Raw genomic sequence first — 72,089 nt, forward strand, 5'->3', positions numbered from 1 at the left:
TTTGTTCGGCTCCAATGTCAATTTTTCTACCTTCGATAATTGAGAGTACTGCCTCTCAAATTCCCTTAGTAGCTCTGTTGCTTGCAAATTCTTATTGGGCCGTTCAATCCATCCCAGAAACAGCTTCTTAGTAACGCGATCAACATCTTTCAAGAAATATTCGTCTTTCAATGCATGTGAAAAATCCTCCCATGAATTCCCACAACGATCCGTAATCGATGTAATGTGGTCCCTTATCTCCGGTATCGTGGTAAGTCCAAATAGTGCAACCATTTTCTTCTCAGAAACCCGATTTAATTCCATTTCACGAACATAACATCTTAAATACCTTGAAATATTCCTCCCATCAAATTGATCAATTTTATTGACCACTGCTTGCAATGCTTTGGTTGCCAAAGCTTCCTTTCGATCATTACTTTGCTGTTGCTGCATTGACAATGAGAAGGCTTGAAACAAACTAGCAATAGACGGATCCATGTGCATACCTTGTCCTTTAGAAGACTCCCCACCAGAAATTTCTCCCAAAAATCCTTCAAAATTTTTATTTTCGTTTTCCATAAAAAATAAAGATAAAATCAACCGAAATCCAATACCTTCTACCTCAAGCTTTCACGTCGGGTTCACTACTTTTATCGTATTACGTGCTTTCCTGCTCGAGAACGCGCCGGGCGTCTGGCTGTAGAAGGTAGTATGGAGATTCGCCGATAGTCACGCAGACTATCAGTTTTTGACTGCTGGAATATAAACGACTGCAACAATGCACCGTAAATCTATACGGATGCTCTTCGACTGCTTGTCGAAGTCTTTTTTTTTTTTTTTTTTTTTTTTTTTTCCCAACCGATAGGTCTCTAGACGTTACAGAGAACTCCGAACAACCCAAACTGTTAATCTTCAATACCCCTTTGTACTTACGATCTTGTATCCACTGACTGTCCTGTTAGATTAACCCAATAAATTTCATTCACTCCGCATACTCAATCCTATAGACACCCCTTTAATCCTTCAATCACAGACGTAATTCGATTTTACAAAACAGTCAAGAGTATTCAAACCCACTTTATTTAAAAATCCTGATTCACCATTACAACACTGACTTCAGCCGCGATTGCCTCAGTCTTCCCAAAACTCTATGAAGAAGAAAAATCCAAATTCTATGTCTTTCCTTCCCCGACCCGAAGCATGAAGCTCCTCTCTCTAATTTCCTTGATCTTCAAAAAAAAAAACCCCCCATGAAAACCCGAACTGGTAACCTTGCAGAAGCTTGAAAAAAAAACTCGCCTCCCCCCTAACCTTATCCTCTGAATTTCTTCAATCTTCCGTCTTAGATCCGAAATTGGCTCCCACCTCAAGCTTGGATCCGAAATTGGCTCTCACCGCCAAGCTTTCTCCTCCGTTTTTACCTTTAAGAAATCCATTTACCGAAAACAACGTTCCTTGAGACGGCACAGAGAACAGGACAGCCTGAAACAGAATCGAACCCCGTAATCGGGACCACATTGAGTCGCCCGACCAATTCAGGTCCTATATTGGGAAGGATGCCCGTAGTAACCTGGATGTTCCCGTAATTGGGTCCAATTGGTCCTCGCGTCAGATTGGCTAAGACCCGTAGTAAGACCTGGATTTCCCGTAACTAGACTGCATTGGGTTGCCCCACCAATACAGGTCTCATATTGGGTAAGAGGACCCGGATTGGATTATCGAAATTGGATCCAATTGGCTCCTCGAACCCGTCGTGTGAATTGGTCCTTGTCTTCCTGCTGACTCCCGTTATTGGAATCGAACGGGGCATTCCAGTATGCCCCGGCTAACTGTAACGGAGTCACTGAACCTGACCACTCAGTATTTGTACTGGAGTTGGTCGATGCTCCCAATATTCGAGGTAACTGAATATTAATAAAATTCCCCTTTCTTTTTATTTTCACTGTATACTCGTGTTACAACACGACAACGTATTCTTCAAGCTCATCACAACTTCTCAACAACAGGATATTTTGGACATAATAAGACTTTGGAGCTGATATCTAAGGATTTTTGGTGGCTTCAAATATGGAAGGTAGTCAAAGATTTTGTACAATCATGTGATGTTTGCTCAAGATCAAAAACTCCTCATCATCGATCTTTTGGACTTCTTCAGCCATTATCCATTCCTGAACAACTATGGTCTTTTGTTTCTATGGACTTCATCACGGATCTTCCAATCTCAGGTTCTTATGATTCTATATTCGTGATAGTAGATCATTTTATCAAGATGGCACATTTTTTACCATGTACAAAATCTATCACAAGTGAAGAAACAACTAAGCTCTTTCTTGACAATATCTATCGCTATGATGGATTATTCAAGGATATTATATTAGATAGGGGAACTCAATTTGTATCAAGATTTTGGCGGACTCTTTTCAAGATTCTTAAAGTCGATATAAAACTATCTTCGGCATTCCATCCTCAAACTGATGGACAAACGGAGCGTGTTAATCAAGTTTTGGAGTAATATTTAGGATGTACCATTAATTACCAATAAGATGATTGGATAACTCTTTTACCATTGGCAGAGTTTGCTTACAATAATATGGTACATTCTTCTATAAAACAAATACTTTTCTTTACTAATTATGGTTATCATCCATGACTTGATACTTTTGACTTTTCAAAAGTTGATAATCTTGTTGCGAAAGATTTGGCGATTCATTTATCAAAGCTACATGCAACGATGAAGGCGTAGTTAAAAGAGGCTCAAGAACAACAAAAGGTCAATGCGGATGTCTATCCAAATGAACAACTACCATTCGTCTTGATTGATAAGGTATGGCTACTTTGTCACAATATCAAGACCACTCGTCCTTGTGACAAGTTGGACTATCGAAGGCTGGGACCATTTTCTATTTCTGTACAAATCAATCCAGTTGCATATCATTTACATCTATCGGAGTCAATGAAATTCCATCCAATATTCCACGTGTCTTTTTTTGAACCATACAAGATAGTGGACATACCAAGAAGACGACAAGCTCCACCTCCTCCTATAAAAGTGGACAATAATGAAGAATTTGAAGTAAAAGAAGACTTAGATTTAAGACAACATCGAAATAAATTGGAATATTTTGTCCATTGGTGTGGATATGATATTAGTGAATGCACATGGGAGCCAATAAAGAATCTTGAAAATGCAACAAAGGCGGCGGAGGCTTTTCATCAATGACATCCATCAAAATGAAGGTGAAAACCTTCTTTATAAAAGAAACAACATCTAAGCATGATAACATTCTACTTTCAATCCTTGTTTGTAGCTTCTTTGTAGTTGTGACACTCAAGAGATGGAGAACCAACAACCAGCGGATTCGGTTTAAGAGCCTTTATTTTTTGACCTATCGGACGAGACATTACAATTGTCACAACCTTCAAGACAATGCAATTAAGATGAAGATCTTCAAGAACGACATGTTCTTCCTCGAATAGATGGCGAGATACAACACATTTGGTATCACGATTTGGGAAGGGACTCCCGATGTTTGGTGATTTTACTAGAGGTAGGAACAACTCTTGATGGTATTCCAAATGTTCTATTCGAAGGAAGTTATGAAGGCCTTAACAATGTTCAAATAATTGGGTGGTCTTCTCGCCCTGGTATGGGACACTATCGATGGTAGAGAGGCCCTATCAATCATCTTCGAAGAGAACAAAGATCACAGTATGTGGCAAATACAATTTGTCGCATCATAGATTTCCTCAACATATGATGACTGCTCCTTATGGAACTAGTTCCTAGAAGGGGGGGTAATGTCATGGACATACTCATGTAAGCTAGTAATTACATATACAAATAGGTGGAAGTAAGTAAAAGTAGGTAAAAGTAAGTTAATTCTATAGTATTTAATATGGAAGCTTTCTAGAAGCTTCATAGATGCTGCTTTGACTTCATAGGTATCTTTAATTGACTTTTTGGATTAGAAACATGATCAACAAGTTAGCCATGTGCCACACATGTTGTTAGCTTGAAGATTAAGCTAAGTATGTGGCCCTCACGTAGAAAAACTTGCCTTATAAGTCAAGGCATGTGTCCTACAAAGTCAACACATATTGGAGGTTCTATAGAATGTCGCCACGTAGCCCCTAGTTAGATAGTATATATAGAGACAAGAGTGAAGCCTTCTTCACTCTTGTGAACTCCTTTCTTGCTTCTAGTCTAGTTTCAAGGGTCTCTAATTTTCTTGTCTTTTGGCAATAGCCATTCTAGTTTCTCTTTCAATATACATACTTATTTATTTATATTTTATTACCTTTCTTTGAATGAAGGCTCACTTGTCTGAATTACTTTTTTATCAAGTTCTTGTCCTTGACATATAATTGCATGATTTTCCAATAAAAATTTACACCAAACACATCATACATGAGTGCTAACAATTCCTATGAGGATTTTTTCTCCAAAGAAATAACACTACACATTCGCTCTTCTTCATCGACATCCAAACTAATGCCTTCTACTCCACGCTAGATGTCTGACATTCTCATTGTGCATGCTCGGCTCCCAGAACATACGTGCTGTATTGACATCACTCTTTATCAAAATGCCTCTATTACCAGGTTTCGGACATCTTCCTGATCCATGCTAGTGACTCGTGTCCCAACCTTGCTGTAAGGGACTGAAATAGGTAGCCCTTATGTTAAGAGCTAAGAGTTATTTAATACAAAAGAGCAACTCGCAGTGAGGTGACAAAAGAAGAGGTTGAGTTGGTCACCTTCCTCGACCTCGAAGGAGCCCTCACGTGGGAATGCGATTGGAGTCGATGGAATTGGAGCGCTCCAAGTCTCGGGTGCGCTATAAGATGCCCGTGGCGCTACTAGTAGGTAGAGTGAGTGCGAGTAGTCTCTCTAGTCTTGAAGGAACATGAGGAGGGAAGTGACCTCTTGGTCCCTTCAGACGTTGCCCACATGATGGTTATTAGTAGGAAAGATGGAACATAGCGAGGGAGACGAGAAGTGATTTTGGCCGCCCACGTGCATTGCGAGAGTGACAGTAGACACCTACTCAAGGAGGATTCAAGGTGTTGCGTCTCAAGCTACATCAAATGGGATTACTCAGTTTCTCTCACTTGCAGTCAGATGGACAGTGCAAGTTGCAGTAAGCACAAGTGAGAGTGTGTCTATAACAATTCCGCATTGTGTTAACTCGGTTGTAACATGGTTTGTAAGGAATGTCTTTCAGAGACTTAAAGGGATCTCATAGGGGCGACGTTACATGTGGTATCAGAGCGATTAAGATTGGGATTGGTAAGAAGTAAATGAGTCGAGATATTTTGAACCTTTTGTCAGTAAGAAACTATAGAGAATGGGGAAGAGGACCACAAAAGCTTCGATCCAATGGTTCGATGAAGAACAAGATTTGGAAAGAGATTTGTTAGAGGGCCAAGTAAGTCAGGACCCAAAGCTAAAATACAAATTGGTTAAGAAGTAATCCGCACTTAAGAAAGAGAATTTGAGCCACTTTGAGAGAGACAGCGAAGAAATCCATCGAGATGTGGAAGAGATCGCAGAAGGACTGACAATTGATGTAGAATCTCTGATTTGGATAAGCAAAGAAGAGATGAGTGTCCAAGAGAGAAGAAACCCGAGGTCACAAAGACAAATGACATCCAGAACTTTGAACCACCCGACGGATTCGCAGATAGAGCGGCAGGAAGTCATGTCCTAACTTGAAGTCGAGAAAATTGTTTCGAAAATGATAGAAGAGAATAACTGAGAATTTGAAAAGAAGATGGAAGTGAACCAACTCTTGATTGATTTATTGATGAGAGAAAACGTAAGGAAAGAATTGCTGCTTAAAAGTCAAAAGAGTAAGTCGAGCTCCTATCGAGCAAAGACGGATCAACCAAGAAAGTAGCGGGGCACCGAGCAAAGAAAAACTACCAGGAGGTTTCTGAAGGAAGTGGAATATTGTCACCTGGCTAACAATGTGAAAGAAAATATTGATAAAATTAGGACTTTATTAGCGCTGCTCGAAGAAAATGCGTTAGATTGGTTTGATAGAGAAATCAAAGCTAATCCTAACTATGCCAAAGAAACCACTTGGTGTGAAGTCTGTGAGAAGCTGATAGGGAGATTTGAAAGCAAGTGGTAGAACTTTATAGAAGGACTACAATTACTTAAGCTCAAGTAAGAAACAAGCAAAACCTCACTTTTAAAATATGTTGGCAATTTTTAAAACCAATTGGCATAGACTCAGTTAGATTATGAGAAATGTTTGTTACTTTTCTTTTATAATGGACTAAGTGTCTCGACCAGAAGAAGATATTGGCAGAGAAAAATTATCCCTACTAATCTCAATGATGCTTTTGCGTTAGTATCGCAATTGAAAATGGAAGAATCGGGGCTAGATCATAATGAGATGAGTGCGATGACTAGAATGTGGGAAGAAAAAATCAACCCCCATGATGGAACTAGGCCTTTTCACAAGAAATCCTTGTTTGTTAAGAGAAAATTTGAAGACACCACCCCAAACTTTTCTAAACCTAAGATGAAAGAAAGTCAAGGGAGCAGTTCAAAAAAGATGAGGACAAACGCATCAGTGACATGTTTCCTGTACCAACAAAGGGAATACTATGCCAATGACTATAAGAATAAGGAAGTGGCAAAAAAGGTAACAACTATCCTTAATATTCATTGACATAAGATTGAGATAGATCAAAATTTTGATAACTCAAAACCTAGCTCTCGAATAGTGTTGAAAAAAAAAAATTCAGATGAGGAATTAGCCCTTATCAATCTACATAAGAAACTTGTTTATCTAGACTCTAAGGTAGAGAATAATGAATTGGCCATGTTGATTGACACAAGCGCAACCAACTCATTTATGAGCCCAAGATACGCTGAGAGGTTAGCACTGACTCAAGAGTTGACCAAGGAAGTGGATGTATTTTTTGCTAAGGGTGGCGAGATATCTTGCTTGATTGCAAAAGGCGTGAAGTTTCAAGCGAGAAACTAGAGGTTTCAAGAAGACTTCACAATCTGCTACCTTAATAGAATAGATGTAGTCTTAGGTAACACGTTTCTGGAATGATATGAAGTGGAGCTCTGATGGAACCCAGAAACGTATGTAGTGATGTTGAAAGTGCAAGGGAACATCATTGGACAATCCTTCATTAACCGCCCAACATTGTATGAATCGAGAATTGTATTCGTTACTCAAGGTGAACTAGAGGAAGAATAGTTCTTCTTACACTTGAGAAGTGGTGACCTTGATTGTAATGATGTAAGTGAAAAAGTCATTAATAAAGAAGGATAGAAAGAAACCATTTTATTTGCTTCAAAACTAGTGCAAGAACTAATGCCAGATTTTCGTGATGACTTGACTACGAAATTACCAAAAGCATTGCCACTAAATAGAGTGGTAGACCATTGCATCGAACTAGTTCCAGGAGCACAACCTTCAAGCAAGGCATCTTATCGATTGAACCAACTTGAGTTGAAGGAACTCAAAAAATAACTGAACAAGCTGTTGAAAAAAGAGTATATTAAACCAAGTAAGTCCCCATTCGAAGCCCCAGTCCTGTTTGTGAGCAAAAAAGATGGAAAAATGAGCATGTCTATTGATTACTAGGCTCTAAACAAAATCACTGTGAAAAACAACTACTTGTTATCACGAGTCGATGACTTGTTGAATAGACTAAGTGGAAGTAGATGTTTCAGCAGGATTGATCTTAAGAGCAGATATTATGAGATAATGATTATACAGGAGGACGTGGAAAAGATAGCATGTAGGATAAGGTATGGTTCCTACGAGTTTGTTGTAATGCCCTTTGATTTATGTAATGCACCAGCAACTTTTACCACGCTAATGAATTCGATTTTCTATAAAGAGAGTGATGAATTCGTAGTCGTGTACATCGACGACATTTTGGTGTTTTCCAAAAGTGAACAGGAGCATCAAAGACACTTATGAACACTGCTCACAAAGCTAAGTAAAAACCAATTGTATGTAAATCAAGAGAAGAGTGTCTTCTACTTAGAAGAATTAGAATTCTTTAGGTACATCATTAGTAAAGAAGGAATTAAGTCGGATCTAAGAAAGTTCTAGACGATCCAAACTTGAGAAAAATCCAAAACGCAGAAAGGTGTACATTCATTTTTGGGACTAGCGAATTATTATCAAAAGTTCATCAAGGACTTCTCAAAGATCACTGGATCTTTGACGAATTTGTTGAAGAAGGAAAACAAGTCTATTAAGTAGGATAGCCGTTCTAGCAAATCCTTCAAAGAAATTAAACAAGCATTGATTTCCAGTTCGATATTGTGCTATCCACAATTCAATAAAGAATTCAAAGTTCACATGGATGCGAGTGACTTTGTCATTGGGGGAGTACTGATGCAAGAATAGTGGCCCATGGCGTTTGAGAGTAAGAAATTGAGTGGTAGCCAATTGAGGTGGCCAACTCATGAGAAGGAATTGTTTGCAGTGGTGCATTGTTTGAAGACTTAGAAACACTACCTGAGTGATAGGACAACCAAGATATATACTGACAATATTTTCTTCAAATATCTTACGTCAAAATTATAAATAACTCCAAAAGAATTAAGATGATATGATGTAATTATTTCGATGGACATCAAATTGATACACAAACCAGGAAGAGACAACTTCGTGCCTGATGCACTAAGTAGGAGAGAAGAGTTCTTAGAAGCAAAGTTACATAACACCATGATACTCAATATCATTATATATTGTGATGATTCTCCTCTTTTTAAAGGCATAAAGGAAGCTTATAAAGTAGACGAGGATGCGCTCGAGATCAAGAAAGCGTTTTCGAGTACCAGAACCTTCAGGGAGCAAAAAAGGCTTATGGAAGTTTTTTCAATCAAAGATAGTTTGATCTGGTTCAAACAAACACGACTCTACATTCTAGTTGATAAGTGGAGAAAGAAAGTTATTTACAAGGTTCATGACGCCCCGTATTCGGGACATAGAACCATGAAAGCCACTTTGAGGGATATGACTGAAGGATGATATTACTGGCCATCACTGAAGGATGATGTTGAAGCATATATAAAGAGTTTCTTGGTATACCAAAGGAACAAACATTCAATACAAGTTAAGACAGGGTTACTAGAACCTCTACCTATTCCTTCTATGCCTTATAGAGATATCTCGTTGGACTTTATAACAGGCTTGGTGAGGTGTGGAGAAGTCATCACTATTTTAGTCATAGTGGACAAGTTCAGTAAGATAGCAAGATTCACACTAATGGAGATGTTTTCGAAGGACTCCAAAGAGGAGTTGGAGACAGCACCACAGTTCACAACGAGTCTCTTCTTTGACTCTTGGATTGTTATATGGAGTCCCAAACTCGATTGTAAGAGACAGAGATGTCTGCTTTATGATGTAATTTTGGCAACGTGTGATGAGAAAGTTAGGATCTAAGTTGATTCTCAAAAAAACATGGCATCCTCAGAGGGATGGCCAAACAAAAAGAATTAATGGAATTCTTTCTATGTACCTAAGGTGCTATGTGGCAAGCAATCACAAAGATTGGCTCAAATGGCTACCCATAGCCAAGTTTAATTATAACACGATTCAAAATGAACCCTTAGGTAGCACATCATTCCAAATAGCCCACGGATTTGAGACACTTAAACCAATCAACTTGATTGTAGTCAAACAAAGAGACGAGCTGACTTCGAGATTGTACTCAATGGATGGAGCAAAATGGATAGTGTGAAGAGAAGCCATCATGGACACTGCCAAAATGAGACTAGTAGCAGTTTAGAGTAAATATAAGAAATAAGCCAACAAGCATAGAAGAGACATGCAATTTAGGTGAGGCGACCAAGTTTGGTTGAATACAAATAACCTTACTTGCTCCGTACATCTCACTCCCAAGTGGATCCAGAAATGGACTGGGCCTTACTTAGTTGAGAGAATATTGCATAAAAATGTCTATGTGTTAGACGTCCCCAAAAGGTTAAAATGGCATCCGGTTTTCTATGTGAGTATTCTCAAAAAGTTTGTGGCAGATGAAAAAGGCTTCCACAAAGAAAAAGCACGTGTCCCACTGCAAAAAGAGGTATGGAACCAAACCATGGATCAAGTATTGGCAATACTTGATAAGAAATGAACTGATGTTAGGAGAGTGTAGTATCTATGTACTTTCGAAGGCTATCTGCTACATGAATTTTAGTGGATTAATGAGCAAAACTTGAGACATGTGTAAGATTTGATTACAGCCTTCAATAAGAAAGTAGAAGAGTACAAACAAGGGAGGTCTATATAGAAGCAGTTGAAGAACTAATAAATATGAATCAACATGCATAATCTCATGACGTACCAAGAAGATGAGGGCATCTCCCCTTTAGTAGGGAGGAAGAAGGTTGCAGAGGAAACCTATGCAAAAGAATAGAAAAAAGTGGTGTGGATTTCTCAACATGGAAGCAACTTTGAAAAGATTCCAGCTCGATAAGACTTCATGAGAGATAACTTTCATGAAGCTTATAAGAGGCGGATACAAGACCATGAGCAACCAAGCCTAAACGGTTGGCTTTTCTAAGTAGATTACTCGCTGGGTGATTGCAAACCACTTTCTTTAGGTAAGAAAGAGTAGTAAAGTGAGGTGGGCTTGAGTTAAGGGGTTTGAAAATTGAGGTAAGTCTTAAAGAGGAGTGATCTTCTTCAACTTGCATCCGGAAGTGTGAAAAATTCAAAGTGACTTAATGAGAGAAAGTGATGGAAAGCTGGAGGCGAGGTGTACAAAGAACATGAGAAGGGGTAGCGACCTACTTCAATAATAGTAAAATATGAAAGATTCCTCCGAAGAGTTTAGAAGTGAACGAAAGAAAAAACTAAGCAGAAAAGAGAGCTTCCACACTACCTGGGTGATGAGAGTACCAATTGTGCTAAGAGTGCTCGAGGGACCAAATGGAATGAATTCTGTCCCTCAAAAGGATGGATTATCCTACAAAAAGCATTATCACTATCAATGAGGACATTGACCTCGTTGAAGTGGGGGAAGGTGTAAGCGACTGAAATAGGCACCTCTTACGTTAAAAGCTAAGACTTGTTCAATGCCTAAGGGCAACTTGTAGTGAGGTGACAAAAGGAGAGGTTGGGTGGATCACCTTCCTCAATCTCGAAGGAGTCCTCGCGTCGGGATGCAAGTGGGATCGATGGAATTGGAGTGCTAGATAGTAAACTATACTCAAGGTTGTCTATGGTTTCTTCTAGCATCTTGTTGATTCTTAAACCTCTACCAATTAGGATATTAGTAATTGAAATTTTTTCTATATCAATGGTGAATTTTGAGGCTCCATAATCTTCTACTGTTACAAAATTTATAGCCACAAGAGAGAATTTGTACTTTATTTTTTTTTTCTCTATAAATTTTTTTTGATAAAATTTAATATCATATATTATTATAAAGTAGTTGTCCAAAAACTACATTAGCTTTTTGCTTTAAGAGTTGATCAAAAAATCATATTTGATAATTTGAATTTCTTTCCAACTTAAAAATATGACTATTAAAATTCCATCAAATTTTACTTCATTTTTTAAGAAGTCTTAACCTTATTATAAGAATTAGTTTTTATACCTCAAAGATAACTATGATTGTGATATTAGAAACTACATTGTTAAAGTCTGTAAGGTTTTTCATTTTCTTCATCAATGATTTAACTTGAAATTACTTTTGCTAATATGTTTTTTTTATCTGTTCATAGCTCTTCTTCTAAAATTATCTTTAGTATTTTTTTTTGATTTCCTTAAGATTTTTTTATGATTTCTTTAGAATCTTAATAGTATTTTATTAATATTAGATTAAGATTTGATTAAGATTTGGTTATAATTCTTTTAATATTTTTTTTAGATTTAATTAGAATTTGATTATAATTCTTTTAAAATTTATTTTTATATTTCTTTAGAATATGATTGAAATTATTTAGAACTTATTAATATTTGACTATAATTTTATAAGAATTCAATTGTGATTTGATTAAAATTTTATTAGGATTTTATAAGATTTTAATTAGGATTAGATTACGATTTCACTAGGATTTAATTAGAAATTGATATAAATGATAAGAATTTTATTAGTATTTAATTGAGATTTGATTAGAATATGTTAAGATCCCCTAGGATTTATTTCGAATTTATAAGAGTGTAATAAGATATATCTTGGAATTTTTAAAGATTGATATAATATAATTAGATAATTAGAAGCTTATTTAGATTATTCAAGGTTGGTAAATTGTGTTTTTTAAATAATTTAAGAATTATTTGTAATTATAAATTAAACTTCAAGGTACCATCAAATCCTTCTATAGTTGAATATCTACTACATTTTTAGGTTAGTTTTTACATAATATAATACTAATTTAAAATTATAGCTTTTCAAGCTATGTAAGTATTAGCTAAATTGACCTTGATTATCTCTATGGCTTTAATAATTGCTTTTAATGCCTTCTCAACTTTGGTTCCTTATATTAATTTTTTATTTTCAAACTTAACATCTATCTTTAACTAACTCTAAAGTCTTAAGAATTTTGCAACTCAACTTTTTTAAGTCAATTACATTTACTCTTTTTTTGAACTTTCTTTTCTAAAAGAAATAAAATTTGATGAAGAACTTTATTTTGTTGAGATAGCATACTTTGAATAGAACTTCTTTTTAAATTTTTTTCTTAGACTTTGCCGTGCTTAATAATCTTTTTGAAAAATTGATCTTAATTCTTATATATTTATGTGGTTTTTATTATATTATCTAAAGTAGCCAAGATAATATTCTAAATTTAAAATTACATCATATCTAAAAACTTACTTAAATAAAACTAAATTCGTATATTAGAATTAATCAAATTTTTAAATTTCAATAAAAGATATTTAATTTATTATCCATACCTCCTAAAATAAAAATTCTTATTTTTTTATAGGTTGGATAATTTTTTGACAATCTAAGTTAATCCTCTCGACTCTTAAAATGTCTCTCAAAATAATTTGTAGAATTGAATTATAAAGATTTTGAGTTCATCCTTAAAACGTTTTTTTTTGTCTTCTTCTTTTGATAACAACTTAACAATTTGGATCTTTGACAATGGTATCAAATGCTCAAGTCAATACTTGGAAAAAAAAGATCTCTTCATTAGTAGAAACTAGGAGATTAATATGCTTAAAGAAGACACAAGATTGTTTTCTTGATGATCTAGTCTGATAAGCCAAAGAGAAGTGAGTTCCAACATTATGGCTCTCTTTTTCCTCCATCTCTACTTCAAAAGGAAGATTTTTCTTTTTGTTGGATTTTTTTGGAAAAAAAGGCATTTGATCACCACATTTTACCCTTTTCTAACCTATGAGTCTTCCTTCTTGTGGTTGTAGTATCCATTATAATTTAGATACATCAATCCTTAATTCTCTCAAGGAATTTATAACTTAAATTATTTTTCTTCTTAAATTATGATCATCTTAAAAATTTGATTTCAACATCAAAAAAATTGCATACTAGTTGGTTTCAATCAACACATATAGTTTTATCTTTATATTTCTACCAAAGAAACAAACCAAATTTGTTATTTTATTTTATTTTATTTTTTACCTAGGCCTTAGATTGTAGAGATAGGCAGTTAATATTTTTTATTACTATTGTTATCCATGGCTGCTTTAACTCAAACTTTTGCTTTTTGTTTCTCTTACCTTGCTGAAATTACTCTTATAAGTCTAATGAAGAATTATAGTGGAAATACCATAGTCTCTTCATAACTCCAAAATAAAGAATATACATCCCCTATCTTTAGAGCAAGTCATACAAGATCTTACTATTCTTCTATAGTACTACTATGGCAATACATTCTAATGTCTTGATGATACTAGATTATATTACAAAATTGTTGTACATTCCAACTTAATATGTATTACTTTACTACCTTGATAAGATAAGCTTGAGATCACCTCTCTCACTTTTTAGCCAAATATTAGTCAATTCAACCTTCTCAAATCTTAGTAAAAGGATAAAAGTTGTTAAGCAAAAGAAGACAAGTACATCATATCAAGTACTATGACCGTGATAGCAAGTTCTACAATACTCACATATCAAAGTCCCAATATAAGATATTTGCAAAATTTGACATTATTCAATGTGAAAACTTCAATATTTATATTATTTTCTTCTTCTTAATCGACAAATTTCTTAAGGGGGATCATTAATAGAAGGCCATAAAGAATGTAGAGCCCTAGTCTAATGCCACCTTTCTAACATATATACTATATTAATTTCTAAACTATTTTATCCATCTTAATTTTAAAAACCAAAATCAGGTATTTCTTATCAGATCCACCTATTTCTTAATCTACCTTGACTTCTAAAGTCATAGAAAGTTGTTTCAAGAAGCATTTGATTTGATGGTCTGAAAATCACTTAAGTCATTCAACCATCCTATCTAAGGCTCTTGTTTCCTCGTTTACAAAGAAACTCAATATGCAATATTTTTATAAAATTTTATATTTCCATTTTTTCTTATTTAATCTTTCTATTCTAACTACCTTAATTGTATCCTTTGTATTCTATTCTTTTAATCAAATTAATGCTTTTAGCTTCTATTAATTTTTATTCTATTTTATCATAAAATTAAGGTTCTCATAACCACCATATTGATGACTGTTAAAATACAAAGCACCATATCATTGTAAGAAGCTATGTCTAGAAATCTATTCAATAGGATTTATAATTTTTTCCAAATTCTACTCTACTTGAATATATAGGTGGTTTCAATTAATCAATGAAATATATTATGTGCAAATATACATTTTCAAACCACTTATTGATATTATGACTATTTGACTAGTTACTATTAGAAATCGTTTCTCAGCTTTAACATTGATTGATTAAAATAGATGTAAATTACAAAAAGATCATGTATAAAAATAAAATAATATAGAAAAAGAATCCTCCACCAAAAGTCTACTTTGTCCTAAATTTAAAAAATGGTAAGTAGAAATGATTCAATAAACTATATAATATGCTTATTTGATACTTCTTCAAGTTGTATACTCCATATGCATCTATTTCACTACAAATTCAACTCTCTACTCTCTAATTGAGAAGAACACCAAGCTAGAAAAATGATCTCCCTAATCCAAACCCCTTACAGTTAACAATCCATTGAATAACATATAATTATGATTTGAGACACAAAATTCTTCTACAAAATCCATAGGCTAATAAAGTAAGCAAACAAGCTAATTTGAGATTGTTCAAATAAGTTCTTATAGTTATATGATTTTCCTATCAAAGTTTATATCAAATACATCGTCTTTGGCTACTACCTGTTCTTTCAAGGCTTGTTTCTCCTACAATACAACATCACACATTTACTCTTTTTCATTAACATCCAAATTAACAGAAAATACTATTTATTCTATAGTTTGGTTCATGATGCTACATTTATAGCTTGATTACAGCCACAATTGTCATGTTGGATAATTGCTGCAATTAACGTCTTTGCTCCAATAAATCCTCTCTTCCCTCCCTTGTGCATAAATTTGTTTATGTCCAAAATACTAGCTATATTACTACAATCAAGCAACCAAGACATTGCTAAGGCATGTCATCCTTAAGCCATGCTTATTGGATGTGGGACTCATCAAAATTCCCTCCAATGTTCTTTTTCATCCTATGTTACTTTAGTGGGATTTGGGGTTTTTGTTTTAAATGGTTCTAATCCTACGGGATTTGGACTTTAAATAGGATACCAGTTTTTGGTTTCAATTGTTTTATACAAATTGCATCCATAATGTTGTAATATTTGTACTAACTTTGATATGAGAAGGTTTTATTAGAACTTAGGTTTTGTCCTCCACAATCAAATACACGCAAAAGCTAGTCTAGTTCACCTATGTAAGGTTTTAGAGTTTTTAAGGTTTTAGACCAAACTTGTTACTTTTTTGTAATATACTTCTACTTCAAAAGTGTTCGAGACACAAACAATAGTCTCTATAGGAAAGGTTTTAGTATACTACAAAGATCACATTCTAATTAGTCAAAAAAATGTGAAGTTAGTCCACCATTATTTATCAAATCCTTTTAACATGTTAATATCTCAAGCAAAAGAGAAGAATGCACCTTCGCTAAATAACAATAATTTTGCTCAATATGAAAGGCAAAAGTTATCTTGGTTGCAACATGATAAATTTGGTAGGCATTGCAAGCAATCTTGAATAGGGAGTCCTCTTTCAAGGACCTAATAGTTCAATAATGTAGTAAATAGATAGGCAACAACCATTTGAAGTGGAAGATACAAACATTACAAATAAAACAATGATAGGATGTTTTCATCATACTAAAGCAATGGAAGGCGTTATTGTCCATGGCCATGCCTCCTTAATGTATGACAATAATGGTGCTAATAATTATTTAACTGAGTTTTCTCCTAATTCAAAGATAACATCACAATACAATATGGAAACAATATGTTAAAATACATCAATTTCAATTTGTGGGATTTAGTGACTCATTTGAGTTGATGCCACTACAATTTGATGGAAGATAGGTGCATAGAATGACAAAATGTGAAGTAAAATGAGAAATGCAATCAAATTTTTTCCTTTTCCATAACTTTGTCATCTATTTGTTGTTTACATGCTTTTGTACTCCATTTTCTAGAGAATTGTTGTCGTTTTTGGTATTTGTATTGTGTCTTTGGTGGTTTTGAAACCATTTTCTATTGATTTTGTGTGAATTTGACCATGGAGGCCAAAACCTAAATTCTAATAAAACCTTCTCATTCCTTCTCATATCAAAGCAGGTGTGTAAATTACAACACAGTAGATGCAATACATACAAAACAACTGAAACAAAAGATTGCTGTCCTATTTAAAGTCCAAATCCCATACAATTGGAACCATTTGAGACAAAAACCCTTAACCCCCAACCCCACTAAGGTGACACAAGATGAGAGAACACCGAAGGGGATCTTGGATTATCACACATTCAGTAGGCATGGCTGAGGGATGACATGCCGCGGCACCGTCTCAGTCGACTAATTGTAGGGACACAACCAGGGTTCCAAGCGCACGGGAGTTCAAGCACGAGGGATGAGGATGAAAACGCAAGTCACAGCGGCAGTCCAACGTGGTAGCCAGAGCAACAGTCAAGCCACGAACGCACAATAGTTGCGGAGGTTATAGAACAAATAGCGTTCTCCTAAATCAACACCATCCCCTCCACGCTAGATGTCTAACGTTCTCATTGTCCATGCTCGGCTCCCAGAACGTACGCGCTGCATTGGCACCACTCCTCATCAAAACGCCTCCATTACCCGGTTTCGGACGCCTTCCTGTCCCGTGCTCGTGACTCGTGTCCAAGGCCTGCTGTGCTGCCTGCAACGCACCTGTGAGCTACTTCTCCACGTCCTGGGTTGTCACTCCCGGCACGAGTCGCGACCCCGTGGCGGACGTGGATGACAAACCCGACCTCTCGCTGACGGTTACGGCGGACACACTGGTGCTGCCGAGGCTATTCAGCCCGACTCTCCCCGCCTATCACTGCGTCAACGGCGCCGCTGTGAAGTCCCCTGCAGGTGCATCTCAGCCTGCAAAATGCTTGCTCCACACCAGCGTCCAGGGTTTACTGTACAGGAAGATCCGGGGATGGTGAACGTGCACCTCGATGCGCTTAACCTGGCGAAGGTCGTGACCGCGGCTGTGGTGGTCAACGAGACTCCACTGCTGAAACCTGCAAGACCCCATGATCCTCTACCCTTCTGTTGACCCAAGGTGCGTCCTTGCGACGGACTGCGTCGCTCAACCTGAGCAGTGCACACGGCAGGAATAGGGTCCCCCCAAGTTGTTGCTGTCGACATTGACCCGAGGCAATCGATGCCAATGTGATCCGATTATTCCCGTCGACAAAATTTGAATACGCTTCACGTCGCTCCATTAACAGCTTCATCCTGTCCCGATTATCGATCCTGCTCATCGCATGCACAGCCTGGGTTCCAGCTTCCGGTGACAGGAACCATCGTCACACGCATGTCACCGACGTCAGTCACTGAAGTCGGGGTGCGGCACGATCAAGCGTGCCGTCCGGAGTCGTGCAATCGATCGTTCACGATTTCACTACGGCAACACTTCCTGCTCTATCTCCAACATTCTCGGTTCCAAGCCAGGGCGGACACGACGATACTTGTGCCGTGCACGTCCGGTTCTAATTCCCATTCCGCCACCAGGACGATCTCAACCGGTGGCCTTGTGCAGTCCTGCTCCCCACCTCACGTTTCAGCGCATTGCGTTTGTGCCCGGGGCCGCGCTGCAGCCCTCGCTGTCACCGGTTTCGATCCACGTTTCCGCACCCTTACCTCTCTCGCATACAACCGGATCGTCGCCGCTCTCCGATCGCGCGGGCTTCGACGCACGCCTCGACGAGCTGCCCACTCGTGCCGCATTCAACGCGCACACGCGGGACACTCACACGACTGCTACCCGCCTCGTCAATACGCGACACCCCAGCATCCAACCACCCACCCGCTGCCCATGCACAACATCCCTCACAGACCCTCCACGACTTCCGCAGATCGAACCACACACCACACCCGCATCCGCCGACACACCCCCCCCCCCACAAGTCCACAACAGCATCACCCCCGCCACACCAACCACCACGCAAATGCACGCATACCAATGCAATCATAATTCTCGGCGTAACGCCACCCCACAACTATTTTATACCAGAGTCGCTCAAAACATCGTCCCACCTACTGCAACTCCTACTTGCCCACGTACCACCATCTCACGTGAACCACACAACTGCCTCCACATTTGTACGTTTCTCTTTACACTCAACTCGCCGTGAAAACGGTACGCCACTTCCCCCTCCCCCCTCCTAACACTCACGCTACTATACCTCCTTCACAATCATCCTCCCTTCCAGGAGACCGATCCCCTCTCCCTCCTCTCCCATCTCCTTCGCGTCCCACCACTTCGCCTCCCATCTCCACCCGAACCCAACGCCTCCGTCTGCCGGAGCCCCCCCCCCCAAAAGTGCTGCTTGGCGCCGCGACTGCCCTCGCCGCATCCTCTTCGCCCTATATCCCGCTTCGCCACCCACTTCACCCCCGTTCTCACTTGCAAGTCGTCAGCATCGAGTTCACCACATGCGTCACCAACCGCATCTGGATCGCTAAATCCCCGGGTCCTGCGACGTTCGCCTGCCGCTGCAGGTTCGACAGCACCTGCTCCAAGATCACCCGGACGTGGCCCGCCACTGTCGGATCCTTCGGATCCAGACACAGCACTGCCTCCTGTATCCATTTCAGCTTGCTCTTCGTGTCCTTCTCGATCTCCACGCCCAACTGTTGCACCAGAGATAAAAGCACGCCCTGACCAAATGGCAGCGCTGACCTCGTGAACACCGACGTCGGGTCCATCTGCACCACCACGCACCCACATCACTGTCACACCATCTCTCCTCTCCACAACCTACGACGCCCCACACCATCCCACCTCAACATCCACCCGACAACTCTCAACCGCGCTCCCCTCCAACTCTCCCCCCTGCGCTTTCCCCGCTTTCCCCGTCCCAAACCTCACACCCCCTTTCTCACTTCCCCACACTCGCTCGCATCGCCTTGTCCGGCGCCACTCCCCTCCCTACAAAATCACTCCACGCTCCCACCCGCCAAGACCACACCCACCAACTGCCTCTCCACGTCCACCTCGTCCCTCCCACCCACCCACAACACCAACACTGACACCCCCGCCCCGCCTGTAACGACTCCACCGCTCTTACCTGGTTGCACAGCCACGCCACCACATCCACATCGTCCGCAGACAGCGCCATGTGGAACGCCTCCTCCAGCTTGTCCTCCTTCACCAATTTTCCCAGCTTCACTGTCGGGTCTATCGCCTTGTCCACGTGCTGGATGGAAAGAAGCTGCATCACCACCACCACAAAACTCACCACAACGCACACATGACCTCCTCACTCCGTTCGTACCCAACACCACCCGTTTCCAAATACACATCCCACGCTGCACCACCGCTCCCCGCCCAAACTTGCCTGCACACCCCTCCCTCATACGCCGTCGCAACCAAACCAATACCGCACACCTCACCATCCCCTACCTTCTCCAGAAAACCCGTCGATTCGTTCCGGTTCGACCCCACCGCTGCGTCGAAACCACCACTCCCCACCAGTGCTACCAGTCGCTTGTTGCTCTCTGCCAGCTCCCCCTTCAGCGACAGTGCCAGCGAGTTTGCTGACGCCACCGTATCCTGCACCCCCACCACCACCTCTGCGTCACAACTCCGCACCCCACGACCACCTCCCTCCCACCACACTCCACCCCATCCCAACCCTATCCGACCCCGCACTCCGCCCACCCTTTCCCCCAACCGCCCACAAACAACAATCCAAAATGCATCTGCTCGTCCATCAACCTGCAGCGTCGACGCCAGAGGCGCATGCATCGTAGAAAACTGCTGCTGCGCTATCGCCACGTGCTCTTCCATCCCGTGCTTGAACGCCGAATCCACCTGCTCAAACATGTTGCGGCACGAGTTCTCGAACGTCGGAATGATGTACCCCTCGAACGAACTCCGAATCGCCTCCTGCAACCACCCCATCCATACCACGTCGTCACTCCCCCGCACCCACCCCTGCCCCTGCCCCTGCCCCGCACCATCCCCCGACCACACCCCTTCCCACCCACGCACCTCCATCCAACAAACACCTCACCTGCAGTGCCTGCTTCCCCACCGTCTGGAATTGACCCTGCAGCTGTCGAGAGATCGATATCTCCAGCTTCGTCATGATCAACCTCTCCAGCTGTGGCAGCAATTTCTCCGCGATGCCCTTCTGCCATTCCACCACACACATCCGCTCCCATCAGCGCCCATCCCACGCTTGCCCCCTCCCGTCCCACCCCCTCCCCTCTCACTCCCCCCCCCCCGTCTATTCCCCCCGCACCACGTCCCGGACACACGCATCGCGTCGCCCACCACAAACACCCCCCACACCCCCAACACTGTACCTGGAACGACTCGCTTATGCCCGCCGCGATCGCCTTCTGTATCGGCGGCAAAATTGCCTGACTGATCGTCGGTATCAGCGCCAGAAACTCCTTCTTCATCCCACGCTCGATCGCTGCTGGCATCTCCTTGTTGAAGAAATTGCTCAGCAGCGTCGTTATCTGCTGCATCTTCTCTCGATCCGCCTTCTCCCTCTTCGCGTTCTCCTCCGCCGATCGTGCCCACATCGCGTCCACGTGCGCCTTCAGAACCTTCTCCATCCGCTGCCCCATCGCCACTGCCAACCCAAACCTCCTCTGTCTCAGTCAACCGTCCACATCCACTTCCCACTACACCCCACTCATTTCTCCACACACACCATCCTCATCACCACACCCCCTCCCCTGCTCACGTACCTTCCAGCCGCTTCCCTTCCTTCACCACTGGCACCGACACCATCGTCGCCATGTGCTTTTGCAATTCCGCCTGCATGTTCACCAGCTGAAACCGTTCCCCGCCACCCCACGCATGTCAATGTCTTGCACGCGCCACTTCCTACTCACGCAATCCATCCCTCCCCCCGACTTCCCAACCATGCACCATCCCCCAACACACAAACCCTCACGCCATTTCCCCTCCCACCTCGCCCCACCCGCCCCCGCCTCTCCGCAGCAACCCAAACCCCCTACCCCCTCTCCCGCTCCCTCACCACGCACCTGATTCAGAGATTCCTGCATCATTGCCACCTCCGCCGCCAACCCCGCCTCCGACACCCCCGAACTCCAGCTCGTCGCCTCGTTCTCCCCCGCCATCGCAGGGCTCAGGCTCAATGGCGCCGCCAACAACGCCGACCCCCCTGACACTGTCCCCCCGCTCGTCTTGTTCTTGCTCTTCCTCTGCTTTGACGCCGCCGACGCCGCGCTTGACGCGCCCGTCTCGCCACCCCCGCTGCCCCTCCCTCCGCCCACGTCCAACCCCTCGTACCCGCCCGCTTCCAGCAGCCCCTCCTCCTCCGTCGGGCTGAACTCTGACTGCCCGTACTCCGCCGACCCGAACTCCGACCCTGCGCCCCCGTCCCCCAGGCTCGCCATCTCCTGCTCGCTCGACTCCAATTCCGACTCCTGCACGCCCTTGCTTGCGTCCGACTCCCGCCCTCCGTCTCCATGCCCGCCTCCTGCCATCGAAAAGTTCACCGTCTCCAGTTGTACCGGCTCCACCTCCACTCCCCCCCGTCCTACCGCACCTCCACCTCCACCTCCACCCCCCGCCTCGCGGTTGCCTGCCCCCACCTGAGCCGCCCGACTCCCGCCCACCAGCGACATCACCTCCTTCGGAGTGATCAGGTGCTGCCCCAGCACGTTCCCCCGCACGCCCCCGCCCTGCATCCCGAACATCCCACGCTGCTCCGCCTCCTCCTCCGCTGCGCTCTGCACCCCCGACTCCATGCTCGAAAAAGGTGAACCGCTCCCCACCGCCGACGACCCCGACTGCGTCGCGCCTTCGTTCGACCCACCCTCTTCGCGACTTTCGCCCTGCGTCCTCCTCATCCCCGCCCCTCCGCTCGCGCTCTCCCTGTACTCGCTCGCCTTCTCCATCCCCCCCGAACCCTGCCGCCCCATTCCGCCGCTTCGACCCCCGCCCACCCTCGCGTTGCTCGAATCCTCCGCTGTCCCCGACGCCTGCCGTCGCAGCCCGCCGGGGCTAAACCTCACCTCCTCCGCATCCTCCCCGCCGCTCTTCGCCACCCCTCCCAACCCCGCTCCGTACCGCTGCTGCTCCACGTTCTTCGTCGGACTCCTCGACCGTGCCAGGATTCTCACCGGCGCTACCGCCACCGCATCCTGCTTCCCACCTTTCTCACCCCCGCCCCCACGCCCTTGCGTCCCCTTCTCCGTCCCCATCTCGCCCCCCGCTTTCCCATCATCCTCCGCCAGCGTCTGCGCGATCCCCGCCGCGCTCAGCTTCGTCGACGCTATCATCTTCGCCATCTCCGTCCGCGCCTGACCCCCCTCCATCAGGTTCTCCAACGCCACCGTGATTCGCCCGTAACCCGGTGGCACGTTCGGAGCTCCGCTTCCCGCACCGTCCCCGCCCGTCCCCGCCACATCCCCCTTCGTCCCTGCCTTCTCCGCTCCTCCTCCGCCACCCCCGGATCCCGCCGTGCTCGTCACCACCTTCACCGCCGCCTTGTCCACCACCCCCGTCGCTTGTCTCGCGCTCTTCTCCGTCGACATCGGCACGCACTGCGACACCAACAGCGAGTACTGCTGGATCGCTAACGTCTGCACGCAGTAGATCTGCACCACCGCCCCTTGTCCCCCTTCCGATCCGCGCTGCTCCCTCACCATCAAGCTCAGGATCGGAATCGTCACCGAAAACTCCGCCAGATACTTCATCTGCGCTCTCCCCCCTCGACCCCCGAACTGCACGTGCACCACATAGATCGCGTTCTTCTTCGCGTTTGCCACCACGATCAAGTTCGCCCCGGGCGCCACCACCACCTGGTTGAAGAATGCCGTCTCCATGTCGTCTCCCGCCGCCGAGCTCGTGAACTCCACCGTCTGGATGCACTCCCACATCACGTTCCCGGATTTCGACGGCGACGCGCTCTCCTCCGGCGCCCACAGCTTCAGCTCCCGGTTCATCTGGTGTCCCTGCCAACGCCAACCCCACACCCTCCCTGCTCAGCGTCCTGCACCCGCCCTCGCCAACCCCGCCACCCACTCTACTCTGCGCTATCCCCAACACACCGCATCCCATTCCCACCCCACCCAAACCCGCTCTCTCATGCCTCACCAACCCCATCACCCACACCGCGCACAACGTCAACAACATGCTGCTCTACGTACCGCAGTGAGCAGCACCGACTGTTCCGGAAACCCCGGCGCAGACAGAAACGCTACGGCGCCCACAACCTCTCCCATGTGTGGAACGAACGAAGACACATATCCGGATCCATTTGGCCCCCAAATTCGCACCTGCCACATTCACCACCACAACTGCACCTCAGATGCACACCACTCTACTCCCCACCCCCACCCTACACTTCCACTTCGCCGCCCTTCCACACCACCCTTCCGCATTCGCCATGCACTCACCGCGGCAATCCACCCCATCCCCTCCAACACATCCATCCCACCAACCCTCATGCTTAACTCGCTCATCACTGCACCCAAGCCCCCCACCCCCACTACCCCTTTCCACTTCACGAGACTCAAAACTACTTGCCACAAATGCTTGTCACTGCCACACCCGACCCACCCACACGGCCCCACAACTCTGCACCCTGCTCTCCGTCACATCTGCACGGCTATCGACTCAACCACGCGCCCACCCTCCCCCCCCCCTTCACCACCGTCACCGCCACCAACAACCCACCAAAGCCCAGGCTCATGACACGCACCGAACCATCTGCCGAAGCGGAAGCAACGTGGCTCTGCGAGTACAACGGTACCGCTAGATCCGTCACCTCCTCCTCGTGCTGCCCGATCAACGTCACGCCCTCCACCAATCCCTTCATCTCACACACCACCGGCTCCTCTGTCGTCGGAACCCCCGCGGGACCCGCTTTCTCCAACTTCTTCAGATCCATCGACAATATGTACTTCCCCACCGCCACCAGCAGAGTGTCCTGCATCACCCGCACCCCACTCTGTCACTCCTGCTCACTCCCCCACTCTCAAACACCCCGCTCTTGCCTCTCAACATCCCACTCACCTTTCCCACACCTTCCACCCACAACACCCACATCCACACCCCGTCCCGCTCCCTTCTTCCCCGCTCTCACATGCACTCGCCCCGACCACACCGTCGCCATACCCACATCACACGCCAATGCACACCACTCCCACCACACATCTCACTCATCTCTGTTCCTGTACGCCCGCACTCCATTTCCTACCAACCACACCCCAATCCTCACTCACTCGCACTGCATGGCTTGTGCACCCTTACGCTGCCACGCTCTCAACTACCCACACTGTCCCAAAAACTGCACCTGCGTCTGCCAGCAGATTCGTGGATTCGTCGACTCCCAGTCGCCGATGAAGTGTACCGCTGCCACGATCTGATCCTGTATAAACGGCTTCCCATCCTTGTCGCGCGACTCCACGATCAGCCTCACGAACACTCTTCCGTCCGTACTCGCGCTGAACATGCAAAACCATCCCAACTCACATCAACCACTCCCACTGCCACACTCACCCACCCGCATTTCACCAAACCGATCCAACTCAACACTCTCCCACTCCCAACCATCCTCACGCGCCCGGCGGGCTATCCAAACCACTACTCAATACCATCACATCGTCGTATATGTCACCTTGCAAATTTATTCACGTTCTCCGCGAAGAAAGCCATGTCCGTCACCCTCTGCCAAACCACTCAAAACCCACTGTCAGCCAAACATTACCCCGTTGCACCCCCTCCACGCTGTCATACTACTACCGCTCGCACACCGTCTCCCCGACAAACCTCCCACCACTAAGCACCACACCCGACTCACAACTGCACGGAACCGCCCAAACTGACATCGCCGCCCATGCCCGCCACTCATAATCACCGACATGGCAATCTCTGACACACACACACACACATATACAGAGAAACGATAACCAAAATGCCCCCGCTGCTTCACATGGATTTCACCGCCACACACTCCCCCCCCCCCTTCCCTTACCTCACCGTGCCCCCGCAGCAGCGTCTTCGATTCTGCTGTCGGGTTGATTATCCGAATATTCGCCCCTCGTAGCCCATAGCAGATGAAATCCTTGTTCACTGCTATTTGCCTTCCCAATATCGGCTCCGGGTCCGACCCGTATGCGCAGATCGATCGAACCTCCAGCTGAGGCTGCGCTTCGTCCGCCCTCCGCACGTCCACGTCGTACACGATCCGCTCTCCCTGCAGAACCCTCCCCCGCGGCAGCTTGCTGTCCTGCAGCGCCTTCGGCAAACCTGCGGGAACCGTGCTGCTCGCCACCGTGCCCGCACTCGCCATCGTCATCGCCGGCGCTTTCGCCCCACCGAACTTCCCCTCCGACGCCGCCACTTCCAGCTCCGGCACCACGCTCCCCGCCGCGCCATCGCCCCCACCCTCCGCCGCAGACTGTGTCGTCAGAAGAGCCATCAGCCGGGCGCCGTCCAGCGGTGAGCTCGACACTCCCACCGCGCCCCTCTCTTGCCCGACTGACGCCCCCGCCGCGCTCGACGCTGTCGGCGACGGGTGGGAGCCACCTCCGCCACCCAGCGAAAAATCGCCCGCTTTCGGAACAGGCAGCGGACCGGGGGCACCACCGCCCCCCGCATACCCACCACCCCCCTGTCCGCGATCCCGTGCAAAGTAGAATGGGTTCGGAATTGCACCCGCTCCTTGGGGCACGTTCGCCGCGTTGAACATCGCCCCACCGCCTGGAAGCGGGGGGAACGAACTCGACTTCGGCGCAACGCTCGCACTCGGGGCAAAGCTCGCGGTGGGGAACGCCGACGGAACTGGCTGCGAGTAGAATCCACCCGACGTCGCGGGATGCCCACCTTGACCCTGCGAGGGATGAATCTGCGGAGCATACTGCCCACCCCTCATGTACTTCTGCGCATCAAAACCCCCAGGCGGTCCCGGAGCTCCCATCCTCTCAACTCCACTCCACACCACGCTTCAACGCCACACCACTCTCATGCCACTCCCAAGCCTACTCCGCGTCCTCCCCTACGGCCTCACCTGCCATCAACCCCACTCCACCCCGCATCAGAACATGCCCCCCCAACCCTCCCGTCTTCCACACCCCGCCTCCTCGCGCGCATCCACGACCACAACCACACACTCACAATCACCCCACGCCACGCTCACTCGCCAACTCCCAACCCCCACGACATCAATCGCCACCACCGCTGCCGACCTTCCTCCCAAAATTCTCACGCCACCTCTGTCGCCCCTTCCTACTGCACCCTCTATGCACACTCATCTCCCAACTCCAACGTCATGTCCTCGCAATCATCACCGCACCTGCCACCGCCCATCCCCGACTCCGGACCGGCCACACCCACGCCGGCCACCATGCGCGCTCTCCCCGACACTACAAACCCTTCCAACGTCTTCTTCCTCCACTCCCCTCTTCGTGACAACCCACGCCTACCACCTCCGACCGCCAACCACGGTCCGCGATTCCGCCCAATTCACCAACCACCACAACTGTTTCGTCGACACTTGCTTTGTCCCGGACATGATGTTGCACTGCACGGCCCGGCCCGGCCCTCCAGGGCATAAACCTCCTAGACTCCTACTTCCAACTGGACTCCGATCCCTGGCTCTACAGTCACCCCGAATCGATCACCTTCCAAGGTCCACACGCCAGAGTACAACGCAATCCCCCTATCACCACCAACACACACACACACACTACCGGTCCGGCGTGTCCAGAGAATCGGCACCGTCATGCGGCATACAAGCGCGCGTTGTTACGTTCTCTGTCCCCACGATCATCCTAGCAAACGATCGGTGCGCTCAGGAAATCACCACAATTACCCTGCTTCCTTCCGAGCTACAAACTCCAGCTAAATTGCGGGCGTCTACAAATATGCATCTCCAAGGGCTCAGATTCATATACCCACCGACACCACCAATTTGCCTGATGTCAGCGCCCATTAGCTGGACTGCACTCCACTTGTTGCTTATAATTGTATTTGCCGAGCTGCTCGTTTATGGTAACAAGAAGCTCTCTATCGACGAATTGTTAATGAAATTGTTAAGTTTACAACACCACCCCGCTTATGATTACTGGCTTAAGGAATACAACCTTTCTAGCTACATCACTGAGCAAAATTGAATTCGATGTACATACCTTGTTAATCTCGTAAAGCGCGGCAGCGATCGGCAAGGAACGAAGCAGCCCTAACAGTCCAGTGAGGCACCGCGAGCCTGTTAAGCGGCAATGTCAGGAACAATAGTTTGTGCGGAATGAGTTTGCGAATCTGTAGGGCAAAGCGCAAGAAGATATCGTCCCGAGAAAGAGTCCTTTCCGTATAACTAGGGTTTGAGAACGGAGGGGATGACCCACTCGCTCACTTGGTGCGTGGACTTCTGCCTATGGTTGGATCACTAGACTCAGTGCGTAGACTTCGCACTACTGTTCCTTCTGCCGACTCAACTCATACAAATACAGACCGGCATGTCGACCAGTACGTTATTTACTGTGTAGTGTTTTTACTGTGATGCTTTTCGGCCTTGCCGTGCAATTCAAGTCTCTGATATGTCCATATTATTCAACAGAGCTCTTCCTGTCCCCACTGGTTTTGCAAATTGTCTCCACAGTTCAGGAAGAGTTGAGCCATTATTAGCTACTGTCTATTCCAATACTGAATAGAAGTCTTGTTCTGCAGTGGGGGTGAGGTCTTTAGTGCTATCAAATCAGGCATGTGTATGTATCCCACAGATTGGAAAAATAATAATCATTAAAAGAACAGCAAAAGCTTAATTCAAAATAAAAATACAAACAGGAACAAACAACAGAACAGTGTGATAAAAGCATTAAAGGTCACAAGGCTCCACAGTCTCCACAGTGGAATCCAAGAACAGTCTCCACAGTGGAATCAAGTACATGGGTTGCATTGATGTGGATATCCATAAACTCCATGGACATCCTTGTCAGTATCAAAGGTTATGTCAACAAAGACTAATTGTTTTTAATTGTCTTTTGTCTCCATAGAATGAGAGGTATAGCAACCATTGTTTTTTCTAATAGCCAGATATTTTATTTTTTAGTTTATTTTATTTTTTCATCTTCTTCTTCAGGCTTATTTCCACGTTTTACTGATTTATTGTTTTTGTTGTTATTTTTAAAATTTTCTTGACATTCATGGTGCACTGATGCAAAGTTAGAAGATATCATATGATATACACATGTGAATCTTTTCATTATAAAATTATTGGTAATTAAATTTTATTTTTAAAATTTATTGGATTTATCAAAAATATCATTTATTTTTAAATGTGATAAATATGAAAATAAAAAAAATAAAGTGTCTCAAGACTTACTATTGCAATGAGCTAAAATATTTTGGACAATGTTGTCTGAATAAAAAGAAATTCAAGCCTTATAACATAATGTTAATTGGTAATTATATTTTATTACAAAATAGTAGTATTTCGTCATAGTATGAATTATGTGGCTAGAATTCACTAATTTGTTATATTTATTTATTTATTTATTTTTAAGAATTTTATCACCTTATTTTCTATCTTTTTTTTCTATTCATATATCTATGAAAATACAACAAAGAAATATACACTTAATGGTACTTTTAGATATTAAGTATACCATATTAAACTATTGAAGATTTTATCTAGTAATAAAACTACACTTTGGCCATGTGGTGCATATGTTAGAAACTTGCCTTGCAAGTTAGACACATATCAAATGACTAAAGAACATTATCATATAGCTCTCTAATAAGATAATATATATAGAGATAATAATGAGGTTTTCTTTACTCTTAATAATTTCTTTCGTATTCTTAACCTTGTTTTTAGAGTCTCAAGTCTTCTTATCTTTGGCAATAGTCATTATAGATTTTATATTCTAACCATCTTTTAATATTTATTTACTATTTTTAGTCATACAATAGTCTATTGACTCTTTCATTACTTTGTGATTCATATCTTAGAAAATTTAAGAAGAATATAATTTTTTATTTTAATTTTGTATTAGAAGTGAATGAATTATTCCATTTCTTTTGTTGCATTTTAAAGTTTGCAAACTACCTATGTTAAGGACAATAACTCAATGAATGCAAATAAATAAGTAATATATTTTTAAATAAAGATAACAAAAAAAATAAAAATAAACATATACATTCAAGAAGAGACTAAAATGACTATTGCTAAAAGACAAGAAAACTAGACATCCTTAAAACTAGACTAGAAGCAAGAAAAAAATTAATAAGAGTGAGAAAGACTTGATTCTTGTCTTTATATATATTATTTAATTAATAGCTATATAACAACGTTCTATAGAACCTCCAATACACATCTAACTTGCAAGATATATGTTTAACTTATAAAATAAGTTTCATATATGTGCACCACATGTTCAATTTATATCACAAGTTATTGACATGTGCAATACATATCCAACTTGTTGACTTAATTTTTAACTTATCAATCACCTATAGACATGTATAAAAGCAAAGACGCAGCTATAAAGCTTCTAAAAAGCTTCTTTATAAGATATTATCAAATTTATTTATTTTAACTTGCTTCTACCAATTCAAATTATTTTGGTAATCATTGGAATAAATATGGATGTTCATAATATTATCCTTCTTTCTAAGAATAAATTCCACAATGAGCAATGATTATATGTTGAAGAAGTGGAAGATACAAAAAATTGTATTTGTTACAAACTATAATCTTTCTTCTCTTCAAAGGTAGTTGATAAGTTGTCTTAGCCATTGATTGTATTCCATACTTATGTAGTATTGTATATTGTGAAGTCTTAAATCCAGAAGGAGTCTTAAAAAAATTACAAAATAAACATAAAGAAGTTATAAATTAACTTTAAATATATATATATATATATATATATATATATAATAAAAAAATCCTAAAAAAATATCAAAAAAATATTTTTAAAATATTAAACATAGAAATCTTATATGAATCTTAACCAAATCCTAATGTAATCCTAAACAAATCCTAATGAAATCTTAAACCAATTCAAATCAAATTTTAATCAAATTCTAACAACATTCTAAATTAATCTTAACAAAATCCTAATCAAATCCTAAACCAACTCTAATCAAATCCTAAATCTTAATTATATCTTAATCAAATTTTAATATAACACTAAATTAATCTTAATTAAATCCTAATATAATTCTAAACCAATCCTAAAAAAATCCTAAATCCAAACCAAATCTCAATGAAATCTTATTAAAATCCTAATCAAATCATAATAAAATTCTAATGAAATCCTAAATCAATTTTAATTAAATTTTGAATCTTAATCAAATCTTAATCAAATCTTAATATAATCCTAAATCAATATTAAATAAATTTTAAATTTTAATCAAATCTTAATCAAATCTTAATATAATCCTAAACCATTTCTAAATAAATCCTAAATTCTAATCAAATCGTAATCAAAACTTAAATCAACTCTAATTAAATATAAGGACAAAAACCTAATAAAAAAAATAACCAAATGAGACTTTTTTCAAAAAAATATGACAAAATAAAAATAAAGAAACATGTATATTAAAAAGAAACTAGAATGGCTATTATCAAAAGACAAGAAAACTAAAGACTCTTGAATCTAGACTAGAACAAGAAAAGAGTTGACAAAAATAAAGAAGACTTCACTCTTGCTACTATAAATACTATCCACCTAAGAGCTACATGGTGATATTCTATAAGACCTCTAATATATGTTGACTTTGCAAGGCACATGTTTTAACTTGCAAAACAAGTTTTTTATGTGTAAGCTACATAATTAACTTATCTCATAAGCTATTCATACATGTGATACATTGCTAATTTGTTGATTAAATTTTTAATCTAAAAGTCAACTATAAACACGAATATAGTCAAAATCATGTCTATGAAGCTTTTTTAGAAGATATTATGAAATTAATCTAATTTTATCTATTTTTACTTATTTCTACTTAATTTTATAGATAATTATTAGAATATATATATATATATATATATATATATATATATTTGTGACAATATGTTTGTCATATTATTTTGTCTTTTAAAAACAAATTCCACAAGGCATGGTCATTATATGTTAAAAAATCTAAAATATGAAAAATTGTGTTTGCCACATACTTTGATCTTTATTTTCTTTGAAATAGTTAATAGGTCCTTTCAATCATCAATAATGTTCCATACCAAGATAGAAAGGCCACCCTGTTATTTGATTATTGTTGAGGCCTTCATAACTTCTTTCAAATAAAATATTTGAAATACCATCAAAAGTTGTTTCTACCTCTAATAAAATTACCAAATATTGGAAGTCTCTTCTATAGTCGTGATACCAAACATGTTGTATTGCACTATCTATTCAAGAAAGAACATGTCATTTTTAAGGATCTTCATCTTGATTACATCGTCTTGAAGGTTCAAATAATCATAATGTCTCATCCAACAAATCAACAAATAATAGCTCTTGAATTAAATCTACTGATTGTTGGTTCTCTATTTTCTTAGTACCTTAATATATATAGAAGCTATAAACAAGAATAAAAGTTAGAATATTATCTTTTTTATTTTTTATTTTTTCATAGCAAGGATTTGTTATACTTCATTTAGATTTTGATAGAAGTCATTGATAAAAAGCTTCTGCCTTCTTTGTGGCATTTGCAAGATTCTTTGTTGGCTCTCATGTATATTCACTAAGATCATATCGTTGCCAATAAACATGATATTTCAACCTATTTTAGTGCCACTTTGAGTCTAACACTTCTTTCACTTCAAATTCTTTATTATTGTCCACTTCTATAGGAGGAGGTGGGACTTATTTTCTTCTTGGTATATTCATTGTCTTATATGGTTTAAAAAGAGACATGCAAAATATAAGATAAATTTTTGTAGATCTTGATATGTCTAATCAATAAGTAATTGAATTGATTTATTTATAAATAAGAAAAGATCTAAGCTTATAATAGTCCAATTTGTTACAAAGGCAAGTAGTCTTGAAATTATGACAAAGTAATCATATCTTGTCATCCACATTGAATTGCGGTAGTTCCTTGTGATAGTCATTTGAAATTATTTTTTGTCATTCATAAGCTTCTTTTAATTGCACCTTGGTTGCTGTATTTAGCTTTAAAATGATTTGTTAAATCTTTTGCTGTAAAATTATTGACTCTTAAAAAGTCAAAAATATCAAATTATAAATAATAACCATAATTAGGAAAGAAAGATATTTGATGAGTAGAAGAGTGTATCATATTATTATAAACAAACTCTATCAATGATAAAAGAGTCGTCCAATCATCTTATTGGTAGTTAATTGTATACCTCAAATATTATTCCAAAACTTGATTAACATGCTCCATCTATCCATAAGTTTGAGGATAAAAGGTTGAAGTTAACTTTATATTTATCTTTAGAATCTTAAAAAAAGATTTTCCAAAACCTTGATATAAATTAAGTCATCTTATTTGATATAATATCATTTGATAATCTATGATAATAATAGATATTTTCAAAAAAAATCTTAATTCTTTTTTTACTTCTGATAGATTTTGTACATGATACAAAATGTGCCATCTTGATAAAGAAATTTATTTTCATGAATATAAAATCATATGAACCTGAAATTAAAAGATTTGTGATAAAATCTATAGCAATAAAAGATTATAGTTGTTTGAGTATGTATGGTGGTTAGAGAAGTCCATAAGATTGATGACGAGGAGTTTTTAAACTTGAATAAATGTCACATGATTGAATAAAGTCTTTCACTTCCTTCCACATTTACAACCACCAAAAATCTTTAGATATAAGCTCCAAAATCTTCTAGTATCCAAAATGTCCAGTTGGTCGAAAACTATGATGTGCTTAAAGAACATATAAATATTCTTCTCCTTCTAGAATATATAGGTATCTTTCAAAATATAATAGGTTGTTTTTGAATGCAAACTTGAAAATATCATAAGACTTAGAAAAATGATTCTTGATATCATGAACAAGAAGATTAGAAGACATACTTAAATAAATTTGTTTGACAAAGATTGAATCAACAATCAATGTTGATTGTATTGCTCAAAGATAAAAATGCTTAAACTTCAAGAAAATTGTTCTTTATTAATCAATAGATGCATTTTTTTCTTTTGGTACAAGATAAAAATGTTTAGAAAGAGCATCTGACAAACCTTCTTGTTCTTCAAGCCAATAAGTGATCTTAAAATCAAATCTTAATAAAGACATGCTCCAACAAGCTTGGTAAAAATTCAAAATATGTACTAATATAAAATATTCAAGATTCATGTGGTTTGTATAAACAATGGCTAAATTAGAAGTGTCTTTTTGTTAATGGTACCATTTTTAAATTAAATCTATAATTGCAAAAAGTTTTTTGTCATAAATCTTGTAGTTGATCTCGACTACTAAAATATTTTTTGAATGAAAAGCTATTAGATGAAGTTTATCATGTGTTTCTATTTGTGACAATCCAACATCCAAAACAAAGTTTGATGCATTTATTTTCATAAAGAATGGTTTAAAAAAGTTGACACAATATAAAATTGGTATAAAAATAAAGGCTTTTTTTAGAGCTTCAAATATTACTTTTGCTTCTTGATTCTATTAAAATTTATCTTTATAAGTCAAACTTGTAAATAGAGCTACAATTTGAAAAAGTCTTTGATGAAGATCTGATAGTAATTGATAAATTCCAAAAAGCATCGGACCCTAAATCCTAAACCATTTTTAAGATCCATAATAAATACATCATTTGAAATGATTTATCCTAAGAAGTTGACTTCAATAGCATAAAATATATATTTTTTATTTTTATTTTTTATTTTGGCATAGAAACTTGTATCTCTTAATTTTTATAATATAAAATAGATATAAAGTTTATATTTTGCTATATTTTTAGAATATATTAAGATATTTATTAAATAACAAACAACAAAGTTATTTAAAAACTCTCAAAAGATATCATTTATTAAGTGTTGGAAAGTTGCTGGTACATTTATAAGTCCAAAAGGCATAACATTGTATTCAAAATATCCATACCTAATTTAAAATGTAACCTTTCATTCATCTCATTTTTTAATGCATACTAGATAATATTTTCTTTATAAATCTAAATTTGTATAGATCTTAGTTTGATTAATTGATTAAGAAGTTTAGATATCAAAAGTAGTAGGTACCTATTCTTGATGGTGATTTTGTTGAATCCTTGATAATCGATACAATCCATAATATTTTTTTTTTATTATTTTTTTAACAAATAAAATTCGAGCTCTTATTAGAAATTTGAAATGGCATATGAAATTCTTGGTTAGATTCTCTTTGATATATTCTTTGAGTTCAACTAACTCATTTTGTGATAAACTGTAGATTGATCCAAACGACTGTTCATCTCTTTCTTATAGGTCAATTAAAAAATTATAGCAACAATATTTTGAAAGAATTTTTATATTATTCTTCTCAATATATATCTTAAAAATCTTGATATTAGCTTGAAATGTCACTTGAAGTCTTTTTACCATTAGAAAAAGGTGTGGTATAAATGACAGAAGATAATCCTTCTTTTGCAGTATGCAAGAAAGCTCTTGTATCTACAAATATAAATTTAGTTGCACTAGACTTATGACTCTCTACTTGATTAATTAAACTCTTAGTTATACTTTCAAAAAAATTAAGACTATAAAAATTTTAATCTATTTTTAGATTATATTTTTATAATCATGATAAACTTAAAATAATTAGATTATAAAGAAATCTGATAATATTATATATTATAAAGCTACTATGACCATTAATTATTACTTCTATAAGAAAAAATTTATGAATAACATCTCTTGAAGATAATGAACAACCATCCATGATTCCTACATGAAAAAGTTTAATTTTCTTCACTAAAAGTATGTTATGTCTTTTAGCAAACTCTTCATCTAAGAAACATGCTAAAACTCTTGAATCTAACAAGATAAAGGCTTTGGATGTTTAGATCCTAAAATAACATTTATTATAAAACAAAGAAATGATACAAAAGAAAGAATAAGATCTTTACTAGGAATTGTATAAGGTTCTAGTCACACAGTCCCTATTGTAGTTGGTCGAATTTGTTTTTTGACATATATCTTCTTTGATAGCCATACTCTTCATTTTTTGGTAGTGTTGCTTCTTTAAGCAATATTGAACACTATGCTTAGATTCTCTACCATATAAGCACAATCTTTCCTAACAATGACGAGTCTTTTTTTACTTAATAAAAGGTTTCAAATATATCACATTAATTTATATATTTCTACTTCCAAATGTATGTTTTGAGGAGATGTGAGTCATCAAATAGACTCAATAGTTGTTTTAGGATAAAAAGATGTATTTAGAGTGCTTAGAACCATAATATATGGTAAATAATATAGAATTCTTTAATCAAATAGAAAATTAGAGTATTACTTGTAGAATTTGAGTCTTTGTAAGTCTTAGAGGAAATTATCTTAATTGGTTTAGTATTTTTTTTATTTATTATTGAATATTGAGAGATATTTATTAAGGTCAAAATTTATATTTTCTTTCTATTTATATATATTATTTATAAGAAAAAACTATAAATATAAGTTAATAGTTAGAATAAGCATGAAAAAGAACCTCGTGTCTTTTTAATTAGTTATATAAAAAGTAAGATTTATAATAGAATTAAATTAATTTTATTACTATAAAAATCATCAAGGTAGGAAATTATAGCATCAATTGATATTAGTATTATGGAACCATTATAGAAATTTTTAAAATTTATTTAAAATTTATTTAGAATTTTTAAAAGAATTTTTAGAGCAATTTTCAAGACTTTGATAAAAATGAATTCTATCACTTCGAGAGCCATTATAAAGAAATGGAGTAAGATTTGAAGGCCACGACAATTTTCTAAGCTAATTGGGTATTTTTAAACACCATAATGAAATCAAAAATACAAAATTATGGATTTTACTAATAAAAAATAGAAGAATCAGCAACTAGTGTAGTCTATATAAGAAGAGAGGTGCACAAGTTCCATATAGGGTGTAGCACCTTGAAGGTAGTTAGGAAGATAAGACTAATGCTTCGTGGCCTCTCTTAGGAGTCCATATATATTTCTTGTGAGCCTTGGTGAGGCTTGAACTTTTGATTTCTTACCCTTGAGATAAAATTATTTACTTCAATTTTTATTTATTTATTTGTTATTTTTAAACCTTCATAACTTACTCATAGTAATTTAGATTTATATTTTTTTATACCATTTAAAAGATTAAAAAATTATATTTATAATTTTTTTAAAAAGAAATTTATTAGGTGAAAACTTAGTGAACAGATTGTGATTAGTTTTGTAGTATATAATTGCTTGATTGTACTTATTTCACTTTTTTTTTTGTCTTTTGCTCTTTTTGTCCTTATTCTTCTTACTTCCACTTTATACCACCATTAAAAGCACCACTTCTTGGCAAACTTATCAAAATATGAGAGTAAAATCCACTTCATACCACCAATTACAAGCAACTTTTAATTGAAGCCATCTTGTAATTTGGATTGAAGAATGAATTTTATACTCACATGAGACATTAGTATTGCCATTGAATTATGATAATATTGGGGTGCACTTATATAATTTTAAAATCAAAATTCAAAATATTAATTATCATACTTTATAACAAAGCTAATTGCTTGACTCAATATTTGAAGATTCGGTAAGTTGGGCATCAATTTTTTTACCTCATATTATAATCTATAGAAAAATCGGCTAAAAAAAGCAACATCATTTCACTTGATATTAATTACAAGTTGTTAAAACTATGAAGCATCTAATGTTATTAATTGATTACTTTGATGAAAAATATGATTTTTATTGATTGCAACAAAAATTACAACATGTTTTCTATACATGGATTGAAACTCTACCAAAAAAATCTCTAAATTATCTAATATTGGATCTTATTATTCAAAAAAAGAAGAAACCCATAATAATGTTGAATCTTAAAGAAGTATAGTAATAATTTAACTTGCAATCGTAGAATTTGATAGCTTTAGAATTGAAGTTCAATCACAAATTAAACATGATTGATAAATTCTCAAAACTTGAATCTTGTACCATCAAACTTTTCAAAAAGTTCAATCCTTGGTTTTCTAATATTGGAAGGATGCTCCACCATAGAAGAAAGAATATTATTTATTACATATATTAAAGTAGCTCCAATCATTTCTATATCTTTGTTTTATGTTATTTTTGTTGCTCTTAAGAAGATAAATTGAGTTGATGTATTGTAAATATTAATTTCCTTAATTATTCTTGCATTTGTGTCAATGTATTCTTCATTTTAAAAATCTTTGCTATGATAACACTTTAAAAATATATATATATGTCTAATATTACTTAAGACAAATAAAAGAGAGGACTTGAGAACAAAGAAAATACTAAGGACTATATTAATTTAGAAGAAGGTAATCCATAACTTCAAATATATTTATGTCTTATTAAGAAAAAAGGAGAATCCACTCTTAATTAAAAAAATATAAAGCTTTGATATTATAAATATATTCTTGTCAATATATCAAGGACAAGAACTCCATGAAACAAAATGATCAACTGAGACTTTTTCAAAAACATATGAAAAAATAAAAATAAAGAAACATGTAAATTAAAAAAAATTGAAGTGGCTATTGTCAAAAGATAAGAAAATTAAAGATTCTTGAATCTAAAAAAAAACAAGAAAGAATTTGATAAGACTAAAGAAGGCTTCATTCTTATATATATATATATATATATATATATATATATATATTGTCTACATAGGAGCTACATGAAAATATGCAATAGGACCTCCAACAAATGTATTAACTTTGCAAGCCATAGTTTAACTTGTAAAACAAGTTTTTTATGTATGCACCACATAGTTAGCTTGTTCTACAAGCTATTTATATGTGTGATATTTGGCTAACTTTTTGACCAAGTTTCTAATCTAAAAGTCAAATATAAATATATATAAAGTCAAAACCATATCTATAAAGATTTTAGAACATATTATGAAATTATGAAATTAATCTACTTTTATCTATTTTCATCTATTTTTATTTAAACATATAGATAATTATTAGAATAAATATGTATGTCTATGAAATCAAATCTTAAATTCTAATCAAATCCTAATAAAATCCTAATGTAACAATAAATCAATCTTAATCAAATCCTAATATAATTCTAAATCAATCCTAAACAAATCTTAAATTCGAACCAAATCCTAATAAAATACTAATTAAATCCTAAAGAGATCCTAAACAAATCTTAAATCCTAACAAATCTTAATTAAATACTAAACAAATCCTAAAGAAATCCTAAAAAAATCCTAATCAATTTCTATAGTTATTTTAAATCACAATAAATACTAATTAGACTAATAGTTACAACTTAAGTTTTATCTACATTTCAATTCATAAGCAATTAATAAGTACATAAAATTTTAAAAAAATAGAATTCATCAATAAAAAATAAAAAATAAAAAATACCTAAACCTCTTAGATGTTGGCCGCCTTCCTTCTCCAATTCAATGTTGATATTCTAGCAACAATTCCTCATTGCTAAATGGTGCAATCGACTTAATTTTTTTTTTTTTTTTTTTTTTTTTTTTCTAGATTTCTAAATCCAAATTGTTTTCACTAATTTTTTTTTCAATAAAATTAGAAAATTTTTAAGGATCATAAAAATCCTCACTAATCCTAAATTTTAAAAATTTAAGATCTTAATCTAATAAAACTCTTATATTTATCAATCTAATCAATTAATTGACATCAAATTCTTCAAGTACATTGAATACAAGCACAATAATAAATTCACAAAATTTCACCTATAAATACACTATAATTCTTATAAAACATACAAAATTATTAACCTTTTTTTTTATATATTCTAAAACCACTAAGTATATTTCTTATTTTTAAAAATCTTTAAAAATTCAATATGACTTCAAATCACATAAAACTAACTCTTAAAAAATTGCTCACTTATTTACATGCAAATGCCATTATTTGATCAATCAAAGAACATTGGAATTACTATAGGTGTAAAATTTTGTGCCTTGGAATTGGATTTTGACCTTGATTCGCAATTAGTCCTTTTTGGATATCAATTCTTAGTATTTTGAAATAAATTTGGCTAAATCCTATTTTCAACTCTCACTTAAGAATGCCTATATCAATTAATTATCTCATGTACTTTCATTTGGCTCATTTAAACTCTTACAAAGTAAATAAAAGTTTCTTTTATAAAAAATAATATTAAGACTAAACATTTTTATTACGTTCCTATTATTTATCCATATTTTACTACTATATCTTTTTGCTAGGCTCTTCTATAATAAAATCCATAATTTTTTTAATCTTTCACTATATAAATGTATTATTAAACGACAACAAAAAGACCACCATGATATTTGATCATTTATGATGCTTTTATAACTTCTTTCAAAGAAAAAATTTATAATACTATCAAGGCATGTTCTTAATTTCAATAATATTATGAAAGATTGAAAGTCTCTTCAAAGATTATTATACAAAACATGTTGTATCTTGTTATTTATTTGAAAAAATATATATTATTCTTGTATATCTTAAGAAGAATAAATATCCACTCCAAAAATAATATAATATTAAGATTAGAATGGCTATTGCCAAAGACAAAAAGAGAATAGATTCTTAAAACTACATTAAGAATAAGAAAGATATTGATAAGAGTGAAGAAGGCTTCTCTTACCTCCATATATACTATCTAATTAAAAACTATATGGTGATGTTCTATAGGACCTCCAATACATATTCAAATTGTGAGACACATGTCTTAACTTGTATGATAAGTTTTTTTTATATGTACTATATAATTAGCTTCTTCTACAAGCTACCAATATGTATAATATATGGTTAACTTATTGACAAAGTTTTTAACTTACAAACACATGTAAAGTCAAAGTTACATCTATAAAGCTTCTAAGAAGCTTCTTTAGAAGATATTATGAAATTAATTTATTTTTACCTATTCATATATAATCATATAGGTAATTATTAGAATAAATATATATATATATATATATATATATATATCCGTGATATTATCCCTTTTTTTAAAAATGAGTTCCACAAAGAGCATTCATGATATGTTAAAAAAATCCAAGACATGAAAAATTGTATTTGTCACATACTAAAATCCTTGTTTTCTTTGAAGATGGTTGATAGGTCCTTAGAACCATTGATAGTATTTCATACTAGAGCAAAAAGACTACTATATTATTTGATTGTTGTTGGGACCTTCATAACTTCTTTTAAATAAAATATTTGGAACATTGTTAGAAGTTATTTCTACTTCTAATAAAATTACCAAACATTAGGAGTCATGTGAGGCCAAATCCTACCACTCTATAAAATAAGTGTTATACAACAAGTTTGAGAGGTAGAATAGAAAATTTCCAATTGTACAAGTGTTAAATTAATTCAAATGTAAGAATTTTTATTTCAATTTGATTTATTGCCTTCTAAGCAATGCTTATTAATGTTCATTAATATTTTATTATTATTATTATTATTATTATTATTATTTTTTTAAAATAAATTTATTTATTTAAATATTTAAATATAAATATAAATTATAATAATAATTATTTATTGATTTATTTTAGTATATAAAATTTATTATATATTTAAAAGATAATAAAATAAAAAATAAAAAATAAAAGTAGAAGTAGAAGCAAAATAAAAGTGAAATAGAAATAGAAGTAAAAATAAAGTAAAAATAAATAATAAATATAAAATTAAAAATAAGAAAAAATTAAAATAAATTAAAAGTTGAGTTGAGGTTAAGTCAAAAGTCGGAAGGTGAAGAATAAATAGAAAAAAAAATGTAAAGATGAAAAGAACTAACCTCAACCATGCTCCATATAAGGGCAGCACACTTCTTTTTACTCAAAAACTTGCCAAAAATTTGAATCAGCTTTAAATCTGATGATTCTAGCTTAATTTTAAATCAATTCAATAATTGAACTATGAGAAATGCCCCTTCAAAGTTAAATAATTGGAATTGCCTTGGCAACCTACTCTTTCACTTTGAATTTTATCAAAAATTCAAATCGGTTTCAATATCTATGAAATCAGTGTTCTTAGAAGATCAACTTATAAAACTTGTTTTTCTTAAAATTTCAGAATAATCTAATTATAAAGCATTGAGTTTTGCCTTTCCAAAATTGAGTAATTCAAACTACTAAGGTAGGCGATTTCTTTGCACTCAAAAATTCATCAAAAAATTGTTCCAACTCTAAATCAAGCATGCCTTAGATTGTTGGAAAGTTGACAACAAGAAGTATGTGCTTAAAAAAATTGACTTTCAAAATCATAAAAACCATAGACTAATTGAAAAAAATCTAAGGCCCTTCAAATCTCTTTGACTATTGAGGTATTTGGGAACCACTAATTCCAATAGAGTGCCTTCAAAACTACAAAAAGCACCATCTATATACAAAATCAATGCCTCCACACATTTAAAAGGTGCAAAATGAGGTCTAAAATCCAAATGAAATTAGAATTAAGATTTGAAACCAAATTTTTGCATAGCTTCATTCTTTACCAAAAAAAGAGAGAATAAGAGCTTGGACAACCAAACCCTCTTATACAAGTGAGTAGAGGCTCATGAAAGGCAGCCACATCTCCACCCTTAATCTCCAAGATCTCTAATCAACATCTATGACCTTCATGCAACTAAAAACTATTTCATTATTAAGGTTGATGGCTATTGTAAGTTATATATTAAAAAAAAAAAACACTCTTTGATAAATCTAAATTCACCAATGTGTTTAAAACACCTTTTTATACTAAGATCGATTACTCACATGCTTTTATCCATAGTCATGTGCAATTTTTATAAAGATATTTACCTCCAAAGATTTTAGCAATTATTTAAATTCTTTTAAAAATAACATCTTTATGGCTCCACTTGTATTTTGGTAGAGAGGGTATTCATCTTATTTTCTTTACTCCATGAGACGAATCTGATACAACCATTGCATTTGAAAGACTTCTATTAAATAAAAGAGCCCCTTTACTGCTTAAATTTATTTAATTTAGAGGAAAACTTCAAAACTGCCATTGCTTATCTTCACTAAAATCTTTAAAAAAATTATAATTATAATTCCCAATAAATCATATAAGATGATTTTAGAAAAATTCATTGGCTTTCAATCAACTCTTATAACAATGACCAAAAATCTCTAAATTATTAAAATTAACTAAATTAATATTTAAATTTTCTAAATTTTATTATTTTGGTCATAATTAAAATTTGTACCATCAAAGGTTAGAATCCTTAAAATTCTATAAAATTGGATTTTACTTATATAATTTATAGTTAATTTGTCAATTACCATGAAATAAAAAATAAAAAAATTGAAGCATAATTGAAAGTTTACAAGTATCTTCTAAAGTTGATATATCAAACACATTAAATTTTGCCATCTAATCAAGGAAGAACTTGTTGTTCTTAAGGATCTTTATCTTGGTTACATTGACTTAAAGATTGTGACAATTATAATGTCTTGTTTAGTAAATCAACAAACAATAGCTATTAAGATGAATCTATTAGTTGTTGTTTCTTTATTTTTTAATGCCAAAAATATTTAGAAACTAAAAACAAGAATAAGAAGTAGAATGTTATCTTTCTTAAATCTTTTTTCTTTTACAATGAAGATTTACTATTCTTTATCTTGATTTTGATAGATGTTCTTGATGAAAAGCCCAACCTTCTTATTGTATTTACAAGATTCTTTAATAGCTTCCATCTGCTTTCATTAATATCATATCCATTGTCATATTATGTGAAGTCTTGCTTAAGAATGCACTAGGCACTTGGCTATGGAAGATAAAAGGAATCTGCAACAATAAGTCCTAATTACTCTAATAAAATTGTATATAAATTGCTATAAAAGCTTAACAAACATAATCAAGTATCAATTAAGTCTAATTATTATTATTTTATTTTATTTTTTATTTACTTTTCTGGAATAAATTATAAAAAAAATACAAAAAAATCCTAAAGAAACCTAAAGAAATTTTTAAAAAATCCTCAAAGAATCTTATAAGACCCCTAAAGAACCCTAAGAAAATCCTAAAGATATTCTAAAGAAATCATACAAAAGCATAAAGAAACCATAAAGAAATCTAAACCAATCCTAAAAAAAACTAAATCCTAATTCTAATAAAATATTAATCCTAATCAAATCCTAATTCCTAACCAAATCCTAATTCTAATCAAACCTTAATCAATTTTTTAAATCTCAAACAAATTTCTAACAACTTTATAATGGATTTTGAAATTCAATAACTAATGTTTGAACCATTGATTTCAACTCAAATTTGTATATTCTTCACTAATTAAGTTAACAACAAATACAAAAAAAAAAAAAAAAAAAAAAAAAAAAACTAAAAAACTAAAAAAGATTGGATTTATCAAATAGACAATAACCTCAAAAATGTGCTTGGGTATTGGCCGGCCTCCTTCTCCAACCTTGATGCCAATCTCTCAAAGCTAATTACTCCTAATTGAATTATTACTTTACTTTTAAACTTTACATATTTGTTAAAAATCAAGCTAACCATCTTTGTGAAAAATTTTGCCGCAATCTAATTGGTAGATTAATAGATATCTAAAAAAACCTCACTTGTCTTCAAAACCCTGAATTTTGAGACCATAATCTACAAAAACCTTCATGCTCTCCAATCTAATTGTTTAATCAAATCCAAATTCACAACACACATCAAGTACAATTACACCCACAAATCCAACAAAATTCACTTATAGATCTATTACCAAACTCCTAAAATTGTCCAAAACATCAATCTTATTTTATTTTCCAAAAACTAGAGTTATTAAAAACAACATCAACTTTGCAAAGTTCTTACAAAGTCATTATCTACCTAAAACCCTCAAAATTAATACTTATAGAAATTCTATCAAGTCTACTCTTCATTTCCATTCTCCATTCAACCAAAGAACCTTTGATTTGTGTCAGGGCTCAATTTTGTTCCTTAGGATCTGATTTCAACATAGGTTCATAACCAGCTCTCACGGCCATAATCATGAAAGCTAATAATTACATATAGAAATAGGTAGAAGTAAGTAAAAGTAGATAAAAGTAAGTTAATTCTATAATATTTAATATGGAAGCTTCCTAGAAACTTTCTAGATGATGCTTTGACTTCATAGGTATCTTTAATTGACTTTTTGGATTAAAGACGTGGTCAACAAGTTGGCCATGTGCCACACATGTTGTTAGCTTGAAGATCAAGCTAACTATGTAGCCCACACATAGAAAAACTTGCCTTGTAAGTCAAGGTATGTGTCCTACAAAGTCAACACATATTGGAGGTCCTATAGAACATCGCCACGTAGCCCCTAGTTAGATAGTATATATAGAGACAAGAGTGAAGGCTTCTTCACTCTTGTCAACTGCTTTCTTGCTTCTAGTCTAGTTTCAAGGGTCTCTAATTTTCTTGTCTTTTGGCAATAGCCATTCTAGTTTCTCTTTCAATATATATACTTGTTTATTTATATTTTGTTACCTCTCTTTGAGTGAAGGCTCACTTGTCTGAATTATTTTTCATCGAGTTCTTGTCCTTGACAGATTGATAAGAATACACCTACAATATCAAAGCTTTGTCTAATCTTGATTAAGAGTGGATTACCACTTTTTCTTGATAAGATATAAGCATATTAGAAGTTGCGGATTACCCTCTTCTAAACTGATATTGTCCTTAGTATTTTCTTTGTCTCCAAGTCCTCTCTTCTATTTGTCTTGAGCGATATTAGACATCTTCTCTCTTCTAAGTGTTATCATGGCAGAACTTCTTGAAATGAAGAGTGCAATGGCACAAATGCAAGAGCAATTGAGGGAGTTAAGGCTTGCAATGCATCAACTCAATTTACCACCACAAGGAGCAACAAGATTGGGAGGAAGTGAAGATATAGAAATAGTTGGAGCTGCTTCAACATCTGCACCAAACCATGTCCTTTCTCCTATGGTGGAACGCCCTTCAAATGTTAAAGAACCAAGAATTGCCCAACCCGAGAAGTTTGATGGCACCAGACCCAAGTTTCGAGGATTTATCAATCAAGTGCAACTTGTGATTGAACTTCAATCCCAAAGCTATCTAACTCCAGGATCACAAGTTATGTTCATTGGTACGCTTCTTTCAGGTTCGGCACTATCGTGGTTTTCATCTTTTCTTGAACGACGAGATCCAATATTGGATAATCTACAGGCTTTTTTGGCGGAGTTTCGATGCATGTATGGAAAACATGATGCAATTCGTGTTGCAACCAATAAGATCCGTATTTTACGATAAGGCAATCGATCAGTAACATTATATGCTTCACAATTTTGACAACTTGCAACTGATATCAAGTGGGATGATACTGCTTTTATTAGCCAATTTCTCTACGGATTTTAATATGAGGTAAAAAAATTAATGCTCAACTTACCTAATCCTCAAACATTGAGTCAAGCAATTGACTTTGCTGTGAAGTGCGACAATCACCTTTTTGAATTTCGATCTGAGAACCATACAAGTGGACTTCAACGTTACCATAATTCAATGGCAACACCAACATCTCTTCAACACATACATTCGGAAGTAGAGGACATGCAAATTGATGCAGTATATTTCAATCCTCTTACTGAGCAAGAAAAGACTCGTCGTCGTCAAGAAGGATTATGATTATATTGTGGAGAACCAAAGCACACTGCTCAGCATTATCCAAAGAAACGACGCAATCACAAAATGAGGAGTATGGCTGTGAAAGAAGATAATATGTTAGGAAACAAGTTTTTCCAGCTACAATAGGGACCGTGTGGCTGGAACCATGCACAACTTCTAGTAAAGGTCCTATTCTCTCCTGAGAGCCCTCTCCTTGTTTTACATTAAATGTTATTTTAGGACCTAAACATTACAAAGTCTCTGGCTTGTTAGATTCAGGAGCCTCAGCGTGTTTTTTAGATGAAGAATTTACTAAAAGACATAGCATATCTTTAGTAAAGAAAACTAAACCTGTTCATGTAGAAGTCATAGATGGTCGTCCATTGTCTTCTGGAAATATTACTCACAAAATCCTTCCTATAGAAGTAATAATCAATAGTCATAATAGTTTTGTAGTATTTAATATCATTAGATCTCCCTCTAATTCAGTCATTTTAGGTTTATCGTGGTTAAAAAAATACAACCCTCAAATAGACTGGATTTTCCGAATTCTTACTTTCTCTAAAAGTATAACTAACAATATAATTAAGCAAGTAAAGAGTCATAAGTCCAGTCCAATTAAACCCATATTTATAGGTGCAAAAGCTTTCTTGCATGCTGCTATGAAAGAATCACCATATATTATTTATGCTACAAACGTTTCTACTGGTGAAAAGACTTCAAGTGGCATTCCAAGCCAATATCAAGAATTTTAAGATGTATTCGAAAAAAAGAATGCGGATACACTCCCGGAACATCGTCCCTATGATTGCTCAATTGACCTTCAAGAAGGTGTACAACCGCCATTTGGACCAATCTATAGTTTATTACAAAATGGGTTGGCTGAACTCAAGTAGTATATTGAAGAAAATCTAGCCAAGAATTTCATACGCCATTCTAAATCTCGGGCAGGAGCTCCAATTCTATTTGTGAAGAAAAAAGATGGATCATTGCGGATGTGTGTTGATTATCGAGGACTCGACAAGATTACCATCAAAAATAGGTATCCACTACCTTTAATATCCGGACTTCTTGATCAACTGAATCAAGCTAAGATCTATACAAAAATAGATCTTCGAGGAGCATACAATCTAGTACACATCAAAGAAGGAGATGAATGGAAGACTGCGTTTCGAACTAGGTATCGACATTTTGAATACAATGTCATGCCTTTTGGACTTACAAATGCACCAGCAGCTTTTCAACATCTAATGAATGATGTTTTTCGAGAGTTTTTGGACGATTTTGTGGTCTGTTATCTAGCTGACATCTTGATCTATTCTAAGAATCCAAAAAAACATGAACTTCATGTTCGTCGTGTGTTACAAAAATTAAGAGATGCAGGACCTATGCCAAGATAAAAAAAAGTGTGTATTCCATACTACTCAAGTCGATTTCTTAGGTTACATCATTTCAAATGATGGACTTATGATGGATCCTAAGAAAGTTCAAACTATTATAGACTGGAAGATCCCAAAAACGGTAAGAGATGTCCAATGTTTTTTGGGATTTGCCAACTACTATCGAATCTTCATCAAAGACTTCTCTCGAGTTGTAGCTCCACTTACATGTTTGACTTGTAAAAACAAACTCCAATGGAATCAAGAAGCGGAAGTTGCTTTTGAATCTTTGAAGACAGCATATGTTTCTGCACCAATCTTGTATTGTGTTGATTTTTCCAAAACATTCTTTATGGAAACAGATGCATCGGACTTTGTTCTACGTGCGGTTTTATCACAAATGGGAACAGATGACAAACTTCATCCAATAGCCTTTCATTCAAGAAAATTCTCAGAAGCAGAAATTAATTATGAGATCCACGACAAAAAACTTCTTGCAATTGTGGATTCTTTTCAAGAATGGCGTCAATATCTAGAAGGTACTTCTAGTCCAGTCACCATTTATACGGATCACAAGAACCTCGAATATTTTATGTCAGCACGCGTATTAAATCGTCGCCAAGTTCGTTGGAGCATGTCTTTATCAAGATTTGAGTTCATCATCACTTATCGGCCAGAAAAACAACAAGGTTTGTTCGATGCCTTGTCTAGACATTCTTATCTTGCACCAAAAGAAGGAGATGCAGCTTTTGAGCAACAAAGAACGATTCTCTTGAAGCCGAAACAATTTCATCTTAGAGCAATAAAATCAATATTGACTGTTTATTTAACTTTCCTTAAGCAAGTCCAGTTAAGTATGTCTTCAGACCCTCTTGTTCATGATATCAAGAACAATTCTTCTAAATCTCATGATTCCTCTAAATTTGAATTCAAGAACAACCGACTCTATTTCGAAGGACGCCTATATGTTCCAGAAGGAGAAGCTTGTTTACGTGTTCTTCAAGCTCGTTATGACTTCCCAGCAGCAGGACATTTTGGATATAATAAGACTTTGGAGTTGATATCTAGGGATTTTTGGTGGCTTCAAATGTGGAAGGCAGTTAAAGATTTTGTACAATCATGTGATGTTTGCTCAAGATCGAAAACTCCTCATCATCGACCTTTTGGACTTCTTTAGCCATTACCCATTCCAAAACAACCATGGTCTTCTGTTTCTATGGACTTCATCACGGATCTTCCAATCTCAGGTTCTTATGACTCTATATTTGTGATAGTAGATCGTTTTATCAAGATGGCACATTTTGTACCATGTACAAAATCTATCACTGGTGAAGAAACAGCTAAGCTCTTTCTTGACAATATCTATCGCTATCATGGATTATCCAAAGATATTATATCAGATAGGGGAACTCAATTTGTATCAAGATTTTGGCGGACTCTTTTCAAGATTCTTAAAGTGGATATAAAACTATCTTCGGCATTCCATCCTCAAACTGATGGACAAACGGAGCGTGTTAATCAAGTTTTGGAGCAATATTTAGGATGTACCATTAATTACCAACAAGATGATTGGACAACTCTTTTGCCATTGGCAGAGTTTGCTTACAATAACACGGTACACTCTTCTACAAAACAAACACCTTTCTTTGCTAATTATGGTTATCATCCACGACTTGATACTTTTGACTTTTCAAAAGTTGATAATCCTTCTATGAAAGATTTGGCAATTCATTTATCAGAGCTACATGCAACGATGAAGGTGCAGTTAAAAGAGGCTCAAGAACAACAAAAGGCCAATGTGGATGTCTATCGAAAGGAACAACCATCATTCGTCTTGGGTGATAAGGTATGGCTACTTCGTTGCAATATCAAGACCACTCGTCCTTGTGACAAGTTGGACTATCAAAGGCTGGGACCATTTTCTATTTCTGCACAAATCAATCCAGTTGCATATCGTTTACATCTACCAGAGTCAATGAAAATCCATCCAGTATTCCACGTGTCTCTTCTTGAACCATACAAGACAGTGGACATAGCAAGAAGACGACAAGCTCCACCTCCTCCTATAGAAGTGGACAATAATGAAGAGTTTGAAGTAGAAGAAGTCTTAGACTCAAGGCGATGCCAAAATAAATTAGAATATCTTGTCCATTGGCGCGGATATGGTATTAGTGAACGCACATGGGAGCCAATAAAGAATCTTGCAAATGCAGCAAAGGCGGTGGAGGCTTTTCATCGATGACATCCATCAAAATCAAGATGAAAACCTTCTTTATAAAAGAAACAACATCTAGGCAAGATAACATTCTACTTTCAATTCTTGTTTGTAGCTTCATTGTATTAGTGGTGCTCAAGAGATGGAGAACCAACAACCAGCGGATTCAACTCAAGAGCCTTCATTTGCTGACATGCAGGACGAGACATTACGATTGTCACAACCTTCAAGACGACGCAATCGAGATGAAGATCTTCAAGAACGACATGTTCTTCCTTGAATAGATGGTGAGATACAACATGTTTGATATCACGATTTGGGAAAGGACTCCCGATGTTTGGTGATTTTGCTAGAGGTAGGAACAACTCCTGATGGTGTTCCAAATATTCTATTCGAAGGAAGTTACGAAGGCCTCAACAATGATCAAATAACTGGGTAGTCTTCCCGCCCTGGTATGGAACACTACCGATGGTTGAGAGGCCCTATCAATCATCTTCGAAGAGAACAAAGATCAGAGTATGTGGCGGTTATAATTCGTCGCATCATAGATTTCCTCAACATATGATGACCGCTCCTCGTAGAACTCGTCTCTAGAAGGGGGGGTAATGTCACGGCCATAATCATGTAAGCTAATAATTACATATAGAAATAGGTAGAAGTAAGTAAAAGTAGATAAAAGTAAGTTAATTCTATAATATTTAATATGAAAGCTTCCTAGAAACTTCTTAGATGATGCTTTGACTTCATAGGTGTCTTTAATTGACTTTTTGGATTAAAGACGTGGTCAATAAGTTGGCCATGTGCCACACATGTTGTTAGCTTGAAGATCAACCTAACTATGTAACCCACACCTAAAAAACTTGCCTTGTAAGTGAAGGCATGTGTCCTACAAAGTCAACACATATTGGAGGTCCTATAGAACGTCGCCATGTAGCCCCTAGTTAAATAGTATATATAGAGACAAGAGTGAAGCCTTCTTCACTCTTGTCAACTGCTTTTTTGCTTCTAGTCTAGTTTCAAGGGTCTCTAATTTTCTTGTCTTTTGGCAATAGCCATTCCAATTTCTCTTTCAATATATATACTTGTTTATTTATATTTTGTTACCTCTCTTTGAGTGAAGGCTCACTTGTCTGAATTGTTTTTCATCGAGTTCTTGTCCTTGACACCAGCCCTCTCTGGGTATCAATTTTTATCTTTTTTGAAATAAATTTTACTAAAACCAACTCTTAATTCCCTCCTTCATATGTCTATATCTTTTATTTTTCTAATTTATCTTATTTTACTTTATTTATGGTCCTACAAAATAAATAGAAGTCACTTTTCTAAAAAAATAGTATAACTTCTAAAAGTTTTAATACCTTCTTATCTTTTATCCATATTTTTTTACTTTATCTTTTTACTTAGTTCTTCTAAAATAAGATCCATATTATTATTTTTTTACCATATAGTCATATTACAACATGATACTGTAGCAATAAATAAGATATTTCAACCTATTTTGGCACTGTCTTGAATCTTAAAGTTCTTTGATTTCAAATTCTTGATTTTTATTCACTTCTACAAGAAGAGGTGGTTTTTTTCTTCTTTCCAAGATATTTACTATTTTATTTACTTCAAAAAGAAGCACGTGGAATATGTGATGGATCTACATAGGCTTCAATAGATATAATTAATAAGTAATATGATTGATATATTCACAAATAAAAAATAATCAAAGCCTACATTAATCCAATTTGTCATAAGAGGAGCTAATTTTCATATTGTTACAAAGTAATCATATCTTGTTATTAATATGTATTCTTTGTGATAGGCATTCACATTGGTCTTTTGTTATTCTTGAGGTTCTTTTAATTGAGTCTTTATTATTGTATGTAGCTCAAATAAATGATTTGTCAAAACTTTGATTATAAGATTACAACTTTTGAAAAGTTAAAAATATCAAATTATAGATGATAATCATAATTAAAATTATATATTTATTATATAGAAAAATATATCATATTATTATAAGAAAATTTTATTAATGGTAAAAGAATTATCCGATTATCTTATTTATAGTTAATTGTACATCTTAAATATTATTTTAAAATTTAATTTACACGCTCTATCTATCCATTAATTTGATAATAAAAGACTAAAGATAGCATTAAGATTATATTTAGAATTTAAAAAATAATTTAAAAAAAATCTTCATATAAATTAAATCCTCTTATCTAATATAATTTCCTTGAGCAATCCATAATAGCAATAGATGTAGTTATGGAAAAGCTTAGCTATTTTTTTACCTTTGATAGATTTTGTACATCATAAAAAATATTTTATTTTGATAAAATAATCTACTATCACAAATATAGAATCATACAAACCCAAAATTGGAAGATCCATGATAAAATCCATAGAAATAAAAGACTAGGTTGTTTTAGAATATGTAATAGTTGAAGAAATCCATAAAATTGTTGACGAGGAGTTTTTAATCTTAAATAAATGTTTTATGATTATACAAAGTTTTTAATTGCCTTTTATAAATGAAACCACTAAAAACCTTTTGATATTATTTCTAAAGTCTTATTATATTGAAAATATCTAGTTGCTAAAAAGTCATGACGAGCTTAAAAAAGAAGTAATTATGCTTCGCTTTTTAGAATGTATAATCATCTTTTGAAATAGAATAGATTATTTTTAAACTTAAATCTAGAAGTATCATGAGATTTAGAATAACTATTTTTAATATCATAAACAAGAAAATTAAGGACATACTCAATTGAACTTGCTTAAAAAAATTAAATTGCCAATCAATGGTGATTTCATTGCTCAAAAATGAAAATGCTTTGGCTTCAAGAAAATTATTTTTTATTGATCAAAATTTGTATTTCTTTCTTTTGGTATACAATAAAAATATTTAAAAAAAGAATTTAATAAACCTTATTAATTTTGGATTGATAAGTGAATTTAAAATCAAATCTTAATAAAGACGTGCTCCAATAAACTTGACAATAATTCAAAATAAGTGTTGACATGAAATACTCAAGGTTCTTTTGATTTGTATACATAGTTATTAAATTGAAAGCGCCTTCTAGATAATGATGCTATGATAATGTGCTAAGTTTAAATAAATCAAAGATATTTAAAAGATAATTAATTTTACTTATAATAAAAGAATAATATAATACTAATATATTTATAAATTCGAATAGAATTTAGAATATGATATTATTATCTTAAATAGATTATTTAAGCTTTGAAGGTATTGTCTTTTAGGATACATATCTAGCTCTATAGTGATTCAAAGCACATATTAAGAAAAGATTAGGATAGAGATTTTTGTATTAAATAATTTTTTTTTTTTTTTTTTTTTTTTTTTTTATAGTAGGAGTGTGTAAGAAGGAAGTTGCTAGATTTTCAAGCAGTAAGATTCAAGACTATTTCGGATTTTTTCATACTATTTATTGAATTTTTATCTTTTTGTTATGAGATTTTGAAGGAAGCTAGATCTTCATGTTAGCTTTTCAACAAGCTTTAGTATACAAGAAGAAAAACTATAATAAGAGAGATCTAAACTAATTTATAGATATAATTTTTGAAGGTTGTGGTTGCAATAAGCAACCAATTTTTTCTTTGATTTTGCTTTCATTTTTTTAAAATTTTATTTATTGACTTTAATAATTTGAATTTTATATCTTAAACTAAGCTTAATGAGCTAATTTTTTTCTAAATTGGATTATAAATAAGTAAATTATAGTTATTTTAGTAAAAAAGAGGTTTAGATTTAAAATTAGAATTAGGGATTAGATACATCTTAGCACAAGAAATAAATTAATCTAAATTTGTATTCAATCTTTGAGTTATTTTTTTATATTTGAATTTATTTATGTAACATTGTGTTTTTTATAATCTACTTGTAATTAAGGATCTATTGTTCTCTTGAAGAATCTTGTCTTCTTAACAATGTGATTCTTGAAATGAATCTACAATTACAAGAAGCTCTTTGTAGTGGATCTTATAATTAATCTTAGCTACTAAAAATTTCTTAAAATAAAAAGCTACTAAATAGAGCTTGCCTTCTACTTCCATTCATTACAAAATCACATCAATAAAAAAGTCTAATACACATATTTCTATAAAGAATTATTTGAAAAAGTTGACACAATATAAGATTGATGTAAAAACAAATGCTATCTCTAAAGCTTCAAAAGATGCTTCAACTTCTTTGCTCCATTCAAAATTGTCTTTATAGGTCAGTTGTAAAAGAAAAGCCACAACTTAAAAAAAGTCTTTCATAAAGATCCAATAATAATTGGCAAATTTCAAAAGACGTTGCATATTTTTAATTGTTTTCAAATTTTTTCAATCTTTAATAATTTGAATCTTCTTAGGATCTATCATAGGGCCTTTGTTGGAAATAATGTATCCTAAAAAATTAACTTAAGTAGTGTGGAATATACTCTTTTTTATTTTGGCATATAATCTTATATCTTTAAGTTTTTGTAATGCACAAAAAATATAAAGTTCATGTTTTTTTATATTTTTAAAGTAGATTAAAATATCATCTAAATAATAGATAATGAAATTATTAAAAAAATATACAAAATATGTTAGTCAGTAGATGTTAAAAAGTGGTTGGTTCATAATACTAAATAATAATAACTATCTATTATCAAAAATATAGTGAGTATTTCTATAAAATATTTTATGTATGCCAAGCAATCCTTATCTCTTGTATCTTTGAAGATGGAAAGATTAAGAGGCATAGAAGTAGTATTAAGTCCCTTTAGAATTCAAATAGATAAGCTCTTTAATCGAACCAAGGGATTAATTGGTATAAGTGGTGGTTCTTCCATTTCTATTCTATTTAGATCCATTGCCTTGAATTGTGGCCTTTAAATTTTAAATTTTTTCTTTCCTTCTTCTTATTCTTCACTTCTACTTCTTTTTATTTTTTTTCTTTTTTATTTCTTTTCTATAAATTTTTTGATTTATTGGTGAAGTATTCTTGAATAGTATTGAAGAATTCTTTTTTATACTACACCTATGAATATGAAGGGTATGGTAGATGGACATGATGATTAAATCCTTCTATTCACTAAAAAATGGCCGCCAACAAGGAATTTATAATTAGATGAAAAAAGATGATACAATTATTGGAGAAGGTGATTAAATCTCTTTATTCATTAAAGATAGACCCTTAAGAAGAAATTGATAAAAAAAAAAAAGGAGTGATGATAAATTTGTATATGAGCTCTATCTTTGAAGAAGATCTTCATGTCATTCTAATTAATTCTATTCTTTAAAATAATCCTAAGTATTTATTTAAGATTTCTTCTATTCTATCCTAAATCTTCTCAAGCTTCATTTTCATTCTAAGTTCCAACACAACAACAACCCGCAACAACACAAAAAAATTATACTAGTATAAGAGAAAGACAAATAAAAAATATAAGATAATAATAAAATTACCTTTCAAGCAAGCTTAAATCTTATAAGATAAAACTCTCAGCAAATGCACTAAAATGTGAACTAATATAAATCTCTATCAGTTGAAAGTTTATTCTAAATTATAATAAATAAATTAATCAATGAAATTTTAATTCTTATTTAAATCTCAATCAATTCATACTTACAATTCTTTTAATCATCCAAGTAGTGAAGCAAAATCTCTATTATCAACTCATACTTATAGTTAAGAAGTCACTTAATATATTTTATGTAATTAAAAAATTCTTATTAATGTGATTTTATTATTATCATTATTTATTTATTTATTATTTAATTAAAATTTATCCATTGACAAATTTTCATCTTTGAATAACATTTCAATTGAATATTTCATTCAAATTTAAAATGTCATCCATAATTATAATTTTATCCAAATTAACTTGCCAAATGTCACGGACACAGAAATACAAACTCGAGATCTAACAAGAAGTTTAAGAAGAACTGGCAAGAACTAGATTAATCAGATGAATACAAGAACAACACCAGAGAGGTGAGCTAGAGCTCCAAGAGATGTGTAGTCAAGACTGAAGAACTCTTCAGCCTCGATTCCAATATATACTCCTATTTAGGAAGCTTCTCAAGCAACTTCTATCAACTAGGAAGCTTCTAGAAGGTTCCAGAAACTTGCTTCTAGAAGGTTCCAGAAACTTGCTTCTAGAAGGTTCTAGAAACTTATCTCTAGAAGGTTCTAAGGACTATGTCCCTAACATCTTCTATCAACTAAGAAGCTTCTAGAAGATTCTAGAGACTTGCCTCTAGAAGGTTCTAGAAACTTGTCTCTAGAAGGTTCTAAGGATTATGTCCCTAACATCAATCCCTCCTTTAGCTTCGAGATCTCTGAGAAGTAATGTTGTTGTTAATCAGTACCAACTTAAGAAAATGAAGATCTGTCGCATAACGTCTGCTATGAACTCTAACTGTTGTTCACGAGGCAAGTGGTTCATCGGCCCTTGAAGCCAACGGTAGTTGCCCACTCCTTCAACTTCTGACCAAGCATGAACTTTCGTGTCCTCATTGTGAAATTGTCCTACAAATACGTCTTTTGGCTGACCATCGTAAGTAGGCTCAGACTCAAATATAATCACCAGTGATTGGTTACTCGGTATCCTCCGTCATCATCGTGGTGTAGACGATTCTTCATTTTGAGGTCGCCTTCGTGAGCTAGTCGGTTGAGATAATCTGGCTGGCATAGTATCTATGTCTTGGCTATCCATATCAGAAGACCAAACTATGGCTACTGAAAAAATTCTATTTTATCTTGGAGAAAATAACTACATCAACTATGAATTTTGGTGGTGCTTTCTTCCTTTCTTATATTCTTCGGTGAGCAAGCTTCAAAAGGAAGCTATCGTCGAACCGACTTAGGTTTATGAGGATGTTGTTGATAAAACTCTTGTACCTTTTATGGTACATTGGCGAGATTTTCAGCTGGCTCCCACGTTCGCTCATTAATGTCGTAGCCGCACCAATGAACAAGATACTCCAACTTGTCCCACCTTCGCCGTGAATCTAGCACCTTTTCAACCTCGTATTCGTCATGGTTCTCGATCTCAATACTAGGTGGTGGACATTGCACTCTTTCAGAAAAAGACGACTCTCGATAAGGCTCCAACAGAGAAACATGAAAGACTGGATGTACCTTTATAGAAGCCGATAATTCCAAACGAATTCCAAACGGTATGCCACTGGATTGTTTTGCTTCTGGATGATAAATGGTTCCAATCTTTGATAGTCCAACTTATCACATGGTCGCTTGGTCTTGATATTCCGTCAAAGAAGCCATGCTTTATCTCCAATTTTGAAAGTAGGTGCTTGATTCCGAAATCTATCTGCAGGCGCCTTGTAGGATTCTTGAGCGGATTGTAATTGGAGCTTCAACATATTTTGAAGCTCTGATAGTTGTTTCGCAAATCCTTCAGCTGTTGGATTGTTATTTGTTGACGGACTCAATAAATCAAGCTTCGGATGATACTTGTAGTTGAAAAAGAATGGTGTATATTGAGTCGACGCATAGAGGGTGTTGTTATATGCAAACTTGACTAGCGACAGATATGTGGTCCAATCGTCTTACTGATAGTTGATGCTGCATCGTAAGTATTGTTCCAAGACTTGGTTCATCTGTTCCGTTTGGCCATCAGTTTGAGGATGAAAAGTCAAAGAAAGCTTGATATCCACCTTTAGTATCTCAAAGAGAGATCTCCAAAACTTTGATATGAACTAGGTTCCTTAATTTGATACGATATCATCTGGTAGTCCACGATATCGATACACATTATCGAGAAAGAGCCTTGCTGTGACTTCACTGGAGGATGTCTTCTTGTAAGGGACAAAGTGCGCCATCTTTGTAAGCCGATCTACCACAACAAAGATGCTGTCAAATGAGTTCAATGATGGCAGGTCCGTGATGAAGTCCATGAAAATTGAAGACCATGATCGACGTGGAATCGACAATGGTTGTAGGAGTCTGTAAGGGTGATATCGAGGATTCTTGGATCTTGAACAGATGTCGTAGGAGAGGACAAAATCTTTCACATCCTTCCACATTTGGGGCCACCAAAAATCTCAAGAAATAAACTCCGAAGTCTTGTTGAATCCAAAATGTCCCGCAGTTGGAAAATCGTGGCAAGATTGAAGAACTCGAAATCGTGCTGGTCCTTTTGGGATATATAATTGCTCCTCAAAGTATAAAAGATTTCTCTCCACCTTGAACTTGTTGTCATTGGCACGCTGCTTAATATCAATGGCTACTGAATCTTCAATGGTCACGGCACGTACCTGATTCAGGAAGTCAACATCAATTGGCACAATAGTAGCGCAAAGCTAAAATTGCTCTGGCTTCAATAATATTGTACATTGTTGATCAAACGCTGCTTCTCCAGCCTTTGGTACAAGAAAAGATCTCCTCGATAAGGCATCAGATAGTCCTTGCTGCTTTCCAGGTCGATAAGTGATAATAAAATCGAACCTAGATAGCAATATACTCCATCGAGCTTGACGTCGATTTAGAACTCGAGCCGACATGAAATATTCCAAATTCTTGTGATCTGTGTATATGGTCACTGGGTGTGCAGCTCCTTCAAGAAAGTGATGCCATTCTTGGAAAGAATCCACTATAGCAAGAAGTTCGTTATTGTAGATTTCATAATTAATTTCAGCAGCAGAGAACTTTCGAGAATAGAATCCAACCAGATGGAGCTTCTTGTCTTCTCCCATTTGTGAAAGTACAGCTCCCAAAGCAAAATCCAAAGCATCAGTTTCTAAATAAAAAGCCTTTGTAAAGTCTGGATGTACCAAGATTGGAGCCATAGTAAATGTGATCTTGAGGTCTTGAAATGCCTTCTCCGCTAGAGGTCCCCATTCCAGCTTATCCTTGTATGTCAACCGAATGAGAGGAGCAGCAACTTAAGAGTAATTCTTGATGAAGATCCGATAAAAGTTGGCAAAATCAAGAAAGCATTGTACGTCTCTAATCGTCTTCGGAACCTCCCAGGACACGATTGCTTCCACCTTCTTGGGATCCATCTTCAAGCCTTCCGTAGTCGCAACGAACTCCAGAAACTCCATCTCTATTTGGTGAAATAAACACTTCTCCAACTTGGCATATAGTCCTCACTCGCATAGTTTCTCCAAGACCAAACGAACGTGCTTTTCATGCTCTTCCTCATTTTTGGAGAAGATCAGAATATCATCCAAATAGATGACAACAAAATTGTCAAGGAAAATGTCATTCATCATATGTTGAAGGACCGTTGGAGCATTGGTAAGACCAAAGGGCATGACATTATACTCAAAATGGCCATACCTTGTACGGAATGTTGTCTTCCATTCATCTCCTTTCTTGATTCGTACGAGGTTGTAAGCTCCCTTTATATCAATTTTTGTAAAGATCCTTGCACGTCCAAGTTGTTCTAAGAGACCAAAAATCAAGAGTTATGGATAATGATTCTTCTTTGTTACCTTGTTGAGGCCTCGATAGTCCATGCACATCCGCAACGAGCCATCTTTCTTCTTCACAAATAAGATGGCTCCATCATTATGAAGCCTTGCCACGACTCCTTCAATCTCTGCAGTTCTTTGCGATAACGTAGCAAGGGCATTCATGATAGCATCCAACTTGGACTCTGAACTTTTCATCATACTAATGTCTTGGCCTCCGGCCATTCTAAGAGAAGGACAGAAATGAATGTACAAGAAGACAATATTAGTTTAGAGGAGGGTACTCCGCAACTTCTAAAATGCCTTAAGAGCTTCAAGAAAAGGGATAATCCACTCTCTTCAAGAAGAATAAGACTCCAATATTGTAACAAAAGAAATATCAGTTTAGAGGAAGGTAATCCGCAACCTCTAAAATGCTAGTACACTTCCAGGCAGAGGAATAATCCGCAATTTAATGAGGAAGAAACTAACTCTGATATCTGAAGTGAGTGAAGTCTCGACAAACTATCATGGATACAGAAATACAAACTCGAGATCTAACAAGAAGTTTAAGAAGAACTGGCAAGAACTAGATTAATCAGATGAATACAAGAACAACACCAGAGAGGTGAGCTAGAGCTCTAAGAGATGTGTTGTCGAGACTGAAGAACTCTTCAGCCTCGATTCCAATATATATTCCTATTTAGGAAGCTTCTCAAGCAACTTCTACCAACTAAGAAGCTTCTAGAAGGTTCCAGAGACTTGCTTCTAGAAGGTTCTAGAAACTTATCTCTAGAAGGTTCTAAGGACTATGTCCCTAACATCTTCTATCAACTAAGAAGCTTCTAGAAGATTCTAGAGACTTGCTTCTAGAAGGTTCTAGAAACTTGTCTCTAGAAGGTTCTAAGGATTATGTCCCTAACACCAAATCCTAAATTATTTAAATCCTAGTTTAATCATTATTCTACCAGAATTAATCCATTATGATTCATCTACCCAATCAATCCAACAAATGCTTATTGAGGGATATGTAGGTGAAGATAATTGCCATTATTTCTTCTTGTTGCCAACTCCAACACCGTCTATCACATTTCCCAATTACTAAATGGGCTACTATTTTAGTATATAGACTTCCCTCAATCAGACACCAAACAGCACCATCGCAAGCTTCTGCTACTAGGTTGAATAATTCCTTGAACAACTATGAGACTCATTCTTTGCTTTTTTGAAGACAACATCACCTCTACTCTTCTTCATTTTTAAAAATCTTATGACCAAATTATTTTTGAACTTAGCTACAATAATGCTATTATCTCTAAGCTAGCAAAAAAGATCACTTTTAATAGGAAGAATCTAAATTAAGCAAACCAAAGAAGCTCACTATAGTAGATGAAAGGACAATCATTTGCCAAATCAACATTGGAAAGGCTAAAAATGTTGTGGAGGTTGCTAAAAACTTTAACAATATTATCAATAATCTTGTATCAATTCAAATCATTTGAAATGTTCACAAAAAATAGAATATGAAAGTTGTGGTGAAAAAAAAAAGCCACTATTATGTACCTACCATCAGAAACAATGCTTGGATTTTGCTTTGAAGTACAAGGATTGGACAATAGATGATTAGAAGAGGGTTATTTGGTTAGATGAGACAAAAATCAATAGATTTGGATTAGATGGCAAAAAATGGGTGTAAAAACAAAAAGATCAGTGCTTGCTTGACAAGAAGATCCAACAAACAATTAAGCATGGGGGTAGAAAAATAATGATATGGAGTTGTATAAAATAGAATAGAAGTAGAAATATAATGATATAGGATTGCATAAAATAGAATAGAGTTAGAAAGATGGTAGAGGTTGAGGAGAGGATGGATGTCAAGCAATTTGTGGAAATTCTTAAAAAAAAAACCTACTTCCTAGCATTGAAGAATTTGACATTGCTGAGAAAGAGGTGATTTTTCAGCAAGATAACAACTCCAAGCATAACTCAAAATTAGCATAGAAGTAATTTGATCATCATGGAATTAAAGTAATGGATTGGCTTGCTCAGTCTCTTGATCTTAATCCTACTAAATATCTTTAAGAACTCCTCAAATGCCAACTCAATACTTGGAAGATAAAACCAAAAAGAATTTGGAAATTATAAAAAAAAATAGTTGTGAAATGAAATAATATTAAAGTAATTTTATACCAAAAGTTAATAGAAAGTATGCATAGGATGTTAGAAGCAATTATCAAGGCCAAAGTAGGTCCTGTAAAGTACTAATATGTAATTAGATACCACACTCAAAAAAAAAAATTAATATTGTTTTAAATTGGATTGATCATAGCTCCACAATTATCTAATATATTCTTTTCAATTTGGACTCATTTGATAGTTGTAAAAGAATAATTTACTTTTTATACAAATTATATGTCATTATTCATTATAATTCATTTATAATACACCATTCTTTCTAAAATATGTCAACATTAAAATAATTTTTTGAGTCATTGTATGATTTTAAATTTAAATCTTAATAAAGACATGCTTCAATGAGCTTGTTAATAATTAAGAATATGTGTTTATATAAAATACTCAAAGTACTTATGATTCATGTAAATATTTACTAGATTTGAAGCATCTTCTAAATAATAACACCATTCTTGAAATAAATCCATAATTACAAGAAGTTCTTTAATATTGATCTCATTGTTGATTTTTATTGTTAAAAAATTTCTTAAATAAAAAAAAAAATAGAATGGAATTTATCATATGTATTATTTGTGATAATACCACATTCAAAACAAAGTCTAATAAGTCTATTTTCATAAAAACTATCTTAAAAAAGTTAACAAAATACAAGATTGATACAAAAACAAAAATTATCTTTAAAACTTTCAGAAATATTCTAACTTCTTTACTTCACTCAAGCTTGTCTTTACAAGTCAAACGTATAAGTAAATTTGTAATTTGAAAAAATATCTTAATGAAGATTTTATAATAATTGATAAATTTTAAAAAATAATGAATATATCATATAATTCTTGGAACCTTCCAAACCATGATAGTTTAAACTTTCTTAAGATCTATCATAAGATCATCATTTGAAATTATGTATCTTAAGAGATAAACTTAAATAGTATAAAAAGCATACTTTTTTATTCTGGCATAGAATCCTTCATCTTTAATTTTTTTTAATACATGAAAAATATGAATTTTATATTTTTATATATTTATAGAATATATTATAATATTTTTTAAATAACATATAATTAAAATATATTTCTTTAATACATATTAGATTGTATGATTTTTAAAATTTTATTTTTATATAGAAATTGACTTTATTCAATTGATCAAAAAGTCTAAATATGAAAGGTAGAAGATATCTATTCTTGATGGTAGTTTTATTAATCTCTAAATAATCTATATACATCCACAATAACCTATCTTTTTTTCACAAATAAGATAGGTCATCATATTAAAAATTTAGAATAATGTATAATTTTTTTGATTAAATTCTATCACAAACATAAAAAAAATTCTTCAATAATTACTTATATGATTAGATAGAAATAGATAAATATAGACTAATTTCATAATATTTTTTAGAAAAGCTTTTTAGAAGCTTCATAGATGTAATTTTGACTTTATATATATTTACACTTGATTGATAGGTTAGAAATTTGGTCAACAAGCTAACCATGTGCCACACATATTGATAGCTTGTAGAATAAGCTAACTATGTGGTGTTCATATATAAAACATACCTTGCAAGTTAAAACATATGTCTAATAAAGTCAACATGTGTTAGAGGTGCTATAAAATATTCCTACATAACTTCTAGTTAGATAGTCTATATGGAAGCAAGAATGAAGCCTTTTTCACTCTTGTGATTATCATTCTAGTCCTTAGTCTTGTTTTTAAGCTTTCTAGTTTTCTTGTCTTTGAAAATAGCCATTCTAGTCTTCTTGTCTTTCACAATAGCCATTCTAATTTAATGTATTACCATCTTTGATTGATTTTTTAGTCTTTTCAAGTGACTCAAGAGTGTATTAAGTTTTTTTTTCTTGAGATTTGTGTCCTTGACAATTGGACAAGAATAGAAAGTTATTGTTCTTATTTTGTTTTAAAAGTAAGTAGATTATTCTACTTTTATTATTATATTTTGAAGGTTATAAATTATTTACCTTCAAACAAAGTATTTAGTATTTTAATACTATTTTTTTTCTTAAAAAAAAAATTATCCTTCTTTTTAGAAATTTTTATTTGATATTAGAATTTACAGATTATTCTCCTCTAATTTGACTTGTGGATTTTTTTAGTTGTTTGAAATAGAAGGAAAAAGGATAGATGCTATATTTAATAAAAGTGAAAATAGATTTGCAATAGTCTTGCAATAGATTTGTAATAGTGATAATTTTCTTTAGAAACTTGTCAATATTCTTAGAATGGAAATTTCACACATTATCAATGCCAACTATAGGAATACTAATTCTATGTCTATAAAACAAGTTCAAAATTGTGAGTATAAATTTCACTCTTCAATCCCAATTACAGGATGGCCTCAATTAAGAGTTGCTTGTAATTGATTGTGTGAAGTGAAGTAAGCAATTGGCAAAAGATCAAAGAGGAACAATCATAATACAAGTTAAATAAATGAAATAAAATAATCAAAACATCCAAAACTAAGTCATAGTCTATTTACTAAATTTTTATCTAGAAAAAATTATAATAAAAAGTAAAAATATATTTTTAGATAGATAATTTTTTTATCTTCTCAATGACATAAAAATCATGTAATTTCAAATTACTATGAGTAATTTAAGATAAATTAAAGATATAATATAAATAATAAAAAAAATTAAGTGAATAATTTTTATCTCAAGAATAACTTATTTAAGAAATCAAGAATTTGAGCCTCACCAAGGCTCTTAAGTAGTGTATATTGGTTTTATAAAGAGGCCTTGAGGTCTTAGTCTTATCTTCCTACCTATATCCAAGGTGCTACAATCCATATGAGAATTGTGCACCTCTCTTCCTATAAAGACTACACTAGCTGTTAGTCCTCCTATTTTCTACTAGTAAAATTAGATTTTTTATATTTTTAACTTCACTATGGTATTCAAAAATACCCAATTAGCCTAAAAACCTTACATAGCCTTCAAATTTTGCTTCATTTCTTTATAATGACTCTCAAGGTGGTAAAATTCATAAAAAAATCTAAATAAATTCTAAATAAATTCTAAATAAATTCTATAATATTTTTATAATAATAATATCCATAAAAAGCTATATTTTTCTATCTTGGTGATTTTTTATAGTAATAAAATCAATTTAAATCCACTAAAAATCCTATTTTCTATACAATTAATTAAAAAATCATGAAGTTCTTTTTCATGCTTCTTCTAACTACTAACTAATCATTGATAGGATTTTATAAGTAATACATATAGATAGGAAGCCAATGAAGATATTAGTCTTAATAATTAATTACTAATACTTAATAATAAAGAAAATACTAAATTATCCATGATAATTGCCTCCAAGACTTATTAAGACTCTATTTTTATAACTTTCCTTCTAATAAGACTTTTATAACTTATAAATACTTCTAAATTATAATAAATACTTGAAAAGTCAAAAAGATTCTCTAATCTTAATATTTGTATAATTAAATGACTTAAAAATATATTTTTAATTAATCCACTAATTACAATCAATTTGTCGGACTCACAAAAGTCTACATTAAGAAGTTGTCTAATTGAAGAAAGTAAGTACATCAACTTTACAACCAAATCTCAAAAAAATTACTTTTAAAAGTATGATGAAGATAAGGATTAGTATGCTTCAGAAGTTTGATGGAACAAGATCAAACTTTTGAGGATTTTTGCAACAAATCAAGTTTTATTTAAGTTAGCACTCCTTCTAATATCTTGATGGATTTATTCAAGTTAGATTCATAGGTGTACTCTTATATGAAAGTGCTTTCTCTTAGTTTGTATCTTTGATGGAAAAGGATTTATGACTCTTTTATGATTTGAATTCATTCTTAAAAATGTTTATGGCCACATTTGGAGAAAGTGATTAAAAAAGAGTAGAAGAGACTAAATTCTTATCTTTATGACAAAGATCATGATCAGCCACTATATATGATACTAAATTCTAAAACCTTTCTTGCAATATAGATTGAAATAACAAAGCCCTTGTAAATCAATTTTGATATAGGTTGAAAAATAATATCAAAGATTTGTTATTAATAATGCCAAAAATAGAATCTTTGGAATAATTTATTACTCAAGCCATTGCATGCAATAATTTCTTATTTGAGAGGCATCAAGAATAAAGACTTAGTTGAAAAGGAACAAATTAAGTAATGACAACAGCTCCTAAGTTTTCATAAATTTATTCATCAAAGTCAAAATCAATATAAATTGATATAATATATTTTGAATCTCTCACAAAGTAAGAAAATACTCAAAGTTATCAAGAAGATTTGTGCTTATATCATAGAGAAGCTAAATACATTCCTCAACATTGTCTAAAGAAGTAACATAATTACAAAATAAAGAGCATGATTTCTAAATACTTAAGTTTACTATATTAAAAAATACTTAAGTTTAATATATTCAAATCTTTATTTATAGATATGAGAGCTTTTATGCATGCTGCAAAAAAAATGTTATCTTTCATTATATATGCCACATCTATTTTTGATGGTAAAAAGTTGTCAAGTGATATTTTTAGTCAATATCAAGATTTTTAGGAAATTTTTGAAAAGAAGAATGCAGATATTCTTCTAGAATATCAATCTTATAATTATTCAATTAATCTTTAAGAAAGACCTCAACTACCATTTGAACCAATCTATAATTTATCACAGAATGAGTTAGCTATATTAAAGCTATACATTGATGACAACTTGACTAAAAACTTCATACTCCATTCAAAATGTCTAGCAAGAGCTCCTCTCTTATTTATGAAGAAAAAAAATGGATCTTTATTGTTAATCATAGAATATCAAGGACTTAATAAGATCAACATCAAGAATAAATATTTCCTATCTTTGATTTTAGAACTTCTTGATCAACTCAATCAAGCAAAGATTTATAAAAAAAATAAATCTACAAAGAATATACAACCTAGTTGATATCAAAAATAGAAATGAATGGAAGACATCAAGAAACATCTATTTAAATAATATTCTAATCTATTTTAAAAACATAAAAGAATATGAACTTTATGTTTGTCGTGTATTACAAAAACTTAGAGACACATGATTATATACCAAGATGAAAAAGTGTGTATTCCATATTATTCAAATTGACTTTTTAGAGTATATTATTTCTAATGAAGGTTTAATGATCAATCAAAAGAAGGTTCAAACTATCATAGATTGGAAGATTTCAAGAAAATTAAGACATGTACAATATTTTTTGACATTTGCCAATTATTATAAGTTCTTTAACAAGAACTTTTTTGAAGTTGCGACTCTTCTAATATGTTTGACATGTAAAAATAAACTTAAGTAGAACAAAAAAACTGAAACATCTTTTAAAGCCTTAAAAATAATATTTATTCTTTTACCTATTTTGTATCTTATTGATTTTTTTAAGGCATTCTTCATAAAAATAAATGAATCAAACTTTGCTAAAGGTATTATTTTGTTAAAAATAGGAGCATATGACAAGCTCCACTAGTAGCTTTTCATTACAAAAAAAATTTAGCAGCTAAGATTAACTATGAGATCCATGACAAATAGCTTCTTACAATTGTAGATTCATTTCAAGAATGAAATTATTATCTAGAAGGCACCTCAAATCTACTCATTATATATATAAATCACAAGAATCTTAAATATTTCATATTAGCATGTATTTTGGATTATTGTCAAGCCTATTAGAATATATTTTTAGTAAGATTTGATTTCAAGATCACATATAGATTCAAAAAATAATAATATTTTTTAAAAGCCCTTTTTAGATGTTCTTATCTTACATCAAAAAGGAAAGATGAAACTTTTCATCAACAAAGAATAATTTTCTTGAAGCCAAAGTATTTTCATCTTAAAACAATAAAATCAATATTGATTATTGATTAAATCTTTTTTAAGTAAATTCAATCAAGTATATCCTTTAATCCTATTATTTATGATATCAAGAATATTTTTTTTAAGTCTCATGATACTTCTAAATTTGAGTTCAAAAATAATCTACTCTATTTTGAAGGATGATTATATATTCCAAAAGGCAAAGCACAATTACATATTCTTCAAGCTTGTTATGACTTTTCAGTAGTCAACCATTTTAGATACAATAAGACTTTGAAGCTAATATCAAGAGATTTTTGGTGGCCTCAAATGTAGAAGATAGTCAAAGATATTGTACAATTATATGATATTTTTTCAAGATTAATAACTCATTGTCATTGACCATATGGACTTCTTCAACCATTAACTATTTTGGAACAATTATGGTCTTTTGTTTCTATGAATTTTATCACAAATCTTTCAATCTCAGGTTCGTATGATTTTATGTTTGTGATATTAAATCGTTTTACTAAGATGGCACATTTTGTATTATGTATAAAATCTATCACAAGTAAAGAAAAGGCTAAAATTATTTTTAACAACATCTACTACTATCATGGATTGCTCAAAGATATTATATTAGATAGGAGCATTCAATTTATATCAAGATTTTGGAGAATCTTTTTTAAGATTTTAAAAGTGAATATAAAGCTTTCTTTGGCTTTTCATCCCCAAATTAATGGACAAAAAGAATAGGTGAATCAAATTCTAAAATAGTATTGAGATATATCATCAACTATCATCAAGATGATTGGATAATTCTTTTGCCATTGGCAAAGTTTATATATAATAATTTGATACATTTTTCTACTCAAAAAATATCTTTTTTTGCCAATTATGATTATCATCCACAACTTGATACTTTTGACTTTTCAAAAATTGATAATCTTATGATAGAAGATTTGAAAAATCATTCATCAAAGTTACATGCAACGATGAAAGTATAATTAAAATGAGCTTAAGAACAACAAAAAATTAATGATGATGAATTTTGCAAGGAACAACCATAATTCAAAATAGATGACAAGCTATGATTATTTTGTTGCAATATTAAGACTACTTAAGCTTGTGATAAGTTAGACAATTGTAAGGTTGAACTTTTTTCTATTTGTAAATAATTCAATATTCTTACTTATTGATTACATCTACCAAAGTTTATGAAGATCTATTCTATATTTTATATGTCTCTTTTTTAGCAATATAAGACAATAAATATCTTGAAAAAAAGACAAATGCCACTTTTTTCTATAGAAATAGATAATAATGAAGAATTTGAGATGGCACCAAAATAGGTTGGAATATCTTATTCATTGGCATGGATATGATATTAATGAATGTAAATGGAAGCTAACAAAAAATCTTGATAATACAACAATGAAAGTTGAGGCTTTTCATTGACAATATCTATCAAAATCAAGATGAAGAATAGGAAGATTTATGAAAGATGATGATTGTTCCTTATAGAACTTGTCTTTAAAAAGAAGAGATAATGTCATGGACATATATATTTTTTCTAATAATTACTTATATGATTACGTAAAAATAAATAAATATAGATGTAATTTTGACTTTATATGTATTTGTAGTTGATTAATAGGTTAGAAACTTAGACAACAAGTTAACCACATGTTGATAGCTTATGAAATAGTTTCTAATTAGAAAGTATATATGGAAGTAAGAATGAAGCCTTCTTCATTCTTGTCAATGTCTTTCTATTCCTTAGTTATATTTTAAGACTTTCTATTCTTTTTTTCTTTAACAATAGCCATTTTACTTCAATATATTACCATCTTTGAATGATTTTCTAATCTATTTGAATAATATAAGAGTGAATTGAGATTTTTTTTCTTTAAGATTCATGTCTTTGAAATATTTTCATCAATATATTTCTTAAGTTCAACCAACTTATTTTGTCATAAATTGTAGATTGGTCCAAATGACAATTAAGCTTCTTTTTTAAGTTCAATTGAGCAATCATAGAAACAATTTTTTTAAAGATTATCTACATTCTTCTTCTCAAAAATAACTTGATAATATGGACATTAACTTAAAATATCATTTGAAGTCTTTTTATCATTAAAAACATGTGTAGTATAAATAACACAAGGTGGTCCTTTTTTTGAGGCATATAAAAAAGCTCTTGTATCTATAAATAAGATTTGGTTGCACTAGACTTATGACTTTCTACTTAGTTCATAAAACTCTTAATTATACTTTGATAAAAATTAAGACTATAAAAAAATCCAATCTATTCAAGGATTATAATATTGATATTGCCATTGAATTATAAAAATATTGAGGTCTACTTAAGCAAACTTAGATCAAAATTCAAATAATCAATTGTAATACTTTATAAAAAAATTGCTTGTTTGACTTAATGTCCAAAGATTAAATAAGTTTAGCATAAATTTTTGCACCTCATACTATTATCTATAAAGAAATTAATTACTAAATATAATATCATCTTATTTAATATTAATTACATTTTATCAAAATTATAAAGTATATAAAGTTACTAAGCAATTATTTTTTTACAAAATATAAATCTTATTGGTTGCAATAAAAATTACATCATATTTTTTATATATGAATTAAAATTTTACTAAAAAATCCTTTAAGTTATCTAATATTAGATCATATTGTTCAAAAAAATAAAAATATAAATAAATCATAACTTGAAAATATTATTCTAACAAACCTAACTTGTGATCTTAGACTTCAATAGCTTTGGTGTTGAAGTTCAATCACCAATTTTATTTGATTATTAGAATATTAAAGTTTTAAGCTTGTGCCATAAAACTTCTATAGTAAGGCAACTCTTTGTTCTTTAACATTTGAAGAATATTCGACTATAAGAGAAGTAACATGATTTAGTATAGATGTTGAATCAACTCAAATTATTTCTATATCTTCACTTCAAATCAATCTTGTTGCTCCTTGTAGTAGTAAACTAAATTGATTCATTGCAAGCATTAAATTTTTTAATTATTTTTTTATTTTTACCTTTATATTCTTCAAATCAACAAGTTTTATATATATATATATATTATTTAAGATAAATAGAAGAAAAGACTTAAAAACAAAGATAATGCAAAGAACAATATCATTTTAGAAGTGGATAATTTGCAACTTCTAATCTGCTTATGTATTATTAAAAAAAATGAATAATAAATTTTTTATCAAGAAAAGATAATGCTTTAATGTTATGAATGTACTCTTATCAATCTATCAAAGATAAAAACTTGATGAATGTATATAAATAAGTGAAATATTTTTAAATAAAAATAACAAAAAAATAAAATATAAAATATATATTTAAGAAGAAATTAAAATGGTTATTGCCAAAAGACAAGAAAATTAGAGATCCTTGAAATTAGATTGGAAATACAAAAAAAATTATCAAAAGTGAGGAAGGCTTGGCTCTTGTTTTTATATATACTATTTAATTAGGAGTTACATGGAAATGTTCTATAAGACCTGCAATACAAGTGTAACTTACAAGACAAACTTCATATATATATGCCACATGTTCAACTTACAAGACATGTATCTAACTTGCAAGATAAACTTCCTATATATGTACCACATATCAAAATTATATTACAAGTCATTAATATGTGCTATACGTGGCCAACTTCATGGCCAAGTTTTAACCCACTAAACATCTATAGACACTTAGAAATACAAAATCATATCTATAAAACTTCTAAAAAACTTTTCTATAAGATATTATAAAATTTATTTACTTTAATTTATTTCTTTAAATTTATATTATTTAATTAATCATTAAAATAAATATAGGTATCCATGACAATTTATCTTTAAATTATTTTTTTATTTTTTAATATCAATATTTTTAAATAATAAATTATTTCTCTTTGTATAAATTTTTATTTGATATTATATATTAAAAATTATCTTTCTCTTATTTAACTTGCACATTTGTTAAAATTATCTATTATATAAATAGAAGAAAAAAAAATAATAAATACTACACTTAATAGAAGTGAAAATAGATTTGTAACTATTGCAAATCTTCATGAGCTTCTCAATATTTGTAGAGCAAAAATTTCATGTATTATTAGTATTAATCATAGAAGTACTATTTTCATGCCTATGAAAGAAGTCAATAATGAAATTTAATATCTATACTAAGAAATTTTGGAATTGAGAGATGCAAGTAGATCAATATCATTAGAAAATTCAAAAAGTCTTACTACCATAAGTATAATAAAAGCAAAGATTAGTATGCCAAAAACATTTGATGGAATAAGATCAAAAGTTTTTAGATTTTTTACAACAAATCAAATTGTATTTAAATTATATCCTTTCAAATGTTATGATGGAATTTTTTAAGTTAAATTTGTAGATGCACTTATTTTTAAAAATACTCTATCTTGGTTTGCACCTTTAATGGAAAAAAATTCATTATTCTTATATAATCTAAATTAATTCTTAGAAGTATTTATAAGCATATTTGGAGAAATTATAATAAAGAAAAAATTCTTATTTTAATGAAAACAATTATAATCACCTACTATTTATATTATCAAATTCCAAAATCTTAATTGAAATAATAAAGTATTTATTGATTAATTTTTATATAATTTAAA

General features: G+C 34.4%; 1 protein-coding gene across 1 annotated transcript; it reads right to left on the reverse strand.

The window, feature by feature from the left end:
- Positions 1-18,657: 18,657 nt before the first annotated feature.
- LOC112274162 (enhancer of mRNA-decapping protein 4) lies at positions 18,658-27,978 on the reverse strand. The gene is made up of 14 exons (XM_090245576.1): positions 27,808-27,978; positions 25,653-26,687; positions 25,296-25,345; positions 24,972-25,122; positions 24,378-24,605; positions 23,824-23,952; positions 21,691-23,628; positions 21,391-21,475; positions 20,998-21,272; positions 20,703-20,822; positions 20,405-20,575; positions 20,090-20,239; positions 19,755-19,898; positions 18,658-19,392 (listed from the first exon to the last, which is right to left on the reverse strand). Exons 2-14 carry the CDS (start codon positions 26,595-26,597, stop codon positions 19,087-19,089), a joined length of 4,692 nt encoding a protein of 1,563 aa, XP_090101702.1. The 5' UTR covers positions 26,598-26,687; positions 27,808-27,978; the 3' UTR covers positions 18,658-19,086.
- Positions 27,979-72,089: the final 44,111 nt, after the last annotated feature.

Source organism: Physcomitrium patens, chromosome 21, assembly GCF_059467195.1.
Source record: "Physcomitrium patens ecotype Gransden chromosome 21, ASM5946719v1, whole genome shotgun sequence".
Lineage (NCBI taxonomy): Eukaryota > Viridiplantae > Streptophyta > Bryopsida > Funariales > Funariaceae > Physcomitrium > Physcomitrium patens.

Excerpts from the sequence above, each read along its gene's own strand:
- LOC112274162 (XM_090245576.1), bottom strand. The coding sequence starts at position 26,597 with ATGGGAGCTCCGGGACCGCCTGGGGGTTTTGATGCGCAGAAGTACATG. Across the intron at positions 25,123-25,295 it reads AACGTGAATAAATTTGCAAG|CGCGAGTACGGACGGAAGAG; the intron begins GTGACATATACG and ends TTGCATGTTCAG. Across the intron at positions 21,476-21,690 it reads TGCAGGAATCTCTGAATCAG|CTGGTGAACATGCAGGCGGA; the intron begins GTGCGTGGTGAG and ends GAACGGTTTCAG.